Raw genomic sequence first — 72,089 nt, 5'->3', positions numbered from 1 at the left:
GAGAGACTTCTGATTGGCCGAGTTCTACTCCAATGATAGTGCGCGAAATATGTTGCATAAAACACACAATTTGCAGTTAGTTCTGCTCTTTTTGCCTTGTTTCCCTTCTTCTATCTTCCAGTACCAACAAATATCGTGTGATAACAGGTTCCTCTCACAGGGGTACGGCCCAGACTCCCCTCCCTGTACCGGCCCAACTCCCACATTGACTCTCATAACTCCCATGCACACTGGTGCCTGAAGCCTCTCCCTCAATACTGAATCCTGATTGGTTACTCATGGGCGTGCCTTTACTGTCATTTTAACACAACAGAACTAGGACGTACCTTTAACCTCCCCTTTAGATCTGGTACCAGAGACTTGGCAGCTGTTTTAATATTTCTGTGCATTAATGAAGGCACATTGGTGACTTGCCCCACTCCCTCACAGCTTCTTGCCCCCCACATTCACTAACACAGTATGTTTCTTCCCCCTTTTCAACTGGGCAGCAAATCGGAAAATGAGGTTTAATGTTGATAAATACAAGGTTTTGCAAAAGTACCATAAGTGCCAGTTATACACGTATGTTATTATATTATACACCAGTGATGTTGCCCACAGCAACCAATCAGCAATTAGATTTAAAATTGTCACCTGTAACCAGGCGCTGCTCCCACATAGAGCAGAGAAACTGCTTCAGAAATGGCGGGAACAAAGGTAAAATGACTGACAGGATTAAAGGTACAGAGTTCAGAGCAGTTTGTTACAATAAGGGAACATAAATGGGGAAACAGAACTTGAAAGTTGCTCCTGACACAAGTGTAACAATGTATTTGGGGTTCCCAAAATCCTGCAAACTACTTCATACAGACCCAGAGTGTTTGCCATGTGTGCCAACCGTGACTGGCATATATACACCTACATCATTTAGTGGCCCTGCCAGTCAGTCTCGCCAAGGCAGCCATACAGAAGGGAAACTGCCCAATGGGATGAGCCCATGTCTCCTGATTATCACAGGCCCAGATTTGGGATAGTTTCCCATCATGCCTCAGCATGTTATATACATACGGTTGGTAATATATGGATCTGCCTCAGGTGAGCCCCATGGTATTATTATTGTATACAAAGAGAGGCACAATGTTACACTACAGTAATAGAACCCGTACAGGGACCTGTGCCAAGTGATATAGGAGGGAAATCTGCTTGTTTGGTGAGTTAGCCACATGAGAGGAACCGATACGGTCGCCCCAGGGCCACTCCTGCCATAAAGCTGGCTGAGAACCTGGCCTCAGGCGGCAGTGAGTGGCAGGATACCAGGGGCGGCAAAAAGCGGCCATTGGTAACATTAAGAGACAAATTTCCACTAGCGATGCGGCTCCCTCTGGACTCGCTCCGATGCTAAAGTTGTAAGCATGGAGCCCCAGAATCGCCGCTGGATCCCCACATTCTTAGCCAAATGAGACTGATCCGATTGTTGGCCCTTGAGCCTACGGAGACCAGTCCCTGGGCTACAGCAGAAAGTGTTTAGTGGCCAATTCCCTGAGTCCTGCCCACAAACTCAGCATAAAAGCATCTCAGGTTCTGTATATATATGTTATAGTTTCCCTTTAATGGAGAAGGAAAGGTACAATCACTGGGGGGGGGGCAAAATATTAAGCACCCCCCAGTGATTGTAATCGCTTACCTTATACCCCGGGCTGGTGAGGTTTTGTCCTTACAGGAGCACCCACCCGGGGTATAAGGTAAGTGATTACAGGAGCCCCCTACAGGGACAGGCAGGTTACTGCTTTCAACAGAAATTACATGTGAATCATTTAAAAACCACTGGATCTGCGTTTATATATAAAGTAAGAGACTTCACAGGCTTGTACTGGGTAATGGTTTGATTTATTGTGATTATAGAGCAGATCTATTAGTCTGTAGCTTTCCAGCAGGGAATACTGTTCATTAGAGAATATTTTCATTCATCGGAGCAATAAATCTAATAATTAGCAGCACATAACAAACAAGTCCAACCTGTTGCCCCTATAATCCGATGTGCTGTAACAGCTCCGTACTGACAGCAATGTATGGTTTATAGTTATTGCTTGATGGCCGTTCCCACTTTCAGTTGGTCGCTATTTTCACATTCTCATCCTGTAATGAAGGAGAGGGAATGTTACACAGGCAGATAATACAGTAGGGCAGTACATCAGCGCATCAGCATTAGTGCAAGGAAGGGCAAATGAGCAAATCCCGGCTCCTATTATACCTTGTGGGGGGATCCTTAATAGAGAAGGATCTAGGGGTTTTTGTAGTTAACAAGTTGTCTAATTCGGGCAGTGTCATTCTGTGGCTACTAAAGCAAATAAAGTGCTGTCTTGTATAAAAAAGGGCATTGACTCAAGGGATGAAAACATAATTTTGCCTCTTTATAGGTCCCTGGTAAGGCCTCACCTTGAGTATGGGGGGCAGTTTTGGGCTCCAGTCCTTAAGAAGGATATTAATGAGCTGGAGAGAGTGCAGAGACTGCAACTAAACTGGTAAAGGGGATGGAAGGGTTAAACTATGAGGTGAGACTGTCAGGGTTGGGGTTGTTTTCTCTGGAAAAGAGGCGCTTGCGAGGGGACATGATTACTCTGTACAAGTACATTAGAGGGGATTATAGGCAGATACAGTAGGCTGGTTCTTTTTTCCCATAAAAACAATCAGTATTCCAGAGGCCCCCCCTTTAGATTAGAGCAACTGAGCTTCCATTTGAATCAGCGTCGGGGGTTCCTCACGGTGAGGGCAGTGAGGTTGGGGAATCCTCTTCCTAGTGATGGGGTAATGGCAGATTCTGTTAATGCCTATAAGAGGGGCCTGTTCTTAAACAAGCAGATTATCCAAGGCTATTGTGATACTTCAGTATTAATGTTTGTATATATAGTTTATGTATGTGTATAGGTTGTGTGTGCTGGGTTTACTTGGAAGGGTTGAACTATTGCCATGTGCTATAGGGGCTATAATTAAGAAAGACACCTCACTGAAATGGAGCAACTCCAGTGGGAATCTCTCAGAGGTGAAAGATAGCTTAAGGGTGAGTGCTTATTTGTGCCCTGGGTACCCCTGGAACTATAGCAGGGTGACTGTTACCCCAATGTTTCTATATATCTGTAACCTTGTTATGGGCTAAGGGGGCCCAGCCTGAAGGCCAGTTAGGGGGGGATTTGGGGTGAGTGCTTATTTGTGCCCTGGGTACCCCTGGAACTATAGCAGGGTGACTGTTACCCCAATGTTTCTATATATCTGTAACCTTGTTATGGGCTAAGGGGGCCCAGCCTGAAGGCCAGTTAGGGGGGGATTTGGGGTGAGTGCTTATTTGTGCCCTGGGTACCCCTGGAACTATAGCAGGGTGTATCTAGTATAAATAAATTTAAAGCAACTGGACTTGTTTAGTAATCATTGAAGACGTTTCACTACTCATCCGAGCAGCTTCTTCAGTTCAAGTGACTGGTATGGGAAGTCCTCAGCATATATACTCTTCCACTAATCCAATCACAATGGCACTATGTAACTCTTCAGGAAGGTGACATCTGAAACTTACAGAGGTGTGAATGCTGTGGAGTTACTTTGAAAGGATTACCCAAGTATCATGCAACTCTTCAAACAGGTGTTACTTGTTAGAGTTGCATGAATGGATGTGTGAAGAGTTCTGAAACTGCCGGGGTACAGATGTTAGAACAGCATTGTATGTAGCAGACAGATGGTGTCGAAGTCCCCCGCCTCTGTTAAGGGATGGTTTCTCCACTTTGACATGAATGGCCTCTTTTACACCTCTTTCAAACCAGCGGTCTTCTTTGTCCAAAATTTGGACATTGCTATTTTCAAAGGAGTGTCCCTTGTCTTTTAGGGCCCTCCCGTGATGTCATCATGCCCACCCCCAGCATCACTGACCCAACCCCCATGCCTTTATCCCCGCCCCCTTTGTTCGGGTTTAGCCAGTGGCAAATCGTATTCAAGAAGCCAAAAGAAGAAACCAAGGTGCAAGTTTCATTGCGCAGTGACTTATTCAGATACTTTACAGCCCCTTTTAAAATACACAAATTGCCCCCCAGGGGTGGGGAGGTACTGGGGGAGATTTGGAGGCTTCAGAATCCCAAAGTGTCCGTCTCAGTAAAGATTCCATAATTTATTGTATTGAAACAATTAAACTGCAAAATCACAAACTGTTCTTCTCTATATAATACTTACTCTTTATTTACATCCCGTAATTTCTGTATATTAGGGTCACTGTAAATATGAATTGGAAAAAAGAGAGAGGTTACACGGCTGTTACTGTACAACTCACTGCACTCACTGTTCCCATAAGGATAAATAAATGATTACTGTATATACTCGAGTATAAGCCTAGTTTTTCAGCACCCGAAATATGCTGAAAAAGTCACCCTCGGCTTTTACTCGAGTCGGGTGCCATGGGTCCCTCCAGGCTAGCACCCTTTGTCCTTTGTGTGCAAATTAGGCCCCCCGCAACCAGACCTTCCAGTGCCCTGGCCCGCTCCCATACTTATTTCCCCATACGTGTCCTCCAGAACTGGGTCTGCAGCAAGTTTGCCAAAGCACAATGAGCATGGGGTAGTACACATATTGTTTTTGATGACCCTCTTCTCCACTTACAGAGCTAGTTTATCTGTTTTGCTTTGAAATATATATTTAAAAACATATACCCCACTGATGCCTCAATTAATGTAATTACATTAATTGAGGCATCAGTGGGGTATATGTTTTTATTGTTTTTAAATATATATTTTTTTAAATATATATTTTGATTATTGAAACTTAGCAGTAGCTGCTGCATTTCCCACCCTAGGCTTATACTCGAGTTAATCATTTTTTCCAGTTTTCTTAGGTAAAACTAGGTACCTCAGCTTATATTCGGATTGGCTTATACTCGAGTATATACAGTATAATAAAAGTTTAAATGGCAGAGGGAATTATTTGCTATGTTAATAGTATACTTTACAAATAAAAAGTATCCCTTAAAAATCATGTCTGTATCCTTTCAAGATACTCAGCGTGATTTTTTTTCTACCAGCATGGCTTAGTTATCAGTAGAGTAAATGTCTTATTATTACAGAAAGAGAAAGCAAATTAATAAAAAAATATGGAATTGTTTTTCTAAATTAGTATAACTGGTCTCTCTATAATAGAACTTGTACATTTAATTAAGGGATTGGACTCAGTAGGCAGAATATAGATAGAGTCAGGGACAAGCAGAGATCCCAGTTTTACAACGGGCTGTCCCTTCCAAACTTTCTGTCCAGTTTGAACCATTGACAGAACTGGACAGAAATCCAGCCAGTTGCTGCGTTGCGGCCCGGCATCATAACCCCGCCCAATATCATTGTGCCCTCCCCTGATGTCATCATGCCCGCCCCCAGCATCACTGACCCAACCCCCATGCCTTTATCCCCGCCCCCTTTGTTTGGGTTTAGCCAGCGGCAAATGTGGCAACCGTATTCAAGAAGCCAAAAGAAGAGAAATTTGTCTGGAAGAAACCAAGGAGCACATTTCTCATTGCGCAGTGACTTATTCAGGTACTTTACAGCCCCTTTTAAAATACACAAATTGCCCCCCAGGGGTGGGGAGGTACTGGGGGAGATTTGGAGGCTTCAGGATCCATTGATTTTCGCAAAGTGTCCGTCTCAGTAAAGATTCCATAATTTATTGTATTGAAACATCAGAAACTGTTCTTCTATATATAATACTTACTGTCTCTTAACATCAACTAATTTACGTTTCTGAGCGTCACTGTAAATATGAAGTAGAGAAAAGAGAGAGGTTACACGGCTGTTACTGTACAACTCACTGTTCCCATAAGGATAAATAAATGATTATACAGACACCCGAGGGCTGCCCACCTAGGCACAGGCTCTGCATATATATAAATACGGCCCTGCATAGACTATAATTATATAACCATAATAGCTGCTGCAGGGCTAATACTGCCTTAGGGGACAGTGGGAGGGGAAGATACTGTGATTAGATTTCATGTCTAAATAATAAAATCCCAAGTCCTGCTCAGCCAAGTCATGACTCCTCCAGTTACATGGGAGTAGGAGAAACAATAGGTTAGCTGAAAGCAGTTCTAATGAGTAGCGCTGGCTGAAAGCTCAGACTCAGGCACACTTTACTGCTGCGCTGCAAGTTGGAGTGATATCCCCCCCGCCCCCCCCCCCCCCCCCCAGCAGCCGATCAGCAGAACAATGGGAAGGGAGCAAGATAGCAGCTCCCAGTAGGTATCAGAATAGCACTCAATAGTAAGAAATCCAAGTCCGGCTTGGGACTCCTCCAGTTACATGGGAGTAGGAGAAACAATAGGTTAGCTGAAAGCAGGTCTAATGTGTAGCGCTGGCTGAAAGCTCAGACTCAGGCACAAGGCACTGAGATGGCGCCTACACACCAATATTACAGCTACAAATACATTTGTTGGTTCGAAATTTAAATATTACATGGCAGAGGGAATTATTTGCTGTGTAAAAAGTGTAATTTAGAAATAAAAAAGTATCCTTTAAAAATCATGTCAGTATCCCTTTAAGATACTCTCCATGATTTTTTTTTTTTTCTACCAGCATGGCTTAGTTATCAGTACAGTAAATTTCTTATTATTACAGAAAGAAAAAGCCAATCAATAAAAAATATGGAATTGTTTTTCTAAATTAGCATAACTGGTCTCTCTATAATAGAACTTGTACCTTTAATTAAAGGATAGGACTCAGTAGGCAGAATATAGATAGAGTCAGGGACAAGCAGAGATCCCAGTTTTACAACGGGCTGTCCCTTCCAAACTTTCTGTCCAGTCTGAAACATTGACAGAACTGGACAGAAATCCAGCCAGTTGCTGCGTTGCAGCCCGGCATCATAACCCCGCCCAATATCATTGTGCCCTCCCCTGATGTCATCATGCCCACCCCCAGCATCACTGACCCAACCCCCATGCCTTTATCCCCGCCCCCTTTGTTTGGGTTTAGCCAGTGGCAAATGTGGCAACCGTATTCAAGAAGCCAAAAGAAGAGAAATTTGTCTGGAAGAAACCAAGGAGCAAATTTCTCATTGCGCAGTGACTTATTCAGATACTTTACAGCCCCTTTTAAAAAACACAAATTGCCCCCCAGGGGTGGGAGGTACTGGGGGAGATTTGGAGGCTTCAGGATCCATTGATTTTCCCAAAGTGTCCGTCTCAGTAAAGATTCCATAATTTATTGTATTGAAACAATTAAACTGCAAAATCAGAAACTGTTCTTCTATATATAATACTTACTCTTTCTTAACATCATCTAATTTATGTAACTGAGTGTCACTGTAAATATGAAGTAGAGAAAAGAGAGAGGTTACACGGCTGTTACTGTACAACTCACTGCACTCACTGTTCCCATAAGGATAAATAAATGATTATACAGACACCCGAGGGCTGCCCACCTAGGCACAGGCTCTGCATATATATAAATACGGCCCTGCATAGACTATAATTATATAACCATAATAGCTGCTGCAGGGCTAATACTGCCTTAGGGGACTGTGGGAGGGGAAGATACTGTGATTAGATTTCATGCCTTTGCCCAGTAGGGGGCTCTGCCCTTTCTACCCACATAAAAGAAAATGTCAATCTAAGCAACTTCCCAATATACATTTATTGCTCTCACTGGGTATAAAGTTGGGTGGAAATGTAATTCAAATCAGTGTCTGTTGGACCTTTAGGTACTACTAGTTCTGACTCAAGAAAGACAATGCAGTAAAAGTCGGCTTTGTTGTTTTTGGCAGGTCTGTTGAACAGCTGGGTTTTTGCTGCATTCTTTCAAGAGTCACAACCAGCAACACAGGGAATAAAAATGCAATTACATCTACATATACCTTTAAACAGTTTCATCAAAAACATTGGATAATTGCTTAGATTTACATTTTTTCATGATATTTGTGATGCCCAATGAGCAGAATAGCATTAAATAATAAAATCCCAAGTCCTGCTCAGCCAAATTGACAAAACTGGACAGAAATCCCGCCAGTTGCTGCGTTGCAGCCCGGCATCATAACCCCGCCCAATATCATTGTGCCCTCCCCTGATGTCATCATGCCCGCCCCCAGCATCACTGACTCAACCTCCATGCCTTTATCCCAGCCCCCTTTGTTTGGGTTTAGCCAGCGGCAAATGTGGCAACCGTATTCAAGAAGCCAAAAGAAGAGAAATTTGTCTGGAAGAAACCAAGGTGCAAATTTCTCATTGCGCAGTGACTTATTCAGATACTTTACAGCCCCTTTTAAAATACACAAATTGCCCCCCAGGGGTGGGGAGGGACTGGGGGAGATTTGGAGGCTTCAGAATCTATTGATTTTCCCAAAGTGTCCGTCTCAGTAAAGATTCCATAATTTATTGTATTGAAACAATTAAACTGCAAAATCAGAAACTGTTCTTCTATATATAATACTTACTGTCTCTTAACATCAACTAATTTACGTTTCTGAGCGTCCCTGTAAATATGAAGTAGAGAAAAGAGAGAGGTTACACGGCTGTTACTGTACAACTCACTGTTCCCATAAGGATAAATAAATGATTATACAGACACCCGAGGGCTGCCCACCTAGGCACAGGCTGCATATATATAAATACGGCCCTGCATAGACTATAATTATATAACCATAATAGCTGCTGCAGGGCTAATACTGCCTTAGGGGACTGTGGGAGGGGAAGATACTGTGATTAGATTTCATGCCTTTGCCCAGTAGGGGGCTCTGTCCTTTCTACCCACATAAAAGAAAATGTCAATCTAAGCAACTTCCCAATATACATTTATTGCTCTCACTGGGTATAAAGTTGGGTGGAAATGTAATTCAAATCAGAGTCTGTTGGACCTTTAGGTACTACTAGTTCTGACTCAAGAAAAACAATGCAGTAAAAGTCGGCTTTGTTGTTTTTGGCAGGTCTGTTGAACAGCTGGGTTTTTGCTGCGTTCTTTCAAGGGTCACAACTAGCAACACAGGGAATAAAAATGCAATTACACCTACACATACCTTTAAACAGTTTCATCAAAAACATTGGATAATTGCTTAGATTTAAACTTTTTCATGATAGTTGTAATGCCCAATGAGCAGAATAGCATTAAATAATAAAATCCCAAGTCCTGCTCAGCCAAATTGACAAAACTGGACAGAAATCCAGCCAGTTGCTGCGCTGCAGCCCGGCATCATAACCCCGCCCAATATCATTGTGCCCTCCCCTGATGTCATCATGCCCGCCCCCAGCATCACTGACTCATCCCCCATGCCTTTATCCCCGCCCCCTTTGTTTGGGTTTAGCCAGCGGCAAATGTGGCAACCGTATTCAAGAAGCCAAAAGAAGAGAAATTTGTCTGGAAGAAACCAAGGGGCAAATTTCTCATTGCGCAGTGACTTATTCAGATACTTTACACCCCCTTTTAAAATACACAAATTGCCCCCCAGGGGTGGGGAGGTACTGGGGGAGATTTGGAGGCTTCAGAATCCATTGATTTTCCCAAAGTGTCCGTCTCAGTAAAGATTCCATAATTTATTGTATTGAAACAATTAAACTGCAAAATCAGAAACTGTTCTTCTATATATAATACTTACTCTTTCTCTAAATCCTTTGAGTTATGTATGTTAGGGTCACTGTAAATATGAAGTAGAGAAAAGAGAGAGGTTACACGGCTGTTACTGTACAACTCACTGTTCCCATAAGGCTATGGGCTCCCCCATATTTAATCTTCTTATAGTTTAATAGAACATATAACTAAATGTAAATGCAGCATCATAGACTCAGCCATACTGTATGTAATAAAGAGACATAAAACAAATACCCACAGATGATTAAGTGAAACAAGGGGATGTACAGTCACTCCATTAAGTTAATAAAGTCTATTAGAATCCCTAAAAATTAAGTTTTTAAGAGAAATGCTTATGTGTGGCCACATACTGATGGTGAGGCTGCTAAAGGAGCGGATCGATGCCGATTTTCCACCTACACAATGGGCCGAATTGTGCTGATCTGATTGTCTGGCCCACGGGCCGGGGCGCTGCTGCCATAAAGCAAGTTGAGAAACTCGCCTCAGGCCGCAGGGTCCCGTGAGCTACCGGGGGAAGCAAAAAAAGAACTGATATTCAATTTTTTTCAGTTAGAATTTTGGCTCTTTTAGTGCAGACAGTGCAATTGCATTAAGTATTTAAAAAATCTGAATTAAATATTAAGAAAATTAAGGGTAATATGTTCCCATGTGAATGTTTTTGTTGCTGCCCAGACAGCACAGGTGATCAAATGCAGGTTTAACTGAGGAAAGGCAGAACAAAGGGGTGCAAAGGGGTAATTTAGGGGCAAGAGCGCCCCGAGTGCTGATGCAGAGACCCCCTCTGTCTGGGGATAACAAACCCAGTGTAAAGGTGCAGAGCAGCTTGGGCAGGCTCAGGGCAGGGGATGGAGTGAGAGGCACCTACGTGCCCCCCCACCTGTCCCTTATGAATATAGCGCTGCGGTACTTGTGCCCATTCAGCTGCCCGCGGGGCCTTTATACTCTGCACACAGTATATGGCTCCTATAGTGTTTCTGTGAGTCCTTTATAATAACTCACTGCTATTTACATGATCAGAAACTACCTGTCACTTGTGACAATCTGTTTATGGCCAAAAAATGCACATTTTACAAAAGATAAAGAGGAAAATCAAAAAATCAAAAAAAAAACCAGTAGAGAGTACTTACTCCTTTCCTCCACCTCCATATCCACTTTTAAAGCCAAGAACCTGGAAACATGAAATAGAAGTAAGAGAGGAGTCACATCCCCGTACCCGGGTACTCACTGTTAGTGAAGCATTAGAGACTATTTTAAGCAATTTAAGAGACTATTTTAGACAATTTTAAGCTACTTTACAATTTGAAAATAAAGTTTAACTCAAAGTCACTAAATAGACGAGCGAATGAATAAGTATAATTACAATACAAGCAAATAAGTGTCAGTTTCTCCAGTAACTAAAGGTAGAATTATTGTACATCTATCTTAACCGGAGGATGACATTCCATGTTACACTTGCAGTTATCCCCATGTGCAGGAGGCCGACAGCAACAATGGTCAGTCATTGTAACAATCAGATGAGACAGAGAGAAGAAGTGCAGCGGCTCCAACTCCCAGCAGGATTCCCAGCTGACTGACAGGGATCAGTATGGCAGCTCCTCACAGCCCCATACAGTTATATACAGCAGCGCTCTCCCCTCCCTCATGTATTACGTGTGGGATCCCTGCCTGTGTGTGTAGCTACTAATCCAGTTACACTGCTAATTATTACACTGGGCTGGAATCATTATGTGCTACTGACACTTACATACTGTGCAGATTTCATTAAAGGCTGTTGTGGTAGAACCGGGCGCTCCAGTCACTCCCCTGAGCTCAGCCTTGTGCAGAATTCAGCTTAATCCCTTCATATCTTATTGGCGCTTATTGTCCCACCCCCATTTAGTCCTTCCAATAAAAATAGCCCATATGAGGGTAATAGCCAAACTGCAAGTCCTATATAGTTCATACTGTGACACATATAAGTAATATATAAAGCCTCATTTATGAACTGAAATGTAGTGTGCCAAGTACATAAAAAGCCTGCAGCCATTATTTACAAGCACATACTGTGGGTATATACAGGGCCACCATCGGGGGGGGGGGGAGGGGGTCCCGGCTGCGTTGCAGAAGTTACACAAATTACATAACTTACAGCAAAACTTGTGCAATAACTGTGTAACTTGCCTAGAAATGTAGGTAACTTGCCTAGAAACGTAGGTAACTTGCCTAGAAACGTAGGTAACTTGCCTAGAAACGTAGGTAACTTGCCTAGAAACGTAGGTAACTTGCCTAGAAACGTAGGTAACTTGCTTACACGCTAAAGACAACGCAGAGAAGCGCGACGGGACAGGCAGGGGCAAACTCCACTGACCCCCAATGAACTGACTGTTAATTAGTGCATTAATTCATGGAACTGAACTGCTTATGAATAGTATTGAGTAACAATAACTGTTTTTATTGCACAGAAAAGGAGTGTAGACAAAATGTTGGTACTGTGCACTTGTGTTCATGGGGCCCAATATAAACAACTTGTATATATACACAGGGCGGCCCTGGATATATATCTATATCTCCTTACTGTACAAGCTAATTAAGGCTAAGGGCACATGGGACAGTTTTAGGACAGTGTATTTTATCTGGCAGAGAAATGCCTGAAGCCCCTGAAATTATTGGGAGGCAGTATAGGCAGCTTTGCCTGTTTACCCACTCACTAAAATTCAGACAGTAACAGCAGTCAGGGAGCTGCCATCTTGCTTCCTCCCCATTGCTCTATAATAAGTGCCATCTGGGTACAAAATGCTTTAGAGATGATGGTATAAATAATGATTTTTCTACTTCTTTCTATTGGACTGTCTGTGGATCCTTTCGGTGTCCAGAAACTACATTTTTTCTACTTGTATAATGACCCAAATACCACCGGTCACTGAGATTTAAAACCTAAAATAACCCCACCAGTAACTCACCCTCCTGCCATTTCCACAACTGGAGTTGGTGGCTAAATGGTGACTCTCTTTATCTGATCCAGCCCCTGTTACAGGGTCTTTCACTCTTGCCTGTCCCTCATAGGGGGCACCAACACTTTACTCACTTACCAACAGGACCCACTGGCCCAGTTATTATACAACCGGTAGTCATGCCTGGATCCCAGGAACTACCAGAATAGGAGATATATGTGGGGTCACTATGCTCAGACCTTATCCCTTGGGAATGTGCTGCCCGATACACGCGGTGCTGCCACAAGCCGGTATAAAGGGTTATTGGATTGGATAAAAGAGCACAAGCAACTCCTGGCAGAACCTGGCTCTAAGCATTCGGCACTTGTACCCAACAAAATACATTGATTATTGGGTTAATGTCTTTGGTTACTGAAATACATATGATGCCAAGTACCAACACATGTAAAAGTCACATGTAATGCTGCCTTAGCAACATTCATTAGATTCCCAATCCATCACAAACCCATAAAGCGCTGCACTTCCTGATGTTCCCGGACCTACTCAGTGCCATATTTGCATCTAAAATGTAGTTCTGTGCAATCAAACAGTAATTTACAATGGGCTGTGCATCCTGAAATTACCTGCGCATTATATACTCATTATATGCTATTTAACATCCTAAGATTAATGGATTTAATAACATTACACCTGTCACATATAACAGCCGCCATTGCTGAGCCCCTGTTTACTTTGGGGGGGCTGCTGCCTGAGGCGCATTTCAGGACAGACCAGGCATGCGTTACGCAGGAACTCCTCCCCCTAGTTAGCAGGATAGCCTACCTACTCAGAGGGATTTCTACTCTCCTCTAGAGATGGTTCCAAGTATAGGACAAAACCCCCCAACAGGGGAAGTATAGGACAAAACCCCCTCATTGGGCAGTAAGTGAGAAGGTGAAACAAGTATTGCAGCAAAAGGTGACCCAGTATTGGGGAACCAACCCAGGAAGCGCGCACCCCAACACGGCTTGGGAAGCCAGGGACATTGAAGCCAGGGAGGTCCTACATCTCAGGGATTAAACAAGCTAAAAGGCTATTCAAACCAATGTAGACGACAAGGCCAAAGTCCTGGTTCTTCTATTTATACACTGGGGGAAACCTAGAATTCTTCTGGGATAATAGAAATCACCTGCAGTTACCCCTAACCCCCTATAATATCTTATTTAATGGAAGGGTATTCCTACTGAAGAGGCTTTAGGAGGGCTGTTCCTGCTAAACTGTAGGAGGTGGCTACATATGATAAGTGCTATGGGAAATGCCCAATAAGCCCATTAATGCCTAATTTAAAAACAGGCATATTTATATTAAATCTATTCAGCTTGGGAAGTTAATACAAGTACAAGTAATACAAGCTTTGTGGGTTCTGCGCTCAACAAGAGTCAGAACTCTGAAGAAAGAAGTCACAGGGTTTTTATGGAGTTTTACATGGGGACATTATAAATGTGTATGGGGGTAAAAAGGAGAGCACAGAGATATCTCTTTACAGCACAGAAGAGCTGCTCCTACAGCCAAACAGGTGGCTAAGGCCAACCAAGGCTAACTTGGGAACAGTATCTATCCAAGTCAGGGGGGCTCTACAGGGGGATTCTGCATATACAGAATTGTATTTTTTCATACTGGGTATCATATATGTTTCAGGGAACAGAGCCCACAATAATGTATATGCTATGTTGGGTACAAGTGCAGAATGCTGAGCCAGACACTGTTGGGAATGGGGGGATCTTCTTGGCTTGACCTGGAGGGAGCACAGCTTGGGCAGCACATACCCAAGGGATAAGGTCTGAGCACTCACTATTCCATATATATTTCCTCTATGGGACTGTTTAGGAAAATTAAGTGGGTTCTACCACACTGGTGGAGGGGTGGACACCTGGCAGACTATTGGGAAGGTACCATCAAGTAACCATCAGTCTCTATGTGAGATCAGACTGATGGGAGTTTGGGATGTTAGTTGTCCCCGGGTGCTGATACCGGCTGCACCCCAGAGTAGTGGCCAATACACACAGGGTATACTGAGTCATTTCTTTGGCCTCCTCTGCAGGACTCCATGTTATTGTTGGGAGTATGAGGAGGAATTTGTTACATTCACAGCTCCAGGGAACTGGTTAATTTTTACCTGTGGAAAGTACCTGTGACTCCATGCTAATAATACAGTGGCACCTAATACTGATTTAATATACAGTGTGGGGTTTATCCCTGTGTGACTGCAGTTAGTAACCTGCACCGCCCAGAATATTTCAGCCACACAGGAAGTTGTTGGGTGATGCTGGGAGTTGGACGGGGTTAGTAAGGTACAAATTAAAGGAACAGTAGCACCAAAAAATGAAAGTTTTCAGAGAAATTAAAATATAATATACTGTTTCCCTGTGCTAGTACAACTAGTGTGTTTGTTTCGGATACTTCACTATAATTTATATAAATAAGCTGCTGTGTAGCCGCAGGGCGGCCATTTAAGGATAAAAAGGAGAAAAGGCACAGGTTACATATAGGGTTGCCATCTCCCCTGCTGGGAACTCCGGGGGGCGGGAGTGACATCACTGGGCGGGGCAGATAATGGATAAATTCAGTAATATACAATGGGATTCTGCACAGCTTATCTGTTATCAACTGTGTATCCTGTGCAGGAATGGCTGCTAAATCCCCTATCTTCTGATAAGGAGCAATACGTCCTCTATAGAGACTCAGCCTCATCGCACCAAGCTTAGTACCGAACTGTGTTATGGGTCCAACGAGAGATATCAGAACTAGAGTTTGTACAGTAACAGGCAGAATACAGACAGCTATTCCCTTCACTGAAGCCCCCCATTATGCCCCAGTGTACAGTGGGGGAGAGTTTGGCAGAGTGAGGGTCACCAGGGGCCCATGATAAGCAGGAGGGGCAGCCCAAAGAATTTATGCTTACCTTGTATGTAAAGTCCTGGAATCTATAAGGAGCCCAGGGGTAAGGAAATTTGGGGGGAAGGGGGGCAAGGTGTTTAGTGAATTCATAATTGTTGCCCAAAAGAGGGTATATTAAAAAAAAAGATTCTTTACCCAAGCACCTCACCCCAAACTGGAAGATACCCCCACTGAAATAGGATGTGGCAAGGTGGGTCAAGACCATGTAACTATGTGTGTGGGGGGGTCCAGACTGCGGGGTCTGCTGTACCGTAGTCCCCCCCTCCCCAGTAGTGATATGCAGGGCGAGTTTTACTCGACCCACACCCGGCCCTAACCTGCCCTCTCCCAGCCCCGATGACATCACAAAAGGGGGCGGGGACAGGCGCAAGTCTATAAATACGAGAGCCGGAATCAGAAAACCGTCAGTGTAAGCTCCCTCTTCTACCAGTACTCAGGTACAGAGCTTTTATGATCTCATGTGTAAAGAAATTAACAAAATGAGTCTTGCAGTTGAAGCTCCTAATATGTCCATAGGAGAATGGAGGGCAGTGAGAGAGGTTGCCAGTTGGTCTGATGTGGTGATTAAGGAGGCGGACAAGGGGGGCAATGTAGTGATTTGGCCAATGGAGATGTACAGTGCGGAAGCTAAAAGGCAAATATAAAATCAACTGTATTATTGTGTGCTGCCCAGTGACCCCACTCCTCTATTTAAGAAAAAAGTGGGAGACCCTTCACCGAAGTTTTGGCCGAGGGACTGATCTCACCAAGGGAGAGTGCATTCTTACTGGTGGATCATCCAGTTGTCCCTACGTTCTATTTGCTCACCAAGGTCCATACAAATCTGGTTTGCCCTCCTGGCAGGCCCATTGTATCAGGGATAGGCAGTATCACTGGGAAACTTTGTTCTTTCCTTGACTTTCTCCTTCAGCCGTGGGTCCTCACCTTGGGTTCCTATGTACGGGATTCTTCTGACTTTCTGTCCAAACTGAATAACATTACCCTTGAACGGGATACATTTCTTGTGATGTAGATTATTGGGACTCCAATCGACCAAATATTTTCTATATATGGGCCACTTGGAGATGCGACAATTTTATGATTATATACTTATTCTTTTGGAATTCGCATCCTATCATAATCATTTTACTTTTGGCAAGTACTCTCTACAATTGTTAGGCACAGTAATGGGGGCACGTTGCGCCCCGTCTTATGCACATTTGTTCCTGGGGTGGTGGGAGCAGGAGGTTGTGTTGGAGACTCTCTCCCTGTGCTCCTCACACGTACTCCTGTGGCTCTGCTACATAGATGACATCTTTATTCTGTGACGGGGCCCGAGGGAGAGGTGCGAGGAGCTCATTTCTGTCCCTAAATATCAATCAGTGTTATATTCACCTGACTTCTTATACTTCTCGTGATGTTGTCCCATTTTTTGGATATACAAGTTAAGGTGGATTTATCCATTTTTCTAGCTTCCACACTACCTACTTGAAAAGGGAGTTCCCAGTGGGACAATCTCTTCAGGTCCGTCGGAATTGTTCAGACAACCAGACGTTCTGGATGAGAGCGAAGGAGTTACGGGGTAAGTTCAAGGAACGGGGTCACCCCAAGTCGAGCATTGACAAGGGGTTATCCCTTCACAGTAATAGGGGGAACTTGCTTATTCCCAATAAGCGTAAGAATTCAGGGTTTGATGAGAAATGTAAAATCAGGTGTAGAGTGGGAAAAACTACGTGCAGCTCTGTCCAAACATTGGGATATACTGTATTGCTTACAGATCAAGAGCTTAAACGTGTGCCGTCCCCCTGCCCCTCCCTGATAGCGAAAAGAGCTGGAAATCTGGCATTTGGGATCTTGAACATCATAAATATTACAAACTCAAGGACTACATCAATTGTACATCTTCTAATGTTGTGTACGTCCTTGTAAGAAGTATTACGCTGGACAGAGCACACAAGAGACACAAGTTGCACAAGAGAAATACTGCTTCATAATACGATGCGCTAGGGAAGATGTTGAGGAAAATGTACCCCTAAGTACGGGGGCTGCACACTTTATGGAAATACATGGGGGGAGCCTGGTTTGCAGGAGGTTAGGCTTGGAATACGTGGGGGCAATGTGGAACGTGCATTGTTGCAAAAAGCAAGTGGGTGGATTTTCCCCCCTAGAGGTATCAACGAGGATCTGGGTTTGTCAGCATAACTGGGCTAATACTGTGGTGTAGTATTAAATAATGCTGTAAATGTATATATATATAAAAAACAATAAAGTTTCATTTATTTATTTTTTTATTATTGTGATAGGTACTATAATGTTTTGATTTTGATTATTATTTTTTCTGACTTATTTTAGTCGTTATCTCCTTATGATTTCACCATCATGGACCAAGAACTTACAGATTTCCCATCTGGAGGATCCCCTTCCCCGGCTGCAGGGAGACCGTATGAGTGATACGACTGACTGCTGCTGAAGGTTTGTGCTCTTGGAACAATAAGAGGTGTCTGATTTGTGAGGATTACTTTGTTAGGATCCAATCACCTGCCTTGACGTTGGCGTCTCCCTCAGCCCGCACTCCTGGATTATAGGGCTATTATTGGATGAGTATTGACTCTGTTCTGGGCGACTTGTATGGGTGAATAATACTGGCGATGTATAAGTATATATTTATGTCTTTATTTATAAAGCGCTACTTATGTACGCCGCACTGTACTGTAGAACAGATTAATACAAGAGAGGGTTATTAAGATAATACAAAGTATAACAATAAATACAAGGTACAGTTAAGCAATAAGTTAAGAAGCAAAGAGACAAGGTCCCTGCCCCGTAGAGCTTACAATCTAAATGGGAGGGTAATTTACAGACACAAATAGGCAAATATAAGTTTCAAGTTTTATTGTCATATACAAATAACAATGAAACATCATTACCGCAATGAAATTTTTTTGACCGTGTTCTTCCCAACTTTACATAGACAAAAAAAAATATAAATATTAAAGGTGAAGACACATGGGGCTACTAGTAGCAGCTACTTCTAATGGCTACTAAAATAGACAATGCTATCATTTACTGATAATTATCAGTGTGTGGGCCCCACAGACGTATCTATGTTTGGGGAAAGGCCTGTAGCTGTGGGACAGGGGGTACAGTGAGGGGAAAGTGTTACTGAGCCCACCTTGCTGTGCCCCTAAATGTAACATAACAGTAACACAGCAGATAGGGTTAATAAGAAACATTCATAAAAGGCAAACCAAATCCTACCCAACATCTAGTTGATCCAGAGTTAAGTGAATAAGCCCCATCTCTGCCTCTGAATGGAAAAAATCCTCCCTAAATCCAAATATATAGTTATTTCCCTTAATCTGTGCCCCTAATGTGCCTGTGATAGTGATGCGCAAATTCTTTTTGCCATTTCCTGAATTTTTCAGTGAAACGGGACAGATTCACTCACCACTAGTCTCCCATGCCGGCGCTGCCAATGGCAGTCATGTGACTGGCATTTGTTTACCCACCTTGTTACCCACCCATATACCAAGGATATCTCTGTGACATCAGCGCTGGTTAATTAGATTAATTGAGAGACTTCTGATTGGCCGAGCTCTACTCCAATGATAGTGCGCGAAATATGTGGCATAAATAAAACACACAATTTGCAGTTAGTTCTGCTCTTTTTGCCTTGTTTCCCTTCTTCTTCTATCTTCCTGCTTGTGTAACCCACCCTGTTACCATGGATACATCTCTGGCCTTCTGATTGGCTGAGATCTCTCCCAAATGTTAATCTAATTTTCAGAGACGTTTTATAGTAAATAAACTTAATAGAAAAAGAAACCAGTACCAACAAATATCGTGTGATAACAGGTTCCTCTCACAGGGGTACGGCCCAGACTCACCTCCCTGTACCGGCCCAACTCCCACATTGACTCTCATAACTCCCATGCACACTGGTGCCTGAAGCCTCTCCCTCAATACTGAATCCTGATTGGTTACTCATGGGCGTGCCTTTACTGTCATTTTAACACAACAGAACTAGGACGTACCTTTAACCTCCCCTTTAGATCTGGTACCAGGGACTTGGCAGCTGTTTTAATATTTCTGTGCATTAATGAAGGCACATTGGTGACTTGCCCCACTCCCTCACAGCTTCTTGCCCCCCCCACATTCACTACCACAGTATGTTTCTCCCCCCTTTTCAACTGGGCAGCAGATCAGAAAATGAGGTTTAATGTTGATAAATACAAGGTTTTACAAAAGTACCATAAGTGCCAGTTATACACGTATGTTATTATATTATACACCAGTGATGTTGCCCACAGCAACCAATCAGCAATTAGATTTAAAATTGTCACCTGTAACCAGGTGCTGCTCCCACATAGAGCAGAGAAACTGCTTCAGAAATGGCGGGAACAAAGGTAAAACGACTGACAGGATTAAAGGTACAGAGTTCAGAGCAGTTTGTTACAATAAGGGAACATAAATGGGGAAACAGCCCTTGAAAGTTGCTCCTGACACAAGTGTAACAATGTATTTGGGGTTCCCAAAATCCTGCAAACGACTTCATACAGACCCAGAGTGTTTGCCATGTGTGCCAACCGTGACTGGCATATATACACCTACGTCATTTAGTGGCCCTGCCAGTCAGTCACGCCAAGGCAGCCATACAGAAGGGAAACTGCCCAATGGGATGAGCCCATGTCTCCTGATTATCACAGGCCCAGTTTTGGGATAGTTTCCCATCATGCCTCAGCATGTTATATACATACGGTTGGTAATATATGGATCTGCCTCAGGTGAGCCCCATGGTATTATTATTGTATACAAAGAGAGGCACAATGTTACAGTACAGTAATAGAACCCGTACAGGGACCTGTGCCAAGTGATATAGGAGGGAAATCTGCTTGTTTGGTGAGTTAGCCACATGAGAGGAACCCATACGGTCGCCCCAGGGCCACTCCTGCCATAAAGCTGGCTGAGAACCTGGCCTCAGGCGGCAGTGAGTGGCAGGATACCAGGGGCGGCAAAAAGCGGCCATTGGTAACATTAAGAGACAAATTTCCGCTTGAGATGCGGCTCCCTCTGGACTCGCTCCGATGCTAAAGTTGTAAGCATGGAGCCCCAGAATCGCCACTGGATCCCCCACATTCTTAGCCAAATGAGACTGATCCGATTGTTGGCCCTTGAGCCTACGGAGACCAGTCCCTGGGCTACAGCAGAAAGTGTTTAGTGGCCAATTCCCTGAGTCCTGCCCACAAACTCAGCATAAAAGCATCTCAGGTTCTGTACACAACTTTCTCTTTGTTATAGTTCCCCTTTAAAGGAGAAGGAAAGGTACAATCACTGGGGGGGGGGGGCAAAATATTAAGCACCCCTCAGTGATTGTATTCGCTTACCTTATACCCTGGGCTGGTGAGGTTTTCTCCTTACAGGAGCACCAACCCGGGGTATAAGGTAAGTGATTACAGGAGCCCCCTATAGGGACAGACAGGTTACTGCTTTCAACAGAAATTACATGTAAATCATATAAAAACCACTGGATCTGTGTTTATATATAAAGTAAGAGACTTCACAGGCTTGTACTGGGTAATGGTTTGATTTATTGTGATTATAGAGCAGTTCTATTAGACTGTAGCTTTCCAGCAGGGAATAGTGTTCATTAGAGAATATTTTCATTCATTGGAGCAATAAATCTAATAATTAGCAGCACATAACAAACAAGTCCAACCTGTTGCCCCTATAATCCGATGTGCTGTAACAGCTCCGTACTGACAGCAATGTATGGTTTATAGTTATTGCTTGATGGCCGTTCCCGCTTTCAGTTGGTCGCTAAGCGAGCGGATCTGCCCGTGTATGGCCAGCTTTACACAGAAACCAGCCTGGAGGGTGGGGGGTGTGTTTTGGGGTTAGTAGTGTTGTTCCAAATGGAGTATTTACCTTATTCCTCTATGTATTTTATAGTAATTTGATCCTGACGGACTGTAAAAATGAAATAGGAGAGAGAAGTCACATCACTGTCACTGTTACAGTACAAGTTCCTGCACTCATTGTTAGCATAAACCTATAGCATCACAGCTATTTAAAGGGCAAGTTCACCTTTAGGATAACCTAATATGTAATGGAACCTGTAACCTCTTCTCATGGCTTCTATTGTTTTAAATGGGAAATGCACAGAAATGCATGTTTGAGTGTTTTCAGGCCAAAAAGGTTTGCACTGTCACATGTTTCCCATTTATGTCAATTAGAGCCTTTGCAGGGAGTCAGGGAGCTCTTCAACTTTATATTAAATTAAAGGGATCACCCCAAAACAGTGCTATCCAACTGGCGGCCTGTGGGCCTGAAGGCCAGTTAGGGGGAGATTTTTTTTGTTGCACTAAAGAACACACTATTCATCTGTTTACTTTAAAGTGGATAATCACAAAATGTTTTGAATGGAATACTTACAGATTTCCCTGTTGTCTATTTAGGAGAGTAGAATACAACCCTCCCAAGCTATTAAAAGAAACCAGCCTAGTGGTGGGGGGGGGGGGTTGTTCAAAAAGGAGTATTTACCTTATTCCTCTATGTATTACACGGGAATTTGATCTTGGCGGACTGTAAAAATGAAATAGGAGAGAGAAGTCACATCACTGTTACTGTTACAGTACAAGTTCCTGCACTCATTGTTAGCATAAAACTATAGCATCACAGCTATTTAAAGGGCAAGTTCACCTTTAGGATAACCTAATATGTAATGGAATGTCCTATTCCTACTCTTTATGTTTTATAATTCAAAAACTACAAAAAAATTAAACAAAAAGTAAAACTACTGTAAAGTATTTCAGAATATCACTGTTGGCATCATGCTGAAGTTAATTTAAAGGTGACTTAACCCTTTAAAGATTCTTATTTATTTTAAAATAAAATTGAAGTACCTATAATAGTAAATACAATAAGGTCTCTCTAGTAAAGGAAACTAACATTTCTCTACAATTTACTTTAATCCAGTGTCCCCTAAACAGTGAGGTTGGACTGGGGCAGTGACCGAGAAGGCTCAGCCTGAAGGCCAGTTAGGGGGGGATTTGGGGTGAGTGCTTATTTGTGCCCTGGGTACCCCTGGAACTATAGCAGGGTGACTGTTACCCCAATGTTTCTATATATCTGTAACCTTGTTATGGGCTAAGGGGGCCCAGCCTGAAGGCCAGTTAGGGGGGGATTTGGGGTGAGTGCTTGTGCCCTGGGTACCCCTGGAACTATAGGGGGGTGACTGTTACCCCAATGTTTCTATATATCTGTAACCTTGTTATGGGCTAAGGGGGCCCAGCCTGAAGGCCAGTTAGGGGGGGATTTGGGGTGAGTGCTTATTTGTGCCCTGGGTACCCCTGGAACTATAGCAGGGTGACTGTTACCCCAATGTTTCTATATATCTGTAACCTTGTTATGGGCTAAGGGGGCCCAGCCTGAAGGCCAGTTAGGGGGGGATTTGGGGTGAGTGCTTATTTGTGCCCTGGGTACCCCTGGAACTATAGCAGGGTGACTGTTACCCCAATGTTTCTATATATCTGTAACCTTGTTATGGGCTAAGGGGGCCCAGCCTGAAGGCCAGTTAGGGGGGGATTTGGGGTGAGTGCTTATTTGTGCCCTGGGTACCCCTGGAACTATAGCAGGGTGACTGTTACCCCAATGTTTCTATATATCTGGTGAGATAGAGCGAGACTAAGGAAAAAACTGTTATATATTTATCTATTTAAAAGTGGACAATCAGAAGTTGTTGTTCCATATGGAATACTTACCCCATTCCCCCTCCAAAACTGTAAACATTAAATTAGGAAAGTGAGAAGTCACATTTTAGATTGGATAACATCAGTTTTCTGCAACTTTCTTTATCACTTTAAATGACTTTTTTTTTTTTTTTTCTGATGTTTTACAAGAATACGCCACCTTAAGAGAAACCCTGGAACTATAGCAGGGTGACTGTTACCCCAATGTTTCTATATATCTGTAACCTTGTTATGGGCTAAGGGGGCCCAGCCTGAAGGCCAGTTAGGGGGGGATTTGGGGTGAGTGCTTATTTGTGCCCTGGGTACCCCTGGAACTATAGCAGGGTGACTGTACCCCAATGTTTCTATATATCTGTAACCTTGTTATGGGCTAAGGGGGCCCAGCCTGAAGGCCAGTTAGGGGGGGATTTGGGGTGAGTGCTTATTTGTGCCCTGGGTACCCCTGGAACTATAGCGGGGTGACTGTTACCCCAATGTTTCTATATATCTGTAACCTTGTTATGGGCTAAGGGGGCCCAGCCTGAAGGCCAGTTAGGGGGGGATTTGGGGTGAGTGCTTATTTGTGCCCTGGGTACCCCTGGAACTATAGCAGGGTGACTGTACCCCAATGTTTATATATATCTGTAACCTTGTTATGGGCTAAGGGGGCCCAGCCTGAAGGCCAGTTAGGGGGGGATTTGGGGTGAGTGCTTATTTGTGCCCTGGGTACCCCTGGAACTATAGCAGGGTGACTGTTACCCCAATGTTTCTATATATTTGTAACCTTGTTATGGGCTAAGGGGGCCCAGCCTGAAGGCCAGTTAGGGGGGGATTTGGGGTGAGTGCTTATTTGTGCCCTGGGTACCCCTGGAACTATAGCGGGGTGACTGTTACCCCAATGTTTCTATATATCTGTAACCTTGTTATGGGCTAAGGGGGCCCAGCCTGAAGGCCAGTTAGGGGGAGATTTGGGGTGAGTGCTTATTTGTGCCCTGGGTACCCCTGGAACTATAGCGGGGTGACTGTTACCCCAATGTTTCTATATATCTGGTGAGATAGGGCGAGACTAAGCAAAGAGCTGTTATATATTTATTTATTTAAAAGTGGACAATCAGAAGTTGTTGTTCCATACAGAATACTTACCTCATTCCCTCTGCAACCCTGTAAACATTAAATTAGGAAAGTGAGAAATCACATTTTAGACTAGAACTTTCTTTATAACTTGCCAAGCAACGGCGCTTATTCTCCATATTTAACGCGCTACTTCATCCTTCACCTAATGAATCAGTCGTATCTGAACACACCCCCCAGGACTTTGCTGACTTCTTTAAAAGCAAAGTCGATTCCATCCGCAAACAACTTTCCCAACCTTCAGATACAAATAATCCCAACCTTCCCAAATCTCCTCTTTCTCTATTCAACTCCTTTGATCTTGTAACAGAGTCTAAAGTTTCTCCCCGCCTACTCCCTGCTCACTGGGCTCCTATGCCCCCATCCCTACTAACAGTGTGCCCCTGCCCTTACTCCAGCTCTTACCCACATATTCAATTCCTCTCCGCCTACTCCCTGCTCACTGGCTCCTATGCCCCCATCCCTACTAACAGTGTGCCCCTGCCCTTACTCCAGCTCTTACCCACATATTCAGTTCCTCTCCGCCTACTCCCTGCTCACTGGGCCCCATGCCCCCATCCCTACTAACAGTGTGCCCCTGCCCTTACTCCAGCTCTTACCTACATATTCAGTTCCTCCCCACCTACTCCCTGCTCACTGGATCCTATGCCCTCATCCCTAACAGTGTGCCCCTGCCCTTACTCCAGCTCTTACCCACATATTCAGTTCCTCTCCGCCTACTCCCTGCTCACTGGGCCCCATGCCCCCATCCCTACTAACAGTGTGCCCCTGCCCTTACTCCAGCTCTTACCTACATATTCAGTTCCTCTCCGCCTACTCCCTGCTCACTGGCTCCTATGCCCCCATCCCTACTAACAGTGTGCCCCTGCCCTTACTCCAGCTCTTACCCACATATTCAGTTCCTCTCCGCCTACTCCCTGCTCACTGGCTCCTATGCCCCCATCCCTACTAACAGTGTGCCCCTGCCCTTACTCCAGCTCTTACCCACATATTCAGTTCCTCTCCGCCTACTCCCTGCTCACTGGATCCTATGCCCTCATCCCTACTAACAGTGTGCCCCTGCCCTTACTCCAGCTCTTACCTACATATTCAGTTCCTCTCCGCCTACTCCCTGCTCACTGGATCCTATGCCCCATCCCTACTAACAGTGTGCCCCTGCCCTTACTCCAGCTCTTACCTACATATTCAGTTCCTCTCCCCCTACTCCCTGCTCACTGGATCCTATGCCCCCATCCCTACTAACAGTGTGCCCCTGCCCTTACTCCAGCTCTTACCCACATATTCAGTTCCTCTCCGCCTACTCCCTGCTCACTGGATCCTATGCCCCCATCCCTACTAACAGTGTGCCCCTGCCCTTACTCCAGCTCTTACCCACATATTCAGTTCCTCTCCGCCTACTCCCTGCTCACTGGATCCTATGCCCCCATCCCTACTAACAGTGTGCCCCTGCCCTTACTCCAGCTCTTACCCACATATTCAATTCCTCTCCGCCTACTCCCTGCTCACTGGGCCCCATGCCCCCATCCCTACTAACAGTGTGCCCCTGCCCTTACTCCAGCTCTTACCCACATATTCAGTTCCTCTCCGCCTACTCCCTGCTCACTGGATCCTATGCCCCCATCCCTACTAACAGTGTGCCCCTGCCCTTACTCCAGCTCTTACCCACATATTCAATTCCTCTCCGCCTACTCCCTGCTCACTGGGCCCCATGCCCCCATCCCTACTAACAGTGTGCCCCTGCCCTTACTCCAGCTCTTACCCACATATTCAGTTCCTCTCCGCCTACTCCCTGCTCACTGGATCCTATGCCCCCATCCCTACTAACAGTGTGCCCCTGCCCTTACTCCAGCTCTTACCCACATATTCAGTTCCTCTCCGCCTACTCCCTGCTCACTGGCTCCTATGCCCCCATCCCTAACAGTGTGCCCCTGCCCTTACTCCAGCTCTTACCTACATATTCAGTTCCTCTCCGCCTACTCCCTGCTCACTGGATCCTATGCCCCCATCCCTAACAGTGTGCCCCTGCCCTTACTCCAGCTCTTACTCACATATTCAATTCCTCTCTGGCTTCTGGTACTTTTCCCTCTCTATTCAAACAACCATGTGTCAAACCCATTCTTAAAAAGGCTACATGGGACGGCCTTATGTAGAGTGGCAAATGATCCCCAGACTGCCAAGGCCAAAGGACGCTACTCGGCCCTCATTCTTATAGACCTTTCCTCTGCTTTTGATACTGTCGACCATTCTGTCCTTATGCAAATTCTCTATTCTCTGGGTATCGGGGATCAGGCTGCATCCTGGGTCTCCCCTATCTCTCTAACCGCTCCTTCTCTGTTGCTCTTGCTAACGAATCCTCTACCCCGGTTCCACTTAGTGTGGGGGTTCCGCTGAGTGTGGGGGTTCCGCTGAGTGTGGGGGTTCCGCTGAGTGTGGGGGTTCCGCTGAGTGTGGGGGTTCCGCTGAGTGTGGGGGTTCCGCTGAGTGTGGGGGTTCCGCTGAGTGTGGGGGTTCCACTCAGTGTGGGGGTTCCGCTGAGTGTGGGGGGTTCCGCTGAGTGTGGGGGTTCCGCTGAGTGTGGGGGTTCGGCTCAGTGTGGGGGTTCGGCTCAGTGTGGGGGTTCGGCTCAGTGTGGGGGTTCCGCTCAGTGTGGGGGTGCCTCAGGGCTCTGTGCTTTGCCCTTTGCTGTTCTCCCTGTACACTCTCTTTAGGAGACCTTATTTCTTCTTTTGGTCTTAAATATCACTTATATGCAGATGACACCCAGATATATTTAGACACCCCTGCACTAACTGCTGATGTTCAAACCCACTGCGCTCTCTTGTCTTAAACCTTTCTATCTCTCTACTGTACAGCGCTGCGTACATAAGTAGCGCTTTATAAATAAAGATATACATACATACATACATACTATCTTGCTGCTCCTTCCCTCTGGAACTCTATCCCTGAATCCCTCCGTAGGGAAAACTCACTCACTCTCTTTAAGAAAAAGCTCAGACTGTACCTTCTGGGGCACTAAAACATTATTTTGCCCAGTCCCGCGCTTAAGGGCAAATGCCCATACCTGGTGCACTCTTACCTTCCAGTTTGTGCCTGTATGTTACCCAACCACTTAGATTGTAAGCTCTACGGGGCAGGGACCTCCTTCCTACTGTGTCTCATACCCCATGGCACTTACTCCCTGTGTATTTATACTGATTTATTGTATTTATTATAACACTTGTCCTCCCTGTGTGTAACTGTGTATATTGTAAGATTGTACAGCGCTGCGTACCCTTGTGGTGCTTTATAAATAAAGTTATACATACATAACTTTAAATAAAAGGGTTTTTTTGGTGTTTTAAAAGAATACGCCACCTTAAGGGAACCCCTGGAACTATAGCAGGGTGACTGTTACCCCAATGTTTCTATATATCTGTAACCTTGTTATGGGCTAAGGGGGCCCAGCCTGAAGGCCAGTTAGGGGGGGATTTGGGGTGAGTGCTTATTTGTGCCCTGGGTACCCCTGGAACTATAGCAGGGTGACTGTTACCCCAATGTTTCTATATATCTGTAACCTTGTTATGGGCTAAGGGGGCCCAGCCTGAAGGCCAGTTAGGGGGAGATTTGGGGTGAGTGCTTATTTGTGCCCTGGGTACCCCTGGAACTATAGCAGGGTGACTGTTACCCCAATGTTTCTATATATCTGTAACCTTGTTATGGGGTAAGGGGGCCCAGCCTGAAGGCCAGTTAGGGGGGGATTTGGGGTGAGTGCTTATTTGTGCCCTGGGTACCCCTGGAACTGTTTTTCTGTGCATTGAACTTTGTTGTTGAACTAAAAGAACACACTATTCATCTGTTTACTTTAAAGTGGATAATTACAAAATGTTCTGTATGGAATACTTACACATTTCCCCATTGTCTGGTTAGGAGTGTGGAATACAACCCTCCCAAGCTATAAAAAGAAACCAGCCTAGTGGGGTGGTGGGTGGTTGTTCCACATGGAGTATTTACCTTATTTCTTCATGTGTTCCAGGGGATACTGAATGTGATCCTGGCGGACTGTAAAAATGAAATAGGAGAGAGAAGTCACATCACTGTCACTGTTACAGTACAAGTTCCTGCACTCATTGTTAGCATAAACCTATAGCATCACAGCTATTTAAAGGGCAAGTTCACCTTTAGGATAACCTAATATGTAATGGGATGTCCTATTCCTACTCTTTATAATTCCAAAACGACAAAAAATTAAACAAAAAGGAAAACTACTGTAAAGTATTTCAGAATATCACTGTTGGCATCATGCTAAAGTTAATTTAAAGGTGACTTAACCCTTTAAAGATTCTTATTTGTTTTAAAAATAAAATTGAAGTACCTATAATAGTAAATACAATAAGGTCTCTCTAGTAAAGGAAACTAACATTTCTCTACAATTTACTTTAATCCAGTGTCCCCTAAACAGTGAGGTTGGACTGGGGCAGTGACCGAGAAGGCTCAGCCTGAAGGCTTATTGGGGGAAATGAGGTAGGAAAGCCTATCAGCACTATTACCAGCTCATTCCATAGGCCCTTTATTGCTTTTATACAGGAGTCAAGAGACTGAAGGCCCGTTAGGGGGGGATTTGGGATAAGTGCTTATTTGTGCCCTGGGTACCCCTGGAACTATAGCAGGGTGACTGTTACCCCAATGTTTCTATATATCTGTAACCTTGTTATGGGCTAAGGGGGCCCAGCCTGAAGGCCAGTTAGGGGGGGATTTGGGGTGAGTGCTTATTTGTACCCTGGGTACCCCTGGAACTATAGCAGGGTGACTGTTACCCCAATGTTTCTATATATCTGTAACCTTGTTATGGGCTAAGGGGGCCCAGCCTGAAGGCCAGTTAGGGGGGGATTTGGGGTGAGTGCTTATTTGTGCCCTGGGTACCCCTGGAACTATAGCGGGGTGACTGTTACCCCAATGTTTCTATATATCTGTAACCTTGTTATGGGCTAAGGGGGCCCAGCCTGAAGGCCAGTTAGGGGGGGATTTGGGGTGAGTGCTTATTTGTGCCCTGGGTACCCCTGGAACTATAGCGGGGTGACTGTTACCCCAATGTTTCTATATATATGTAACCTTGTTATGGGCTAAGGGGGCCCAGCCTGAAGGCCAGTTAGGGGGGGATTTGGGGTGAGTGCTTATTTGTGCCCTGGGTACCCCTGGAACTATAGCGGGGTGACTGTTACCCCAATGTTTCTATATATCTGTAACCTTGTTATGGGCTAAGGGGGCCCAGCCTGAAGGCCAGTTAGGGGGGATTTGGGGTGAGTGCTTATTTGTGCCCTGGGTACCCCTGGAACTATAGCAGGGTGACTGTTACCCCAATGTTTCTATATATCTGTAACCTTGTTATGGGCTAAGGGGGCCCAGCCTGAAGGCCAGTTAGGGGGGGATTTGGGGTGAGTGCTTATTTGTGCCCTGGGTACCCCTGGAACTATAGCAGGGTGACTGTTACCCCAATGTTTCTATATATCTGTAACCTTGTTATGGGCTAAGGGGGCCCAGCCTGAAGGCCAGTTAGGGGGGGATTTGGGGTGAGTGCTTATTTGTGCCCTGGGTACCCCTGGAACTATAGCAGGGTGACTGTTACCCCAATGTTTCTATATATCTGGTGAGACAGAGTGAAACTAAGGAAAGAGCCATTATATATTTATTTATTTAAAAGTGGACAATCGGAAGTTGTTGTTCCATACGGAATACTTACCCCATTCCCGCTCTTAAACTGTAAACATTAAATTAGGAAAGTGAGAAGTCAGATTTTAGATTTTAACTTTGTTATGAGCTAATGAAACAATTAAACTGCAAAATTAGAAACTGTTGTTCTATATATAATACTTACACTTTAAAGTCACTGTAAATATAAAGTGGAAAAAAGAGAGAGGTTACACGGCTGTTACTGTACAACTCACTGCACTCACTGTTCCCATAAGGATAAATAAATTATTATACAGACACCCGACATGTCGGTCTCAGGAAAGTTCCTGCCGTCTATTCACTTTACATTATTATAGTGCAATATCAGAACATGTCGTGCCACATAGATACTCACTTTAGTGGTTGTGTGGGTTTGTTTATATCAGGTTGTATTTGTTCCCGGCTTTTTGCAGCAATATTTTCCAGCCTGAAATAGGAAAGAGAGAGGTTACACGGCTGTTACTGTACAACTCACCAACCCTTTTATTATAATATAGGGGTCTTGTAATAAAAGGCACTAAGTTTGCCCAGTGTTGATAAATGAGCTCCATTGTGCCCAATAGTGTAATGCTGTTAGACCAGGGATCCCCAACCTGTTTTACCTGTGAGCAACATACAAATGCAAAAAGAGTTGGAGAGCAACGCAAGCATGAAAAATGCCCCCGGGGTTACAAATAGGGGCTCTGATTGGTGATTTGGTAGCCCCTGTGTGGACTGGCAGCCTACATGAGCCTCTGTTTGGCAGTACTCTTGGATTTTATTTTTTTTATAGTTTATCCTTTTATTGTTTTATATAACATACATGAAACAAAACATCCAGAAATGAAAAAAAAAAACAAAAAAAACCAAAAAAAACAACCAAATAAAGTAAGAAAAGAAATTATATACCGTTGGTTACAGTATTGCGGTAACATATTAAACATGTTTCAGTTTTGTTATGACAGGAGTGATATAGTGAATTAGGTTTGGTTGGTATGACAAATTACAGTTGTACAGTGTTAATCCATTCAATTATATTATTATACTAGGTTTTGCAGGTAGTGCAGGCGTTTTTTAAAGTGATTGTTGCGTGGGGATTTTGTTAGGGAATTAAGGTCGACTGCATGCGTAAATTAGGGTATTGCCTTTTTATACCAAAGTACCTTGTCCCCCTATGCCCGCCTCCCACCATGGGCTCCAAATTCTCTCAAATTTCTTTTGGGAGCTTCTGGCTAGCAGAGTAAGTTTAATGAGGGGCAAAACTTGATTTACTAGAGTAATCCAGTTCTGAACTGTAGGAGGCTCAGGTCCCATCCAAGCCATTGCAATGATTTTCCTGGCGTAGTATAGGAGTGTCCTATATCTGGTTCTAGCATGATTGGTGGTTATTAATTCATCTAGGATTCCCAGTATACATATCTGGGGTGTCAAAATTTTGGGGAATTCTAGTTTGTCTGCTAGGACACTCATAACCTCAGACCAGAATTTGGTGACCTGTGGGCACGACCAGGCCATGTGTAGGAAATTTGCCTCCTCACTTCCACATCTATGACATCGTGCATCGGGGTTGCGTCCCATGGACCTTAGCCGTGTAGGCGTGAGATAAAATTGGTGCAGCCATTTAAATTGGACAAGTTTGTCTCTTACTGAGAATAAGTAATAATACCCTCTGTCTGTTGCCTCTTCCCAGTCCTCCTCTGTAAGGTCTGGGACATTGGATAACCATTTGCGGTATGCTGTTTTGAATGGGGATGGAGTTGTTTGTAGTAAAGTTTTATACAATGTTGATGTAGGTTTGGTTAAAGTGGGGGACCAGAGTGCAATTTCAAACTGTGGTTGGGTGGTTTGTATATCCTCTTGGATTTTATTTAACCAAAACTTGGCCAGAAGCTTAAAACTCCTGAATAGAATTATGGTTTCCAAAACTCGTACATTTATTAAGTGCAACAAAGTTGAATGTAGAACTTCAGCATCTTTTTATTTGGGTTTTTTTACCCATTGATGCTTGGGACTCCTCCAGTTGCATGGGAGTAGGAGGAACAATAGGTTACCTCAGTGATCTCCAACCAGTGGTTCTGGGGTAACATGTTGCTCCCTAACCCCTTGGATGTTTCTCCCAGTGGCCTCAAAGCAGGGAGTTATTTTTAAATTTCTGGCTTGGAGGCAAGTGTTGATTGCATAAAGCCCAGTGTAATTGCCAAACAGAGCCTTCTGTAGCTGCCAGTCAACATAAGGGCTACCAGCTAGGCAATTATAGCTCTTATTTGCACCCCAAGAACTTTTTCTATGCTTGTGTTGCTTCCCAACACTTTTTACATTTGAATGTTACAGAACTGAACAGAAATCCAGCCAGTTGCTGCGTTGCAGCCCCCCGGCATCATAACCCCGCCCAATATCATTGTGCCCTCCCCTGATGTCATCATGCTCGCCCCCAGCATCACTGACCCAACCCCCATGCCTTTATCCCCGCCCCCTTTGTTTGGGTTTAGCCAGCGGCAAATGTGGCAACCGTATTCAAGAAGAGAAATTTGTCTGGAAGAAACCAAGGTGCAAGTTTCATTGCGCATTGACTTATTCAGATACTTTACAGCCCCTTTTAAAATACACAAATGGCACAAATGGGGAGGTACTGGGGGAGATTTGGAGGCTTCAGAATCCCAAAGTGTCTGTCTCAGTAAGGATTCCATCATTTATTGTATTGAAACAAACTGCAAAATCAGAAACTGTTCTTCTCTATATAATACTTACTGTTTATTTAAATCCCATAATTTCTGTATATTAGAGTCACTGTAAATATGAAGTAGAGAAAAGAGAGAGGTTACACGGCTGTTACTGTACAACTCACTGTTCCCATAAGGATAAATAAATGATTATACAGACACCCGAGGGCTGCCCACCTAGGCACAGGCTCTGCATATATATAAATACGGCCCTGCATAGACTATAATTATATAACCATAATAGCTGCTGCAGGGCTAATACTGCCTTAGGGGACTGTGGGAGGGGAAGTTACTGTGATTAAATTTCATGTCTTTGCCCAGTAGGGGGCTCTGCCCTTTCTACCCACATAAAAGAAAATGTCATTATAAGCAAGTCCCCTATATAAGACCCCTACAACGCAGCTAGTTGCTGCGTTGCAGCCTGGCATCATAACCCCGCCCAATATCATTTTGCCCTCCCCTGATGTCATCATGCCCACCCCCAGTATCACTGACCCAACCCCGATGCCTTTATCCCCGCCCCCTTTGTTTGGGTTTAGCCAGTGGCAAATATGGCAACCATAGACTTTACCAACATGTCAGTCTCAGGAAAGTTCCTGCCATCTATTCACTTTACATTATTATAGTGCAATATCAGAATATGTCTTGCCACATAGATACTCACTTTATTGGTTGTGCTTGTTTGTTTATATCAGATTGTATTTGTTCCTGGCTTTTTGCAATTATATTTTCCAGACTGTGAATATGAAGTAGAAAAAAGAGAGAGGTTACACGGCTGTTACTGTACAACTCACTGCACTTAATGTTCCCATAAAGCTAAAGGCTCACCCCCTTTTATTATAATATAGGGGTCTTGTAATAAAAGTTTGCCCAGGAGCAGTAACTTCTGAAAGCTCAGACTCCGGCACACTTTACTGCTGCGCTGCAAGTTGGAGTGATATCCCCCCCCCCCCCAGCAGCCGATCAGCAGAACAATGGGAAGGGAGCAAGATAGCAGCTCCCAGTAGGCATCAGAATAGCACTCAATAGTAAGAAATCCAAGTCTGGCTTGGGACTCCTCCAGTTACATGGGAGTAGGAGAAACAATAGGTTAGCTGAAAGCAGGTCTAATGTGTAGCGCTGGCTGAAAGCTCAGACTCAGGCACAAGGCACTGAGATGGCGCCTACACACCAATATTACAGCTACAAATACATTTGTTGGTTTAACAATAAAAGGTTAAATGGCAGAGGGAATTATTTGCTGTGTAACAGTGTCATTTAGAAATAAAAAGTACCCCATAAAAATTCCCATAAAACCCCCCCCAGGGGTGGGAGGTACTGGGGAGATTGGAGGCTTCAGAATCCATTGATTTTCCCAAAGTGTCCGGCTCAGTAAAGATTCCATAATTTATTGTATTGAAACAATTAAACTGCAACAATTAAATTCTATATAATACTTACTCTTTATTTAAATCCCGTAATATTTCTGAAAAAGGGTCACTGTAAATATGAAGTGGAAAGTGGAAAAAAGAGAGAAATTACACGGCTGTTACTGTACAACTCACTGTTCCCATAAGGCTATGGGCTCCCCCATATATAATCCTGCTTATAGTTTGATAAAACATATAACTAAATGTAAGAGTAAATGCAGCATCATAGACTCAGCCACACTGTATGTAATAAAGAGACATAAAATGAATACAGATGATTAAGTGAAACAAGGGGATGTATAGTCGCCCCATCAAGTTAATAAAGTCTATTAGAATCCCTAAAAGTAAAGTTATTTAGAGAAATGCTTTTCTTAATGTGGCTATATACTGATGGTGAGGCCACTAAAGGAGCAGATCGATGGCGATTTTCCACCTACACAATGGGCCGAATTGTGCTGATCTGATTGTCTGGCCCATGGGCCGGGGCGCTGCTGCCATAAAGCAAGTTGAGAAACTCGCCTCAGGCCGCAGGGTCCCGTGAGCTACCGGGGCTGCAAAAAAGCCCCTCCTGATAACTTTAACCGAAATTCTGTTTTTTTCATTCAGAATTTTGGCTCTTTCAGTGCAGAATTGCATGAAGTATTAAATAAACATCTTAATTAAGAAAATTAAGGGTAATGTGTTCCCATGTGAATCTTTTTGTTGCTGCCCAGTCGGCACAGGTGATTAAGTGCAGGTTTAACTGAGGAAAGGCAGAACAAAGGGGTGCAAAGGGGTAATTTAGGGGCAAGAGCCCCCCGAGTGCTGATGCAGAGACCCCTCTGTCTGGGGATAACAAACCCAGTGTAAAGGTGCAGAGCAGCTTGGGCAGGCTCAGGGCAGGGGATGGAGTGAGAGGCACCTACGTGCCCCCCCCACCTCTCCCTTATGAATATAGCGCTGCTGTACTTGTGCCCAAGCTGTTTTTGCCCAAAAATGCATGTTAAAAAGATAAAAAAAAACCAAAAAACCCTTATTTATTTAAAAAGCTAAAGAGGAAAATCAAAAACAGTAGAGAGTACTTACTTGGGCTTTCCTCCTCCACCTCCATATCCAACTCCATGTCCAACTCCACCTCCATGTCCAACTCCACCTCCACCGCCAGAAGCCTGGAAACATGAAATAGAAGTAAGAGAGGAGTCACATCCCTGTACCCAGCTCACTGTTAGGGGCCAATTCACAAAAGGTCGTTAACGGTTAATACATAGTTTTATGCGCTAAAAAGTGTAACCATTCATCAAAGTAATTTCACATGCTCAAAAAAAATAGCTCAATTATCGCAAAGCGTTATGGCCATCGCGTTGTGGTAATTATCTAATAGAAATAATACTAACGCATAATTCACAGACATATTTGAAGCATTAAAAGCATGAAATACGGTGATATTCAGTGCTAATATTAACACCTAATTGGAGTAGGCGGTACTAGAAAAACATTGCGGTTCGTGAGTGTTTGTGAAGACAACATGGAGTTTGCAGTGGGATTTTTGTTGGATTGGGAAGAAGAGAATCAAGTGATCGCCCTAGAGTGATGCACCCTGGAGTTTTCAGGGAAAGATCAACTCTAGAGGGATTATGAGAGGAGGAAATAGTGAGGCGCTACAGCAGGGGTCCCCAAACTACGTCCCGTGGGCAGGATCCAGCCCCCCAGAGGAATTTACCCGGCCCCCTCCTGCGTCCTCCAACCTGGCAGTGGAGAGAGAGGACTCAGCGGGGAGCGGCACAGGGCAGCTGAAGCTCTTGCCATACCTATGCCTCTCTCTGGTCACAAGGAGCTCTCCAGTAAGATATTGGGATTGAGAGGAGGAACGCTAGCAGTAAGCTCTCGCGATATTTGCTGTTCCGGATGCGGAAGTTTGTAACGGAAGAGGAGGGTGGGCCCTAGCAGGGAGGGGATATCTCTGGGACTCGGTGAGACTGGCTGGTGCATGGACCTGGTAGGGGGTTTCAGTAACTTTGTGAGGTGGGTAAGTGAAGTTGACACAATCAATACCCTGCTGAGGATGCCCAGAGGTGCTAGCTGCTAATTCACCAGCAGCACCCCCCCATCCCCCCCCTGGCAGCAGCGCGGGGGGGGGGTTTGCTGGTGATGGCGGTTTGGCCCCCCAACAGTCTGAGGGGCCCTTGATCCGGCCCCTTGGGTCAGAAGTTTGGGGACCCCTGTGCTACAGGCTAGATAGAGCAGCAATCTATGGCCTGTACGAGGTACTGGAGCCTTACCTGCAGCCACTAACCCGCAGAAGCCACGCTGTTCCTGGCATTGGCAAACCTCTGTGCTCCCTGCATTTTTTCGGCACAGGAAGTTTTCAGAAAGTGGGAGGGATCTATGGAGGAGTGTCACAGCCCACATTCCTACGGTGCCTTGGTTACGTTCCTAATAGCATGCGCTAATATCGCGTGCTACAAAATAACGCTTGAAGGACAAGGAAAGGTTAATATAAATTAAAAGTAAGTCTAAAGGCATTCTTTTTAAGTACTTACTGCATATCTAAATTCCCAGATCCCTGCTTGCTTCTCTGAGATATGGTGCTGGCAGCCTACAGCAGTGTGAAGCCTACAGTGACATCACTGAAATCTCTCTCCCCTTCCTGTAGGTGCCAGCTACTGCATAACACCCCCCATATACACACACTGCATAACACCCCCCCATATACACACACTGCATAGCAACCCCCCCATATACACACAATGCATAGCAACCCCCCATATACACACAATGCATAGCAACCCCCCATATATACACACACTGCATAACACCCCCCATATACACACACTGCATAACACCCCCCCATATATACACACACTGCATAACACCCCCCATATACACACACTGCATAACACCCCCCATATACACACACTGCATAACACCCCCCATATACACACACTGCATAACACCCCCCCATATACACACACTGCATAACCCCCCCATATACACACACTGCATAACACCCCCCATATACACACACTGCATAACCCCCCCCCATATACACACACTGCATAACACCCCCCATATACACACACTGCATAACACCCCCCCATATACACACACTGCAAAACCCCCCCATATACACACACTGCATAACACCCCCCCATATACACACACTGCATAACACCCCCCATATACACACACTGCATAACACCCCCATATACACACACTGCATAGCAACCCCCCCATATACACACACTGCATAACACCCCCCCATATATACACACTGCATAACACCCCCCCATATATACACACACTGCATAACACCCCCCATATACACACACTGCATAACAAGCCCCCATTTACACACACTGCATAGCAACCCCCATATACACACACTGCATAGCAACCCCCCCATACACACACACACTGCATAGCAACCCCCCCATACACACACACTGCATAGCAACCCCCCATATACACACACACACACTGCATAGCAACCCCCCATATACACACACTGCATAGCAACCCCCCCATACACACACTGCATAGGAACCCCCCATACACACACATTGCATAGGAACCCCCCATATACACACACTGCATAACGCCCCCTCATATACACACACTGCATAACACCCCCCCATATACACACACTACATAACACCCCCCATATACACACACTGCATAACACCCCCATATACACACACTGTATAACACCCCCCCCCCACCCATATACACACACTGCTCCAATAGCCTTCAGTAGCAATGCATGTGTGTAACTTGATCCTGTCTCCTGTTTTAAACTACACATGCCCACCAGCCAATCAGAAGCGGATCTGCCAGAGGGGGGGGGGGGAGGGAATGAAACACATGTGCAGTATGAAGCCAGGAGGGAAAGGAAGGGAAAATACCTTTTTAAAGATGGCTGCCTGTTCTAGAAAACAGATAGAAAATGTGAAGTAAGTGTGACTGAGTAAATATATGATTAGGTGAGCCAAAAGTGTGGCGTTTTTACTAAACAATAGGAGTAGTATGCTTTTTACATTTTGACTTATTGCATGCTTTAATAACGCTTAAAAATATGTCATCGCCAGAAAAATAACGTTAAGCTACTTTAAAATTTGAACATAAACTTTAACTCAAAGTCACTAAATAGAAGCGTAAATAAATACATATAAGTGTCAGTTAGTTTCTCCAGTAACTCAAGGTAGAATTATTGTACAGGTACCATACTCACAGTTAGACACTTCATGTTACACTTGCAGTTATCCCCATGTGCAGGAGGCCCACAGCAACAATGGTCAGTCATTGTAACAATCAGATGAGACAGAGAGAAGAAGTGCAGCGGCTCCAACTCCCAGCAGGATTCCCAGCTGACTGACAGGGATCAGTATGGCAGCTCCTCACAGCCCCATACAGTTATATACAGCAGCGCTCTCCCCTCCCTCATGTATTACGTGTGGGATCCCTGCCTGTGTGTGTAGCTACTAATCCAGTTACACTGCTAATTATTACACTGGGCTGGAATCATTATGTGCTACTGACACTTACATACTGTGCAGATTTCATTAAAGGCTGTTGTGGTAGAACCGGGCGCTCCAGTCACTCCCCTGAGCTCAGCCTTGTGCAGAATTCAGCTTAATCCCTTCATATCTTATTGGAGCTTATTGTCCCACCCCCATTAAGTCCTTCCAATAATAATAGCCCATATGAGGGTAATAGCCAAACTGCAAGTCCTATATAGTTCATATTGTGACACATATAAGTAATATATAAAGCCTCATTTATGAACTGAAATGTAGTGTGCAAAGTACATAAAAAGACTGCAGCCATTATTTACAAGCACATACTGTGGGTATATACAGGGCCGCCATCGGGGGGAGAGGGGGTACAAATGTACCGGCCCGGCTGCGTTGCAGAAGTTACACAAATTACATAACTTACGTATAAAGTTACAGCAAAAAGCGCGACGGGACAGGCAGGGGCAAACTCCACTGACCCCCAATGAATTGAAGAACATAAGGTAAATCCCACTGCCCCTAATGACCTGACTGACTTATTAATTATTTACGTTGGGTTGAAAAACCCCCACAGACTGTTCTTCGACTTCAGCTTATTCTTCCGCTTTTTCAGCTTCTTCTTCTTATGCTTAGCGCCCCCCATCTTCTAAACGCTACTCCTCCTACAGTTTTAGGGGTACAACACCCAAACTCTCCACACTTCTTCGCCCTATAGCAGAGCTGGTTGCTTGTGCGATGCCGCCCCCATGTCTTTTTGTGGTGCCGCTCCGAACACCCCAATTTTCCCACTGACTTTGACAGGGAAGTTTTTCAAACTGCTGCCACTCTGAAATACTCTGAAATACATATGATGCCAAGTATCAACACATCTAAAAGTCACATGTAATGCTGCCTTAGCAACATTCATTAGATTCCCAACCCATCACAAACCCATAAAGCGCTGCACTTCCTGATGTTCCCGGACCTACTCAGTGCCATATTTGCATCTAAAGTGTAGTTCTGTGCAATCAAACAGTCATTTACAATGGACTGCATCCTGAAATTACCTGCGCATTATATACTCATTATATGCTATTTAACATGCTTAGATTAATGGATTTAATAACATTATACCTGTCACATATAACAGCCACCATTGCTGAGCCCCTGTTAACTTTGGGGGAGCTGCTGCCTGAGGCGCATTTCAGGACAGACCAGGCATGCGTTACGCAGGAACTCCTCCCCCTAGTTAGCAGGATAGCCTACCTACCCAGAGGGATTTCTACTCTCCTCTAGAGATGGTTCCAAGTATAGGACAAAACCCCCCAACAGGGGAAGTATAGGACAAAACCCCCTCATTGGGCAGTAAGTGAGATGACAAGGCCAAAGCCTTGTTGGGAGTATGAGGAGGAATTTGTTACATTCACAACTCCAGGGAACTGGTTAATTTTTACCTGTGGAAAGTACCTGTGACTCCATGCTAATAATACAGTGGCACCTAATACTGATTTAATATACAGTGTGGGGTTTATCCCTGTGTGACTGCAGTTAGTAACCTGCACCGCCCAGAATATTTCAGCCACACAGGAAGTTGTTGGGTGATGCTGGGAGTTGGACGGGGTTAGTAAGAAACAAATTAAAGGAACAGTAACACCAAAAAATGAAAGTTTTCAATGAAATTAAAATCTAATATACTGTTCTCCTGTGCTAGTACAACTAGTGTGTTTGCTTCAGAAACTTCACTATAATGTATATAAATAAGCTTCTGTGTAGCCACGGGGGCAGACAATTAAGGAGAAAAAGGAGAAAAGGCACAGGTTACATATAGGGTTGCCACCTCTCCTGCTGGGAACTCCGGGGGGCGGGAGTGACATCACTGGGCGGGGCAGATAATGGATAAATTCAGTTGTATCCAATGGGATTCTGCACAGCTTATCTGTTATCAACTGTGTATCCTGTGCAGGAATGGCTGCTAAATCTCCTATCTTCTGATAAGGAGCAATATGTCCTCTATAGAGACTCAGCCTCATCGCACCAAGCTTAGTACCGAACTGTGTTATGGTTCCAACGAGAGATATCAGAACTACAGTTTGTACAGTAACAGGCAGAATACAGACAGCTATTCCCTTCACTGAAGCCCCCCATTATGCCCCAGTGTACAGTGGGGGAGAGTTTGGCAGAGTGAGGGTCACCAGGGGCCGGTGTTAAGCAGGAGGGGCAGCCCAAAGAATTTATGCTTACCTTGTATGTAAAGTCCTGGAATCTATAAGGAGCCCAAGGGTAAGGAAATTTGGGGGGAAGGGGGGCAAGGTGTTTAGTAAATTCATAATTGTTGCCCAAAAGAGGGTATATTAAAAAAAAAAAGATTCTTTACCCAAGCACCTCACCCCAAACTGGAACATACCCCCACTGAAATTGAATGTGGCAAGGTGGGTCAATACCGTGTAACTATGTGTGTGTGGGGGGGTCCAGACTGCGGGGTCTGCTGTACTGCAGTCCCCCCCTCCCCAGTAGTGATATGCAGGGTGAGTTTTACTCGACCCACACCCGGCCCTAACCTGCCCTCTCCCAGCCCCGATGACATCACAAAAGGGGTGGGGGCAGGTGCACGCCTATAAATTAAAGAGCCGGAACCGGAAAACCGTCAGTGTAAGCTCCCTCTTCTACCAGTACTCAGGTACAGAGCTTTTATGATCTCATGTGTAAAGAAATTAACAAAATGAGTCTTGCAGTTGAAGCTACTAATATGTCCATAGGAGAATGGAGGGCAGTGAGAGAGGTTGCCAGTTGGTCTGATGTGGTGATTAAGGAGGTCGGACAAGGGGGACAATGTAGTGATTTGGCCAACTGAGATGTACAGTGCGGAAGCTAAAAGGCAATTATTAAATCAACTGTGTTATTGTGTGCTGCCCAGTGACCCCCACTCCTATATTTAAGAAAAAAGTGGGAGACCTCATAAATATTGGTTTGGCCGAGGGACTGATCTCACGAAGGGAGGGTGCATTCTTACTGGTGGATCATCCAGTTGTCCCTACGTTCTACTTGCTCCCCAAGGTCCATACAAATCTGGTTTGCCCTCCTGGCAGGCCCATTGTACCAGGGATAGGCAGTATCACTGGGAAACTTTGTTCTTTCATTGACTTTCTCCTTCAGCCGTGGGTCCTCACCTTGGGTTCCTATGTACGGGATCCTTCTGACTTTCTGTCCAAACGGGATACATTTCTTGTGATGTAGATTATTGGGACTCCAATTGACCAAATATTTTCTATATATGGGCGACTTGGAGATGCGACAATTTTATGGTTATATACTTATTATTTGGAATTCGCATCCTATCATAATCATTTTACTTTTGGCAAGTACTCTCTACAATTGTCAGGCACAGCAATGGGGGCACGTTGCGCCCCGTCTTATGGGCGGTGGGAGCGGGAGGTTGTGTTGGAGACTCTCTCCCTGTGCTCCCCACACGTACTCCTGTGGCTCTGCTACATAGATGACATCTTTATTCTGTGGCGGGGCCCGAGGGAGAGGTGCGAGGAGTTCATTTCTGCCCTAAATATTAATCAGTGTTATATTCACCTGACCTCTTATATTTCTTGTGATGTTGTCCCATTTTTGGATATACAAGTTAAAGTGGATTTATTCATTTTTCTAGCTTCCACCCTACCTACTTGAAAAGGGATTTCCCAGTGGGACAATTTCTTCAGGTCCGTCGGAATTGTTCAGACAACCAGACGTTCTGGATGAGAGCGAAGGAGTTACGGGGTAAGTTCAAGGAACGGGGTTACCCCAAGTCGAGCATTGACAAGGGCTTATCCCTTCACAGTAATAGGGGGAACTTGCTTATTCCCTATAAGAGAAAGAATTCAGGGTTTGATGAGAAATCTAAAATCAGGTGCAGAGTGGGAAAACCTACATGCAGCTCTGTCCAAACATTGGGATATATTGCTTACAGATCAAGAGGATCTGGGTTTGTCAGCATTCCTGGGCTAAAACTGTGGTGTAGTATTAAATAATGCTGTAAGTTTAAATATATATAAAAAACAATAAAGTTTCATTTTTTTTATTTTTTTATTATTGTGATAGGTACTATAATGTTTTGATTTTGATTATTTTTTCTGATCTATTTTAGTCGTTATCTCCTTATGATTTCACCATCATGGACCAAGAACTTACAGATTTCCCATCTGGAGGATCCCCTTCCCCGGCTGCAGGGAGACCGTATGAGTGATACGACTGACTGCTGCTGAAGGTTTGTGCTCTTGGAACAATAAGAGGTGTCTGATTTGTGAGGATTACTTTGTTAGGGGGGATCCAATCACCTGCCTTGACGTTGGCGTCTCCCTCAGCCCGCACTCCTGGATTATAGGGCTATTATTGGATGAGTATTGACTCTGTTCTGGGCGACTTGTATGGGTGAATAATACTGGCGATGTATAAGTATATATTTATGTCTTTATTTGTAAAGTGCTACTTATGTACTGTAGAATAGATTAATACAAGAGAGAGTTATTAAGATAATACAAAGTATAACAATAAATACAAATAAATACAAGATACAATTGCAATAAGTTAAGAAGCAAAGAGACAAGGTCCCTGCCCCGTAGAGCTTACAATCTAAATGGGAGGGTAACTTATAGACACAAATAGACAAATATAAGTGCTGTAGGTCACAGTGGGTGACACTACAATATAAGTGCCAGTTCCCAGATCAGGGGCTGTGTAAGGGGCCCCAAGAGGGAGTCTTAGTTTATCCTCTAGACATCGAACTATCTTGTAACTAAGTGATGTCCAGCTTATTACATATAATGGACTAATTATTTCTCTCATAGAATTTTCAGGGGGAAGATTATATTTGGAGGGCCACATTCAGCCTGAAGGGCACTATCAAGGTATTGAGAATCAACACCGACACTTTCTGGCCAGGAAAAGGCAGAATTTTTCTCTTTATCTCATCTCACCCATGTCTTAGGCCTGAGGAATTTAAGGGGTTTTGACTACATAATAATTCTAGCATAGCTGCTGAGGGTTTAGATCTAAACAGAGGGAACATTTTCTATACTAGACAGTAGTCACATATATTTAGTAGAAAGAAAACAGTAAAACAGACAGGGAACACATAATATCCTTTATATGTGTGAAGGGCACAGTGTGGGGCAGGTGATTTCACTTGGGACAGGGCAGTCAGTGTGGGGGTTCTAAACTGTGTAAGGAAGTTCTGTTAAGGTCACAGATGTCAATTCCAAATGGGTAACATCTGTGAGTTTAGGCAGACTCATGGGTAGGAAAGGCAGCCATACACCGCGCACCACAAAAGCATCTCAGGTTCTGTACACAACTTTCTCTTTGTTATAGTTTCCCTTTAATGGAGAAAGAAAGGTACAATCACTGGGGGGGCAAAATATTAAGCACCCCCAGTAATTGTATTCGCTTACCTTATACCCCGGGCTGGTGAGGTTTTCTCCTTACAGGAGCACCAACCCGGGGTATAAGGTAAGTGATTACAGGAGCCCCCTATAGGGACAGGCAGGTTACTGCTTTCAACAGAAATTACATGTAAATCATTTAAAAACCACTGGATCTGCGTTTATATATAAAGTAAGAGACTTCACAGGCTTGTACTGGGTAATGGTTTGATTTATTGTGATTATAGAGCAGTTCTATTAGTCTGTAGCTTTCCAGCAGGGAATACTGTTCATTAGAGAATATCTTCATTAATTGGAGCAATAAATCTAATACATGTATCGGACCCCTTATCTGGAAACCCATTATCCAGAAAGCTCCGAATTACAGAAAGCCCGTCTCCCATAGACTCGATTATAAGCAAATAATTCAGAATTTTAAAACTGATTTCCTTTTTTTCTATGTAGAAATAAAACAATTGATATTTTATTGAAAATATATAATTACCCCTTATTGGGGGCAGAACAGTCCTATTGGGTTTATTTAATGGTTAAATGATTCCCTTTTCTCTGTAATAATAAAACAGTACCTGTACTTGATCCCAACTAAGATAAAATTACCCCTTATTGGGGGCAGAACAGCCCTATTGGGTTTATTTAATGGTTAAATGATTCCCTTTTCTCTGTAATAATAAAACAGTACCTGTACTTGATCCCAACTAAGATATAATTACCCCTTATTGGGGGCAGAACAGCCCTATTGGGTTTATTTAATGGTTAAATGATTCCCTTTTCTCTGTAATAATAAAACAGTACCTGTACTTGATCCCAACTAAGATATAATTACCCCTTATTGGGGGCAGAACAGCCCTATTGGGTTTATTTAATGGTTAAATGATTCCCTTTTCTCTGTAATAATAAAACAGTACCTGTACTTGATCCCAACTAAGATATAAAAAAATCCTTATTGGATGCAAAGCAATCCTATTGGGTTTAATTAATGTTTTATTGATTTTGTAGTAGACTTAAGGTATTGAGATCCAGATTACGGAAAGACCCCTTATCCGGAATACCCTTGGTCCCGAGCATTCTGGATAATGGGTCCAACCTGTTGCCCCTATAATCCGATGTGCTGTAACAGCTCCGTACTGACAGCAATGTATGGTTTATAGTTATTGCTTGATGGCCGTTCCCGCTTTCAGTTGGTCGCTATTTTCCCATAGTATTACTGTAATGAAGGAGAGGGAATGTTACACAGGCAGATAATACAGTAGGGCAGTACATCAGCGCATCAGCATTAGTGGATACGAACGTCCCTTAATATCACTTTATATGAGCTACGGTGGCTTTTATGATGTAACCAGTTTCATTAAATGTCATATTTTTGGTATTTCTCCTCTTACTAACTTTTAATTATTTTTTGTGGTTTTGAATTAAATATTTAGCTTTTTGATTAGCAGTATTTAAGTTTAAAGTTCCAGTAAGAGGAATAAATAGGAGACTGGGAGGTAAATTGGAGAGGCAAGAATTGAAAGATATATTTTCTTGGTAACAATAAAATCAAAATTGTTGCTTAAAAAGATGCAGAAGAACAACACAAAAAATAAATAAAATGAAGACCAATTAAAGAGTTTGAAAAAATGGGGCATTTATTCATACTAAAATGAATACTGTCATGGGAAACATGGTTTTCTCAAAACCCATCAGTTAATAGAGCTTCTCCAGCAGAATCCTGTATTGTAATCTGTTTTTCCCATGGGGCTAGCCATATTCTTCATTTCCCAGGGTGCCACAGCCATGTGCTATAGGGGCTATCAGTTAGAAAGACACCTCACTGAAATGGAGCCAGTGGGAATCTCTCAGAGGTGAAAGATAGCCTAAGGGTGAGTGCTTATTTGTGCCCTGGGTACCCCTGGAACTATAGCAGGGTGACTGTTACCCCAATGTTTCTATATATCTGTAACCTTGTTATGGGCTAAGGGGGCCCAGCCTGAAGGCCAGTTAGGGGGGGATTTGGGGTGAGTGCTTATTTGTGCCCTGGGTACCCCTGGAACTATAGCAGGGTGACTGTTACCCCAATGTTTCTCTATATCTGTAACCTTGTTATGGGCTAAGGGGGCCCAGCCTGAAGGCCAGTTAGGGGGGGATTTGGGGTGAGTGCTTATTTGTGCCCTGGGTACCCCTGGAACTATAGCGGGGTGACTGTTACCCCAATGTTTCTATATATCTGTAACCTTGTTATGGGCTAAGGGGGCCCAGCCTGAAAGAGATGTTATATATTTATTTTTTATAAAGTGGACAATTAGAAGTTGTTGTTCCATATGGAATACTTACCCCATTCCTCCTCCCAAACTGTAAACATTAAAATAGGAAAGTGAGAAATCACATTTTAAGTTGGGTAACATCAAATTTTGCAACTTTCTTTATAACTTTAAATGAAAAAAGATTTTTTTTTGGTCTTTTACAAGAATACGCCACCTTAAGGGAACCCCTGGAACTATAGCAGGGTGACTGTTACCCCAATGTTTCTATATATCTGTAACCTTGTTATTGGCTAAGGGGGCCCAGCCTGAAGGCCAGTTAGGGGGGGATTTGGGGTGAGTGCTTATTTGTGCCCTGGGTACCCCTGGAACTATAGCAGGGTGACTGTTACCCCAATGTTTCTATATATCTGTAACCTTGTTATGGGCTAAGGGGGCCCAGCCTGAAGGCCAGTTAGGGCCTATTGTTAACAAATATGCTTATATGTGTGTAATCTGATTATGTGCATGAAACTTTGTTGTTCAACTAACAGAACACACTATTCATCTGTTTACTTTAAAGTGGATAATCACAAAATGTTCTGTATGGAATACTTACACATTTCCCCATTGTTTGTTTAGGAGTGTGGAATACAACCTTCCCAAGCTAAAAAAAAATAAGAAACCAGCCTGGTGTTGGAGTGGGGGGGGGGGGGGGGGGAAGTGGGTGGTAGTTGTTATAAATGGAGTATTTACCTTATTCTTCCATGTATTTCACTGTAATGTGTTTCTGACACACTGTAAAAATGAAATAGGAGAGAGAAGTCACATCACTGTAACTGTTACAGTACAAGTTCCTGCACTCATTGTTAGCATAAAACTATAGCATCACAGCTATTTAAAGGGCAAGTTCACCTTTAGGATAACCTAATATGTAATGGGATGTCCTATTCCTACTCTTTATGTTTCAAAATTCAAAAATTAAATAAAAAGGAAAATGATTGTAAAGTACCTATAATAGCAAATACAATTATTGCAGTAACACATGTTTTGCTATACACATGTATATTCCTTTTGTGTGTATTGGAACAGAACAAAAAAAAGGGAGGAAAAAAAAGGAAAATTGGACATAATGTCACACAAAACTCCAAAAATGGGCTGGACAAAATTATTGGCACCCTTTCAAAATTGTGGATAAAAAAAGATTGTTTCAAACATGTGATGCTCCTTGAAACTGACCTGGGCAAGTAACAGGTATGGGCAATATAAAAATCACACTTGAAAGCAGATACAAAGGAGAAAAGTTCACTTAATCTTTGCATTGTGTGTCTGTGTGTGCCACACTAAGCATGGGCAACAGAAAGAGGAGCAGAGAACTTTCTGAGGACTTGAGAACCAAAATTGTGGAAAAATATCAACAATCTCAAGGTTACAAGTCCATCTCCAGAGATCTAGATTTGCCTTTGTCCACAGTGAGCAACATTATCAAGAAGTTTGCAACCCATGGCACTGTAGCTAATATTCCTGGGCGTGGGCGGAAGAGAAAAACTGATGAAAGGTTGAAACGCAGGATAGTCCGGATGGTGGATAAGTAGCCCCAAACAAGTTCCAAAGAAATTCAAGCTGTTCTGCAGGCTCAGGGAGCATCAGTGTCAGCGCAAACTATCCGTCGCCATTTAAATGAAATGAAACGCTATGGCAGGAGACCCAGGAGGACCCCACTGCTGACACAGAGACATAAAAAAGCAAGACTACAGTTTGCCAAAATGTATTTGAGTAAGCCACAATCCTTCTGGGAAAACATCTTGTGGACGGATGAGACCAAGATAGAGCTTTTTGGTAAAGCACATCATTCTACTGTTTACCGAAAACGGAATGAGGCCTACAAAGAACACAGTACATACAGTGAAATATGGTGGAGGTTCAATGATGTTTTGGGGTTGTTTTGCTGCCTCTGGCACTGGGTGCCTTGAATGTGTGCAAGGCATCATGAAATCTGAGGATTACCAAAGGATTTTGGGTCACACTGTAGAGCCCAGTGTCAGAAAGCTGGGTGTGCATCCGAGATCTTGGGTCTTCCAGCAGGACAATGACCCCAAACATACGTCAAAAAGCACCCAGAAATGGATGGCAACAAAGCGCTGGAGAGTTCTGAAGTGGCCAGCAATGAGTCCAGATCTAACTCCCATTGAACATCTGTGGAGAGATCTTAAAATTGCTGTTGGGAAAAGGCGCCCTTCCAATAAGAGAGACCTGGAGTAGTTTGCAATGGAAGAGGGGTCCAAAATTCCCGGTGAGAGGTGTAACAAGCTTATTGATGGTTATAGGAAGCGACTGATTTCAGTTATTTTTTCCTAAGGGAGTGCAACCAAATATTAAGTTAAGGGTGCCAATCATTTTGTCCAGCCCATTTTTGGAGTTTTGTGTGACATTATGTCCAATTTGCTTTTTTTCCTCCCTTTTTTGTTGTGTTCCAATACACACAAAGGGAATAAACATGTGTATAGCAAAACATATGTTACTGCAATACTTCTCTGTGAGAAATACTTGATTTTCTGGAAAAATTTCTGGGGTGCCAACGATTTGGGCCATGACTGTATGTGTGTAATCTGACTATGTGCATGGAACTTTGTTGTTGAACTAAAAGAACACACTATTCATCTGTTCACTTTAAGGTGGATAATCAGAAAATGTTCCAAATGGAATACTTACACTTTTCCCCATTTTCTGGTTAGGAGTGTGGAATACAACCCTCCCAAGCTTTAAAAGGAAACCAGCCTAGTTGGGGGGTAATGTTGTTCCAAATGGAGTATTTACCTTATTCCTCTATGTATTTTATGGTAATTTGATCCTGACGGACTGTAAAAATGAAATAGGAGAGAGAAGTCACATCACTGTCACTGTTACAGTACAAGTTCCTGCACTCATTGTTAGCATAAACCTATAGCATCACAGCTATTTAAAGGGCAAGTTCACCTTTAGGATTAGTAAATACAATAAGGTCTCTCTAGTAAAGGAAAGTAACATTTCTCTACAATTTACTTTAATCCAGTGTCCCCTAAACAGTGAGGTTGGACTGGGGCAGTGACCGAGAAGGCTCAGCCTGAAGGCTTATTGGGGGAAATGAGGTAGGAAAGCCTATCAGCACTATTACCAGCTCATTCCATAGGCCCTTTATTGCTTTTATACAGGAGCCAAGAGATTGCTCTTTCAGTGTAAAATCAGACTCATTACCATTATAGCAATATGTAGGCTCGCCCTAGGGTTGGCACCTTTGCCGGGGGCAGAAACCCAGTAAAGGGGTGAGGCAGTGAGATAACGGGGTTGGGCTCTGACAGGGGCAGAATAATAACATTTAGTAACATAACATATTGGGCAGCAGGGGGCGACCAAGGGCAGGGGGTGCCTTCAGCAACACATACACTGGCAGTTGTATGATGCTTATGGAAACTGGTTTTATTTAATTCTGTATTTTCCTTTTTCTTTCTTCTTCTATCCCACATTGTGCTGGGGGAGTTTTTTGCTGGATGGAAAGTGCCTGCAGCCTCTTCCCATGGCTCCTATTGGCTTAAATGGGAAATGCACAGAAATGCATGTTTGAGTACTCAAAGTACGATTTGCGTACCTTTAAAAAGCATGATACAAAAAAATTGTATTAAATACGATTTTTTTGTATTGTGCTTCTAATTGAATATGCTAGTATGAAAAATTTGTACTTTGCTCTGCAAAGTACAAATTTTTCATATCTGATGATCGTAAATGGCAGGAAAAGATTTCTGACTTTGATCCTTCCATGCAGGATTTGGAAGCCTCCCATAGGGCTCAATGGCACTCTGCAGCTCCAACCTGGCCCAAGGAAAGCCTCCCATAGGGCTCAATGGCACTCTGCAGCTCCAACCTGGCCCAAGGAACGTCTCCCATAGGGCTCAATGGCACTCTGCAGCTCCAACCTGGCCCAAGGAACGTCTCCCATAGGGCTCAATGGCACTCTGCAGCTCCAACCCGGCCCAAGGAAAGTCTCCCATAGGGCTCAATGGCACTCTGCAGCTCCAACCTGGCCCAAGGAAAGTCTCCCATAGGGCTCAATGGCACTCTGCAGCTCCAACCTGGCCCAAGGAACGTCTCCCATAGGGCTCAATGGCACTCTGCAGCTCCAACCCGGCCCAAGGAAAGTCTCCCATAGGGCTCAATGGCACTCTGCAGCTCCAACCCGGCCCAAGGAAAGTCTCCCATAGGGCACAATGGCACTCTGCAGCTCCAACCCGGCCCAAGGAAAGTCTCCCATAGGGCTCAATGGCACTCTGCAGCTCCAACCCGGCCCAAGGAAAGTCTCCCATAGGGCTCAATGGCACTCTGCAGCTCCAACCTGGCCCAAGGAAAGTCTCCCATAGGGCTCAATGGCACTCTGCAGCTCCAACCCGGCCCAAGGAAAGCCACCATACCGAAACTTGAATGAATCCTAAACATTACGATTTTGTCGCACAAATTGTTGCGCTTTTTGTTGCAAACTACGAAAAAGTTGGGCAAATATACAAAAATATTGTAGAAAATACACAAAAGTTGTAAACTTTAGAAAAAAATAAAATTTTTATTGTATTCGGACCTGTCTTTTTCTTTAATGAATGCACCCCTATATATAGCCAGTTAGGGGGAGATTTGGGGTGAGTGCTTATTTGTGCCCTGGGTACCCCTGGAACTATAGCAGGGTGACTGTTACCCCAATGTTTCTATATATCTGTAACCTTGTTATGGGCTAAGGGGGCCCAGCCTGAAGGCCAGTTAGAGGGGGATTTGGGGTGAGTGCTTATTTGTGCCCTGGGTACCCCTGCAACTATAGCAGGGTGACTGTTACCCCAATGTTTCTATATATCTATAACCTTGTTATGGGCTAAGGGGGCCCAGCCTGAAGGCCAGTTAGGGGGGGATTTGGAGTGAGTGCTTATTTGTGCCCTGGGTACCCCTGGAACTATAGCAGGGTGACTGTTACCCCAATGTTTCTATATATCTGTAACCTTGTCATGGGCTAAGGGGGCCCAGTCTGAAGGCCAGTTAGGGGGGGATTTGGGGTGAGTGCTTATTTGTGCCCTGGGTACCCCTGGAACTATAGCAGGGTGACTGTTACCCCAATGTTTCTATATATCTGTAACCTTGTTATGGGCTAAGGGGGCCCAGCCTGAAGGCCAGTTAGGGGGGGATTTGGGGTAAGTGCTTATTTGTGCCCTGGGTACCCCTGGAACTATAGCAGAGTGAGTTTTACCCCAATGTTTCTATATATCTGGTGAGATAGGGCAAGACTAACTAAAGAACCATTATATATTTATTTATTTAAAAGTGGAGAATTAGAAGTTGTTGTTCCATATGGAATACTTACCCCATTCCTCCTCCCAAACTGTAAACATTAAATTAGGAAAGTGAGAAGACACATTTTTGGTTGGATAACATCAGTTTTCTGCAACTTTCTTTATAACTTTAAATGGAAAAAAAAAAAAAAAATTTGGTGTTGTACAAGAATATGCCACCTTAAGGGAACCCCTGGAACTATAGCAGGGTGACTGTTACCCCAATGTTTCTATATATCTGTAACCTTGTTATGGGCTAAGGGGGCCCAGCCTGAAGGCCAGTTAGGGGGGGATTTGGGGTGAGTGCTTATTTGTGCCCTGGGTACCCCTGGAACTATAGCGGGGTGACTGTTACCCCAATGTTTCTATATATCTGTAACCTTGTTATGGGCTAAGGGGGCCCAGCCTGAAGGCCAGTTAGGGGGGGATTTGGGGTGAGTGCTTATTTGTGCCCTGGGTACCCCTGGAACTTTTTTTGTGCATGGAACTTTGTTGTTGAACTAAAAGAACACACTATTCATCTGTTTACATTAAAGTGGAAAAATCAGAAAATGTTCTGTATGGAATACTTACACTTTTCCCCATTGTCTGTTTAGAAGTGTGGAATACAACCCTCCCAAGCTATAAAAAGGGAACCAGCCTAGTGGGGGGGGGGGGGGGTTGTTGTTCCATATGGAGTATTTACCTTATTACTCCTTGTGGTCCAGAGGATAGGGAATTTGATCCTGACGGACTGTAAAAATGAAATAGGAGAGAGAAGTCACATCACTGTCACTGTTACAGTACAAGTTCCTGCACTCATTGTTAGCATAAAACTATAGCATCACAGCTATTTAAAGGGCAAGTTCACCTTTAGGATAACCTAATATGTAATGGAATGTCCTATTCCTACTCTTTATGTTTATAATTTAAAAACTACACAAAATTAAATAAAAAGGAAAACTATTGTACAGTATTTCAGAATATCACTGTTGGCATCAGGCTAAAGTTAATTTAAAGGTGACTTAACCCTTTAAAGATTCTCATTTCTTTTAAAATAAAATTGAAGTACCTATAACAGTAAATACAATAAGGTCTCTCTAGTAAAGGAAACTAACATTTCTCTACAATTTACTTTAATCCAGTGTCCCCTAAACAGTGAGGTTGGACTGGGGCAGTGACCGAGAAGGCTCAGCCTGAAGGCTTATTGGGGGAAATGAGGTAGGAAAGCCTATCAGCACTATTACCAGCTCATTCCATAGGCCCTTTATTGCTTTTATACAGGAGCCAAGAGATTGCTCTTTCAGTGTAAAATCAGACTCATTACCATTATAGCAATATGTAGGCTCGCCCTAGGGTTGGCACCTTTGCCGGGGGCAGAAACCCAGTAAAGGGGTGAGGCAGTGAGATAACGGGGTTGGGCTCTGACAGGGGCAGAATAATAACATTTAGTAACATAACATATTGGGCAGCAGGGGGCGACCAAGGGCAGGGGGTGCCTTCAGCAACATATTCACTGGCAGTTGTATGATGCTTATGGAATCTGGGTTTTTTTAATTCTGTATTTTACTTTTTCTTTCTTCTTCTATCCCACATTGTGCTGGGGGAGTTTTTTGCTGGATGGAAAGTGCCTGCAACCTCTCCCCATGGCTCCTATTGGCTTAAATGGGAAATGCACAGAAATGCATGTTTGAGTCCTTTCAAGCCAAAAAAGTTTGCACTGTCACATGTTTCCCATTTATGTCAATAAGAGCCTTTGCAGGGAGTCAGGGAGCTCTTCAGCTTTAAATTAAATTATTTGTGCCCTGGGTACCCCTGGAACTATAGCAGGGTGACTGTTACCCCAATGTTTCTATATATCTGTAACCTTGTTATGGGCTAAGGGGGCCCAGCCTGAAGGCCAGTTAGGGGGGGATTTGGGGTGAGTGCTTATTGGTGCCCTGGGTACCCCTGGAACTATAGCAGGGTGACTGTTACCCCAATGTTTCTATATATCTGTAACCTTGTTATGGGCTAAGGGGGCCCAGCCTGAAGGCCAGTTAGGGGGGGATTTGGGGTGAGTGCTTATTGGTGCCCTGGGCACCCCTGGAACTATAGCAGGGTGACTGTTACCCCAATGTTTCTATATATCTGTAACCTTGTTATGGGCTAAGGGGGCCCAGCCTGAAGGCCAGTTAGGGGGGGATTTGGGGTGAGTGCTTATTTGTGCCCTGGGTACCCCTGGAACTATAGCAGGGTGACTGTTACCCCAATGTTGCTATATTCCTGTTAAGATATGGCGAGACTAAGGAAAGAGCCATTAAATATTTATTTTTTTAAAAAGTGGACAATTTGTTGTTCCATATGGAATACTTACTCCATTCCCGCTCCATACCTGTAAACATTAAATTAGGAAAGTAAGAAGTCATATTTTAGATTGCATAACATTAATTTTCTGCAAATTTCTTTATAACTTTAAATGAAAAAAAAAATTTTTTTTGGTGCTTTACAAGAATACAACACCTTAAGGCAGGGGTCCCCAACCGCCGGGCCGCGGACCAGTACCGGGCCATGGGCAGCTTTCATGTGGGCCGCCTCTGTTCTTGCCCGCAGTAAAAATGCAGGCGACACAAAGCGGCGCACATGTAAAGCCACGGAATAAAGCGCCGTGCCTTGAAAGTTACGCATCACGCATAGAGACACAGATAGAAGGCGCGCATGAACGTGTGAATGAACACTGTGTGCGCTCAACAACCCCCTGGTCCGTGGAAACATTTTTTGGCTTGCAACGGTTCTGTGGTGAAAAAAAGGTTGGGGACCCCTGCCTTAAGGGAAACCCTGGAATTATAGCAGGGTGACTGTTACCCCAATGTTTCTATATATCTGTAACCTTGTTATGGGCTAAGGGGGCCCAGCCTGAAGGCCAGTTAGGGGGGGATTTGGGGTGAGTGCTTATTTGTGCCCTGGGTACCCCTGGAACTATAGCAGGGTGACTGTTACCCCAATGTTTCTATATATCTGTAACCTTGTTATGGGCTAAGGGGGCCCAGCCTGAAGGCCAGTTAGGGGGGGATTTGGGGTGAGTGCTTATTTCCTGGTCACTCCATATCAGCATTACAACCGGGAAGCCCCTCCCACCCCTGCCTACAGACCAGACTGTCCCTCCCTCTCAAAACTATAAGTACACCCATAGGTACCCACCTACCTTGTCTTTTTTCTTTCTGTCCTTGTCTACAGTCCTCTGGGGGTCACTACCGGTTTGGTTATTCCTTAAGGGGCACAGATGTTCCTTCAGCGAGTCAGGCAGAGAGCTTCCGTTTTTCCCCCCATTCTTGTGAAGTTTGGGAGGCAGCGGGGTCCGTTCCTGTGCTAGCCCATTGTAAGACTCTGAGGCGGCAAGGTACGGCAGGAGACAGAGGTGGTGACATGTGGGTGATTGCAGAGGTCGCTCGTGTTGCCGGGGAATCCTTCTTCGTGTTTGCTTCAGGCTGACACGCTTCGGTTCTGCAGCGCGGTTTGTGTTCCATTGGGCGGAAGTGAGCTCAGTCTTGCGTTCCATTGGGCGGAAGTGAGGTCGCGATTCATTCTTCCGGCCTGGGGGCTTTAAATCTTTGGCGCATTCAGCGTTCATGCTGCTCCTGAGGATCTTGCTTCAGTTTTCCTGACGGGGAAGACTTCTTTTTCACTTTAAGAGGTCCCTTAGTCCCTTATTCTGCTCCTGGTAGGTTTTTTGTCTGCCCCAGGGGTTTTTTGATTCTGTACTTCAGGCGCTTATTTCACTTTGTTTTTATTGTTCAGGGGGGTGCTTCTGTACTGCATTATGGATTCCTCAGCCTCAAATGCCTCTGCCTTCCAAGCTAGGTAGGTCCCTACTTCCTTTTTTCCTTTTTTCTTTTCTTTCTGTTTTCTATCTTTCTTTTGTATACTCTCTCTCTTTAGCTTGCCAGAAGTGGGTCTCTCCAAGAAATGCAAAGTCAAGGCCAAGACTCCTTTTTCACCTGAATGTGTGGGTTGTTATAACACTCCACTTCTGGGAAAGAAATTTTGTAGTTCTTGTTGGAGACACTTTTGCAAAGCTTCTACTTGTCCTCCTATTGAGTATGAGTCATCCTTGGATGCTGGGAGTCATGCTCAGGGGCTTTCCTGGGATTCTGATGATTCTGATGAAGAGTGTTTTCCTGTCTCTATGCCTTCCGAAGATCCTTTGGATTCAGAGGAAGAATCAGATGGAGCTCAGGATTCCTTTGATATCTCACTGGTTTCTCCCTTAATCAAAGCAGTCAAGTTGACATTAGGAGTGGAAAAGGAGTCAGATAGTTCCAAACCTCTCAAGATCCTGCCTACTCCTACTAAAACTCGTCAAACATTTCTTCTCTTCCAGGAGGTTTCTGATCTTATCAACGTGGAGTGGCAAAGAGCTGCGAAGAAGGTGTCATTTGTCTCTCAAGGGACAAGATTTCCTAAACTCTATCCTTTCAAGGAGTCTGAAATACAAGCTTGGCTTACAGTTCCCTCTGTTGATCCAGCGGTCATACATCTAGCCAAAAAGACTACTCTTCCCATTGATGACTGTTCTGCCCTCAAAGACCCTATGGACAGACGAGTGGAGTCTGATCTGAGGAAGAGTTTTTTGGTGGCAGGGGCAGCATGCAAACCTGCAGTAGCCTTAATTTCAGTGGCCAAAGCCATGTCTCTCTGGATTGACGGTATTGATAAAGCCTTGACAGAGGGTGCTGAGGTGAAGGACATCTCTTCTAGCCTGGCAGAACTTAAGTTGGCTGCTGGTTTTGTATCAGAAGGAGCAGTGGATCTAACTAGGCTCGCAGCACGATCCATGGCCATTTCTGTTTCTGCACGTCGAGCTCTTTGGTTGAGATCCTGGTCGGCTGACGTTTCTTCTAAGATGAGCCTTTGCATGCTTCCTTTTGAAGGCCTTTGCTTGTTTGGCCCCAAGCTGGATGATGTCATCTCTAAAGCTTCAGGAGGTAAAAGTCTTTTCTTACCGCAGGAGAGGAAAAAACAAAAAACCTTTCCTTTCAGGGGCTCCAACTTTCGTGGTTCAGGAAGAGGTAGGCCATCGCATCAATCTTCCAGTTCGACAAGTGAGAGTTTCAAGAGCTTCCCAGTCATTCAAGAAGTCTTCCTGACTATCCGTCTGCAAGCAGCAAGGTAGGGGCAAGGCTGGGAGGCTTCCTTCGGGTTTGGCATTCCTCCATCTCAGATCGCTGGGTGCTAGATGTGTTAAGAAGAGGCTACCGGTTGGAGTTTATTTCCTTTCCATCAGTCGACCATTTTGTAGTCTCCTCCTTTCCCAGTTCAAGAGAAAAGAGGGCAGTGCTGACCCACTACATTCATTGGTTGATCGAGGAAAAGGCGGTGGTTCCAGTCCCAGCACAAGAGCTAAGGAAGGGAATTTATTCAGTCCTGTTTTTGGTAAAAAAGATATCAGGAGGATGGAGACCCATATTGGATCTAAAATTCATCAACAAACATCTGAATATCCAAAAGTTCAAGATGGAGTCCATTTTTTCCATCATCGCAGCCATTCTTCCAGGGGATTGGCTACTCTCCATCGATTTGAGGGATGCCTATCTCCATATCCCAGTTTCATCGGCTCATCAGCACTTCCTTCGCTTCGCTATTACCGGAAAGCACTACCAGTTTCGCTGCCTTCCCTTTGGTCTGTCCACCTAACCAAGGGTTTTTTCCAAGGTGTTAGTCACCTTGGTTGCGGCTCTAAGACTCGAAGGAATTTCCATCTGGCATTACCTGGACGACATCCTTCTGTCAGCAAGAAGCAAGGAGGCCTTACTATCACATCGCGACAAAGTCATCTGCTTCCTGGAGGCCCACGGTTGGCTTTTGAACTGGGAGAAAAGTCAGCTGGTCCCAACTCAATCGCTGGTCTATTTGGGAGCCTGGTTCAACACCAGGGAGGGGTCGGTCTCTCTACCTCCGCAGAAGGTCTCAGCCATCATCAGTCTAGCAAGTTCTTTCCTGCAGAAGGAGCAGGTCCCAGCCAGGGAGATGATGTCTCTTTTGGGCTCCATGGCCTCTACCATCCCAGTCACCAGGTGGGCCCGGTGGCACATGAGGCCAGCTCAATGCCTTTTTCTGGAACAGTGGGACAGATTCAGGAGGGATTGGGATCAATCGATTCGTTTGAATCAGGCCTTCAAGGGCTCGATCCAGTGGTGGCTCTCCAAGGAGAACCTGGAGAGGGGGCTACCTCTCTTTCAGCCCCAGTGGAGAGTGCTAGTCACGGATGCCTCACCTCTGGGCTGGGGTGCTCACTTGGGTCCGGAGTGGGTTCAGGGAAAGTGGTCCATCAGACAGTCAGGGGTCCCATCCAATGTGCTGGAAATCAGAGCAGCGAAGCTAGCTCTTCAATCTTTTGCCCAAGACCTTCGGGGTTCTTCGGTCAGGATACTGATAGACAACACTTCTGCAGTCTCATATATCAGGAGACAGGGGGGGACAAGGAGCAGTTCACTGCTTCAGGAAGTCCGTCCTATATTGTCCTGGGCGGAAAAGAATCTCTTCCTTCTGACAGCAGAATACTTGCCTGGAGTGAACAATCAGGAAGCAGATTTTCTGAGTCGAAATTCAGTATCGAGTCACGAGTGGCACCTGAATCGGCAGGTCTTTCAGGATCTGGCCAGGAGGTGGGGTCCTCTGGAAGTCGACCTTATGGCGACTCATCTCAACTCTCAGCTTCCGAAGTTTTTCTCCAGGAATTTTTGCCCAGGAACATTGGGTACAGATGCCCTTCTCCAAGAGTGGTCATTCAGCCTGGCTTATGCCTTTCCTCCTTTTCCCCTGATCTCCAGAATCCTTTTGAAGGTCATTCAAGAGAGAGCGGAACTAGTCCTGGTGGCCCCAAATTGGCCTTGCAGGCCGTGGTATCCTCTGCTTCTAAAACTGGTGATAGCTTCTCCTTGGCCTCTTCCCGTGAGGAGAGATCTGCTGAGTCAAGGCCCCTTGTTACATCCGAACCCGTCTGCTCTTTCCCTTCAGGCATGGAGGTTTCTCTCAGTCGGTGGTTGACACCTTATTGAAAGCTAGAAAGCCTACCACCTCTGCGGCTTACTACAGAATTTGGGAGAGATTTCTGGCATGGAAAATTCAGAATGTTTTGCCAATGGAGGAGGTGTCCCTTTCCCAAATTTTGGGGATTTTGCAAGAAGGTTTGGATAAGGGATTGCAGTACAGAACCCTCAAGGTTCATGTCTCAGCGCTTTCAGCCTTATCTGAAAGATCCTGGGCCGAAGATCCTATGGTCAAAAGGTTCTTCTTGGCAGCTCTCAAGGTTCGTCCTCCAGAGGTCAAGTCTCCTCCTCTCTGGAGTCTCCAACTGGTTTTAAGGGCTCTGTCTAAACCGCCCTTTGAGCCTCTGGAATCCATTTCCTGTTGGCTCCTCACTCTAAAGACTTTGTTCTTAGTGGCCATAGCCTCGGCATGTAGAGTGGGAGAGTTGCAAGCTCTTTCATGCAGTCCGGGACATATCGTTTTTCTTCATGACAGAGTAATTCTCAAACCAGTCAAATCATTTCTGCCTAAGGTAGTCTCCACCTTCCACCTTAAAAGAGAGATTTCTCTGCCTATTTTTTCCTCGGATATGCAGAACCGGATTTACTGAAGATTGATCCAGTTCGTTCTCTAAGGCGCTATCTGGAAGTCTCAAGTCCTTTCAGGAAGTCTAACAGGTTGTTTGTCATCCCAGCAGGATGTCGCAAGGGTATGGAGGCTGCTAATTCCACCATCAGTAGATGGATTTCGATATGCATTGAGAAGGCTTACCAAGCCCAAGGCAAGCTAGCTCCGGAGGGTTTGAAGGCACACTCAACCAGGGCTATGTCGACTTCTTGGGCGGCATGGGCAGAAGTCCCTCCTGCGCAGATTTGTGAGGTTGCTTCATGGTCGTCAGCCAGGACCTTCATCAGGCATTACCAGCTAGACTTGTCTGACTCCAGTAGCCATGTTTTTGCTTCGGGATCTCATCTTGCCTTTGATTCATTAAATTAATTCTTTTGTATTTATTTTGTCTGGTTATTTTCCCACCCGTTTGGGTCCAGCATGGCTTGGTAGTTCCAGTTGTAATGCTGATATGGAGTGACCAGGAAAAGGGAGAATTCTTACCATACTTACCGTAATTCTCCTTTCCTGGTCACTCTCCATATCAGCATTTCCCACCCTTCTGTAGTCTGGTACTTGGTATTAGACAAGGTAGGTGGGTACCTATGGGTGTACTTATAGTTTTGAGAGGGAGGGACAGTCTGGTTTGTAGGCGGGGGTGGGAGGGGCTTCCCGGTTGTAATGCTGATATGGAGAGTGACCAGGAAAGGAGAATTACGGTAAGTATGGTAAGAATTCTCCCTTTTGTGCCCTGGGTACCCCTGGAACTATAGCAGGGTGACTGTTACCCGAAGGTTTCTATATAACTGGTGAGATAGGGCGAGACTAAGGAAAGAGCCATTATATATTTATTTATTTAAAAGTGGACAATCCGAAGTTGTTGTTCCATACGGAATACTTACCCCATTCCCGCTCCATAACTGTAACTAAATTAGGAAAGGGAGAAGTCACATTTTTGGTTGGATAACATCAGTTTTCTGCAACTTTCTTTATAACTTTAAATGAAAAAAATGTTTTTGGTGTTGTAAAAGAATACGCCACCTTAAGGGAACCCCTGGAACTGTAGCAGGGTCACTGTTACCCCAATTTTTCTATATATCTGTAACCTTGTTATGGGCTAAGGGGGCCCAGCCTGAAGGCCAGTTAGGGGGGGATTTGGGGGGAGTGCTTATTTGTGCCCTGGGTACCCCTGGAACTATAGCGGGGTGACTGTTACCCCAATGTTTCTATATATCTGTAACCTTGTTATGGGCTAAGGGGGCCCAGTCTTAAGGCCAGTTAGGGGGAGATTTGGGGTGCGTGCTTATTTGTGCCCTGGGTACCCCTGGAACTATAGCAGGGTGACTGTTACCCCAATGTTTCTATATATCTGTAACCTTGTTATGGGCTAAGGGGGCCCAGTCTGAAGGCCAGTTAGGGGGGGATTTGGGGTGAGTGCTTATTTGTTCCCTGGGTACCCCTGGAACTATAGCAGGGTGACTGTTACCCCAATGTTTCTATATATCTGTAACCTTGTTATGGGCTAAGGGGGCCCAGCCTGAAGGCCAGTTAGGGGGGATTTGGGGTGAGTGCTTATTTGTGCCCTGGGTACCCCTGGAACATTTTTTGTGTATGGAACGTTGTTGCTGAACTAAAAGAACACACTATTCATCTCTTTACGTTAAAGTTGATAATCACAAAATGTTCTGTATGGAATATTTACACATTTCCTCATTGTCTGGTTAGGAGTGTGGAATACAACCCTCCCAAGCTATAAAAAGGAAACAAACCTAGTGGTAGTGTGGGGGGGGGGGGGGGGGGGGTTGTTGTTGTTACTTATGGAGTATTTACCTCGATCCTCCTTGTGGTCCAGAGGATAGGGAATTTGATCCTGACGGACTGTAAAAATGAAATAGGAGAGAGAAGTCACATCACTGTCACTGTTACAGTACAAGTTCCTGCACTCATTGTTAGCATAAAACTATAGCATCACAGCTATTTAAAGGGCAAGTTCACCTTTAGGATAACCTAATATGTAATGGAATGTCCTATTCCTACTCTTTATGTTTTATAATTTAAAAACTACAAAAAATGAAACAAAAAGAAAAACTACTGTAAAGTATTTCAGAATATCACTGTTGGCATCAGGCTAAAGTTTATTTAAAGGTGACTTAACCCTTTAAAGATTCTCATTTCTTTTAAAATAAAATTGAAGTACCTATAATAGTAAATACAATAAGGTTTGTAGAGTGTAAGCTCTTTTGGGCAGGGCCCTCTTCCCCTCCTGTATCGGTTACTGATTGCTTTATATGTTACTCTGTATGTCCAATGTATGTAACCCACTTATTGTACAGCGCTGCGGAATATGTTGGTGCTTTATAAATAAATGTTAATGTAATGTCTCTCTAGTAAAGGAAAGTAACATTTCTCTACAATTTACTTTAATCCAGTGTCCCCTAAACAGTGAGGTTGGACTGGGGCAGTGACCGAGAAGGCTCAGCCTGAAGGCTTATTGGGGGAAATGAGGTAGGAAAGCCTATCAGCACTATTACCAGCTCATTCCATAGGCCCTTTATTGCTTTTATACAGGAGCCAAGAGATTGCTCTTTCAGTGTAAAATCAGACTCATTACCATTATAGCAATATGTAGGCTCGCCCTAGGGTTGGCACCTTTGCCGGGGGCAGAAACCCAGTAAAGGGGTGAGGCAGTGAGATAACGGGGTTGGGCTCTGACAGGGGCAGAATAATAACATTTAGTAACGTAACATATTGGGCAGCAGGGGGCGACCAAGGGCAGGGGGTGCCTTCAGTAATACATACACTGGCAGTTGTATGATGCTTATGGAATCTGGGTTTTTTTAATTCTGTATTTTACTTTTTCTTTCTTCTTCTATCCCACATTGTGCTGGGGGAGTTTTTTGCTGGATGGAAAGTGCCTGCAACCTCTTCCCATGGCTCCTATTGGCTTAAATGGGAAATGCACAGAAATGCATGTTTGGGTGTTTTCAGGCCAAAAAAGTTTGCACTGTTGCGTGTTTCTCATTTATGTCAATAAGAACCTTTGCAGGGAGTCAGGGAGCTCTTCAGCTTGCTGAAATATAATAGACTTAAAGTAGCATTATTCATAAAGTGGTTGCTCACTTTTAAATTGAAGTAATGGATCACCCTAAGAGATTTCCAGATTCTTCTATTGTGTTTGTCAAGGAAAATAAACTTTACTTGCACTATATATATATATATAGCCAGTTAGGGGGCGGTTTGGGGTGAGTGCTTATTTGTGCCCTGGGTACCCCTGGAACTATAGCGGGGTGACTGTTACCCCAATGTTTCTATATATCTGTAACCTTGTTATGGGCTAAGGGGGCCCAGCCTGAAGGCCAGTTAGGGGGGGATTTGGGGTGAGTGCTTATTTGTGCCCTGGGTACCCCTGGAACTATAGCAGGGTGACTGTTACCCCAATGTTTCTATATATCTGTAACCTTGTTATGAGCTAAGGGGGCCCAGCCTGAAGGCCAGTTAGTGGGAGACTAAAGAAAGAGAAGATGTAGCTCCATATGGAGTATTTACCCCATTTCCCTTGGCTTCTCTGATGAACTATAAACAATGAATTGGGAAAGTGAGAAGTCACATTTCATGTTTGGATAACAGCAATTTACTGCAACTTAATGTACATCTTTAAATGGATCAGCACAAAGAAGAGGAATGTAATAAAAGACCAATTATGATCCCCCATCTGCCAGTAAAAAAAGTCTGAGAATATATTTTTGGTGTTTCACAAAAATACACCAACTTAAGGGCAATTAAATGTGATGTTTCCTTCTTTTTTAAAGGACAAAGCCAAAATAACTGAAGGTGACAGTTAGGGGCTCTCCGGTGATTCCAAAGGCCAACCAACTAGGAATGGGGTATCGGGCCCCCCTGATATTTACACCACCCAAATGCAAGATTCATTAGACAGTGATACCATATCCCCTGTTTCCATAGTAGAACAGTGTAGCCATAGCCGTCTCCTCTTCAGACTCTAGGGCCTCGTGTAACAAGGTCCCTGCCACAAGTGCACAAGGAGAAATTGTCTCCACTTCTTTTCAGTTCACAGATACAAATGCACCAAGCGCAATAGTGGCCCTGCAACCCTTTAATGTACAACATCTAAACACAGATTGCTGCCTGCGAGTCTCCATTTATATAACTCATAATGACTCTGTATCACTTCTATATACCTATATATGTACCATACAGCCTCTTAGCTTGGTTTTATACCTATATATTGTACAGCGCTGCGGAATATATTGGAGCTTTATAAATAAATGTTAATAAATAAATAATAAATATATAGTTCCAGTAATATGATCACACTACCTTGTAGAATATCACATTATTGGAATATTTAGAAGGATACACATCTTGTGAAAACAACTGTATTGGTTTATCAATATCTGCTGCCAAGCTAATGTGCCCTCTATTCTTGCATTTACACTTGTGTGGCCCTGTCTCCTCCAAGTGGTAGGAAATGCCCTGATCGGGGCCACCCCATTTATAATGAACGTGTTGCTGGTCTGTCTTATTTTCTGGCTGATCCACCTACTGTAACTTCTAAACATTTCCACTTCTCTGCCCATTTTTATTTCTCAGCGCTGTATTTGGGTCCAGTGCCATCCTAAATGCGCCCTTAAGCTAAAAACAATGACTCCAGAGAAACAATGCAGTAAAAGTCAGCTTTTTTGTTTTTGTTAGGTCTGTTGAACAGCTGGGTTTTTGCTGCATCAAGAGTCACAACTAGCAACACAGGGAATAAAAATGCAATTACATCTGCACATACCGTTAAAAAGTTATTGCTTAGATTTACATTTTTTATGATATTTGTGATGCCCAATGAGCAGAATAGCATTAAATAATAAAATTCCAAGTCCTGCTCAGCCAAGTAATGACTCCTCCAGTTACATGGGAGTAGGAGAAACAATAGGTTAGCTGAAAGCAGTTCTAATGTGTAGCGCTGGCTGAAAGCTCAGATTCAGGCACACTTTACTGCTGCGCTGCAAGTTGGAGTGATATCCCCCCCCCTCACCCCCAGCAGCCGATCAGCAGAACAATGGGAAGGGAGCAAGATAGCAGCTCCCAGTAGGTATCAGAATAGCACTCAATAGTAAGAAATCCAAGTCCGGCTTGGGACTCCTCCAGTTACATGGGAGTAGGAGAAACAATAGGTTAGCTGAAAGCAGTTCTAATGTGTAGCGCCGGCTCCTTCTGAAAGCTCAGACTCAGGCACACTTTACTGCTGCGCTGCAAGTTGGAATGATATCCCCCCCCCCTCACCCCCAGCAGCCGATCAGCAGACCAATGGGAATGGAGCAAGATAGCAGCTCCCAGTAGGTATCAGAATAGCACTCAATAGTAAGAAGTCCAAGTCCGGCTTGGGACTCCTCTAGTTACATGGGAGTAGGAGAAACAATAGGATAGCTGAAAGCAGTTCTAATGTGTAGCGCTGGCTGAAAGCTCAGACTCAGGCACAAGGCACTGAGATGGCGCCTACACACCAATATTACAGCTACAAATACATTTGTTGGATCAAGAATAAAATGTTAAATGTCAGAGAGAATTATTTTCTATGTAAACAGTGTCATTGAACAGTGAAATAAGAGCTACCCCATAAAAATTATGTCACCATCCCTTTAAGATACTCACTGTGATTTTTATTTCTACCAGCATGGCTGTTATCAGTACAGTAAAATTCTTATCATTAGAGAAAGAAAAAGTAAATGAATAAAAAATACTGAATTGTTTTTCTAAATTAGCATAACTGGTCTCTTTATAATAGAATTAATTAAAGGATTGGACTCAGTAGGCAGAATATAGATAGAGTCAGGGACAAGCAGAGATCCCAGTTTTACAATGGGCTGTCCCTTCCAAACTTTCTGTCCGGTCTGAACCATTGACAGAACTGGACAGAAATCCAGCCAGTTGCTGCGTTGCAGCCCGGCATCATAACTCCGCCCAATATCATTGTGCCCTCATCTGATGTCATCATGCCCGCCCCCAGCATCACTGACCCAACCCCGATGCCTTTATCCCCGCCCCCTTTGTTTGGGTTTAGCCAGCGGCAAATGTGGCTACTGTAGACTTTACAAACATGTCGGTCTCAGGAAAGTTCCTGCCATCTATTCACTTTACATTATTATAGTGCAATATCAGAACATGTCGTGCCACATAGATACTCACTTTGTTGGTTGTGCTGGTTTGTTTATATCAGATTGTATTTGTTCCCAGCTTTTTGCAGCGATATTTTCCAGCCTGTGATTATGAAATACATGTAGGAAAGAGAGAGGTTACACGGCTGTTACTGTACAACTCACTGCACTTAAAGGGGAACTATCATGAAATTAATAATCTCTAAAATTAATAATCACAACAAATGTTTAAATTCTCCAAATATAATGTATTACAAATTCTAAATAGTTTTCAAGATATATGAGTTGTTATACAGTCCCCCCCTTGCAGCTGCACTTCTCCTACCCGGCTTCTGGCCAGCTCTGAAGTCGGAGTCGGGTACATTTGCATGACAAGTCTGCCCTCAACCTCATTGGTTGTTGGGCTGTCAATCAAACCCTCCCTATTCACAGCCTTTCTTCTTAGTTTTCTGAGCGCACAAAAATCTCCTGCTCTCTCCCCTTTGATGCCCCCCTTCTCTCAAGAATGAGATGTGTAAAGTCAGTCAGTAGTAAAGTTACTTTTAAAGCTTCTTTCTCCCTCTGCCGATGCACTGATAACTCCTGCTCTTAAACTCCGCCCCCCCACTTCCTTTTACTCAGCTTGCTGCTTTATCAAACCCTTCCCCCTGCACAAGCACCACCTGAGAGTCTCAGCATAAGTACTAGGGAATGTGCTGCAGAGAACAGTGAAGGAAGGCAGTGAGCTACTGATTTTCTATGTCTTTCTTGGGGTAGGGGGAGAGTAGGAGTTTGGTTTTCTTTAGGATGCTTTTAAACTTCCTTCATTACAGATACTGCTGGCTTTCCACTTTAGGGGGCAAAGAAGGAAATGTGTGTGTAGGAACAAGGATAAGATAGTAAAGTAAACTATAGTTTAGTACTTAGCTTAATTGTAGAAAAATAAAATAGATAAACTATATTACTATTAAAATGAAAGTATACTCCATAAAAGTGCCAAAACTATTTTTGATGCAGAGAATTATAGTTCTACAATAGTTTAAACACTAGGTACCTCTCCAGCAGAGCATGTTAACAGCAATAAATGATGATATGATGTCAGAAAACTCATTCTGTTATAGAAGCATTTGGACTGTAGTGTTTAAACTACCACAGAACTATAAGTCTCTGAATCTAAAATTAGCTTCTTGGCAAACTATTTGGTAAACTATGCCTTATTCATTATAGAGTTTTCATATATAGTTTATAGTGTTTTCTTTCCTATCTCCTCCTTGCTCATATTGACCACTAGTTTTTTTTGCAAGTCCATCTTGTTGAACTTTAACCCTTTAAGTGCTGCAGAACTTTCTGTGGATCAAATTCTCTAGGTACCACATAGCCCCTAGGCAATGGGCTTAATCAGGGAACAAGTGGGTCTTTGGGCATAATCATGCAGTTGCCCTAGACAGCAGCAGACATGTGGAAGCTGTACTTCCTGTGGCCCCTACGATCGCTTCCTTCAGATCTTGAGTATCAATGCCAACTTCCACGTGCTGCTGCAGCCCTCCAGCCTTGCCTGCCTGTCAAGTTTTACATACACACTGACAAACAGACACTTTTTATACACATATACACACTCACATACATTTTTTCAGGTTCAGGTTTCATACATTTACAGCACTTACAAATAGTTGCACACAACAAGCAGTTTGTAAAGCAGTTGTACGTACAATTTTTTTTTTTTTTTTACTGTATTGTGTATTGATTTTTTAATGCAAATAGTGGATTTGCTAATCACACTGTGCAATACTTTTTGCATGTTATTGTGATGAGTATATTTCATTTTTGGTGATTTTGTTGTATTTTATGCATTTTTTGTTGTCTGATCAGCCATTTTATTAAATTTTCAGTTCTGTATAAGTAGTGTTTGCTTGTCTGCACCGTAAAGCTGCATTTCTGACCGCTAATTAGATGAGGCATGAAAAATGCATTGATCTGAGTGGTTTTATTGGATTTTAACCCTTTCACTGCCAGCCGTTTTGGCCATAGCAGAACTTCTACTTCCAGACAGATTTTGAACATTTTGCACTTCAGGGGCCTTTCCTTATGGGGACTTTTCAGGAAAACTTGAGCTTTTAAAATATGCTAGAATTTTTGTGTAATTCCAATTCTGTAACAAGATATAGGCTTCTAAATGAAAAAAAAATATATTTTCCATACTATAAACACATATACCAGAAACAAGAATTATTTCATGCTCAAAAATACAACTTATTTTGAAAGTCCCATGCCTCCTGAACGTGCCAATACCAAATATATATAGTTTTATGAAAATTTCTCACTTGTATAGGTCACAAACTCCCAGCAGTACACTACCAAATTCCCAAAGCACTGCTCCAAAAAGCTGCATACTTTAGATTTCAAGGCCAAAAATTCCACTAACAGAAGGTTTATCCCATAAAATTATAAATTTTTTGGAAAGAACAGATTCCAAACAGATATACCAAAGTTTGTGTTGTGTACTGACCCCAAAAAAGAGCGCATATGGATTTCTCGCCTGCCAACTCAGCTTTTGCACACAGAGCCCCCTGACAGCATATTATGTGCCGTAACCCCCCTAACTATACAGAGACCCCCAGAAAACCATATAATTTTGGAAAGTACACATTCTGATGAATTCAAAATAGGTAAAGTTATTTTCTACACCAAAGTACCACATGGCAAAGCTATGCTGAAAATCAGATCAGGAACACTAATACAGGGATAAAAATGCAATAAAACCACAAAAATTGTGCAAATCAATAAAATAACAAAATAAGTCACACAACAGCGTAATTAGTGGTCAGAATATCTGATCCAATAGTCACGCTGTAAAATAAACAGTTTTTAGAGAAAAAAAACAAAAGACAAAGGGGTAAAATGAATAAGTTAAAAAAAGTGTTTGTGAGTGTTTGTGTATACGTTTGTGTACACATCTAAAAGCTATGTGATGGTGTGTAAGTGTGTATATGAGTGTCTATTAGTGTGCTAAAGTGTGCAAAACAATGTATGGCATACGTGTGGGTGATGTGTTGGGGTAACAAGCAAGCTTTGAGACAATTTTTAGAAGTTACCGTTAAGTTAAGTGTAGCTTTGCCATTTGGCACACTGCTGTTCATGACATTTTTACGCCTTTTGAATTTGGTAGAATGTGTGGTTTCTTAAAGCAGCAGAAATATATGTCATGAACTATAAATGCACAGTGTACATTTTGTGGTTTCTATATTCCAATTGCTTTGGTGATCCTATACACATTGTGCATCAAACTGGACCTCTGGCATTCACAATAAGGATTTTATCTGCTAATTTTAGGAAAGTATTGCAGGTTGGTATTTTGGGGCAGAAAGATGTGGTTAGCTATTTTGGATTTGGCCAAATGTGTACTTTTGGGGTTCTCGTGCCATAAAATGCAGAAAACACACACCACCATTAGAATGAGGTTCCAGTGCCTGCAGCTGTTGGGAGGATGCATTTCATTCAGCATAGTGGGAGGGCGGGACATTGCTACTGGTTTTATGACATCACAGCAAGGTGTTGCCACTCCCATTCAGCGATCACTTGAACTGGCTCTCAGGGAAAGGCTCTTGACAGTCTGTAATATTATTCCTTTTATTTAAAAAAGTAAGAATTTTTGCTAAACAAATACATTTGAGAATATTATTATTTTCACCATATCTGTCCATTTAGACAATTTATTTTTCATGATAGTTCCCCTTTAATGTTCCCATAGGGCTATAGGCTCACCCCCTTTTATTATAATATAGGGGTCTTGTAAGAAAAGGCATTAAGTTTGCCCAGTGTTGATAAATGATCTCCATTGTGCCTAATAGTGTAATGCTGTTAGACCAGGGATCCCCAACCTCTTTTACCTGTGAGCAACATACAAATGCAAAAAGAGTTGGAGAGCAACGCAAGTGATCCCCATCCAGTGGTTCTGGGGTAACATGTTGCTCCCCAACCCCTTGGATATTGCTCCAGGTGGCCTCAAAGTAGGTGCTTATTTTTAAATTTCTGGCTTGGAGGCAAGTGTTGATTGCATAAAGCCCAGTGTAATTGCCAAACAGAGCCTTTTGTAGCTGCCAGTCCACATAAGGGCTACCAGCTAGGCAATTATAGCTCTTATTTGCACCCCAAGAACTTTTTCCATGCTTGTGTTGCTCCCCAACACTTTTTCCATTTGAATGTTACAGAACTGAACAGGATTCCAGCCAGTTGCTGCGTTGCAGCCCGGCATCCTAACCCCACCCAATATCATTGTGCCCTCCCCTGATGTTGTCAAGCCCGCCCCCAGCATCACTGACCCAACCCCCATGCCTTTATCCCCGCACCCTTTGTTTGGGTTTAGCCAGCGGCAAATGTGGCAACCGTATTCAAGAAGCCAAAAGAAGAGAAATTTGTCTGGAAGAAACCAAGGGGCAAATTTCTCATTGCGCAGTGACTTATTCAGATACTTTACATACCAGGGGTGGGAGGTACTGGGAGAGATTTGGAGGCTTCAGAATCCCTTGATTTTCCCAAAGTGTCCGTCTCAGTAAAGATTCCCTATTTTATTGTATTGAAACAATTAAACTGCAAAATCAGAAACTGTTCTTCTATATATAATACTTACTGTTTATTTAAATCCCGTAATTTCTGTATATTAGGGTCACTGTAAATATGAAGTAGAGAAAAGAGAGAGGTTACACGGCTGTTACTGTACAACTCACTGCACTTACTGTTCCCATAAGGATAAATAAATGATTATACAGACACCCGAGGGCTGCCCACCTAGGCACAGGCTCTGCATATATATAAATACGGCCCTGCATAGACTATAATTATATAACCATAATAGCTGCTGCAGAGCTAATACTGCCTTAGGGGACTGTGGGAGGGGAAGATACTGTGATTAGATTTCATGCCTTTGCCCAGTAGGGGGCTCTGTCCTTTCTACCCACATAAAAGAAAATGTCAATCTAAGCAAGACCCCTACTGTATATTAGACCCCTACAATGCACCCCAACACTTTTTCTATTTGAATGTTACAGAACTGAACAGAAATCCAGCCAGTTGCTGCGTTGCAGCCCGGCATCATAACCCTGCCCAATATCATTGTGCCCTCCCCTGATGTCATCATGCCCGCCGCCAGCATCACTGACCCAACCCCAATGCCTTTATCCCCGCCCCCTTTGTTTGGGTTTAGCCAGCGGCAAATATGGCAACCATAGACTTTACCAACATGTTGGTCTCAGGAAAGTTCCTGCCATCTATTCACTTCACATTATTATAGTGCAAAATCAGAACATGTCGTGCCCCATAGATACTCACTTTATTGGTTGTGCTTGTTCCTGGCTTTTTGCAATGATATTTTCCACACTGTGAATATGAAATAGGAAAGAGAGAGGTTACACGGCTGTTACTGTACAACTCACTGCACTCACTGTTCCCATAAGGCTATGGGCTCACCCCCTTTTATTATAATATAGGGGTCTTGTAATAAAAGGCACTAAGTTTGCCCAGTGTTGATAAATGAGCTCTGTTGTTCCTAATAGCACTAAGTTTGCCCAGGAGCAGTAACCCAACTGTTTAAAAGCAACCATTTTATTGGTTAGCACATTTTATGACATGACCCTTTTTAATATTGAATCAAAAATAAAATACAGTAAGTTAGATTTTTTTTTTTTACAGGAAATCAAGCTAAATATTTCTCTGCAAAAGTTTGGTCAGTACATTTGGGACATGACTGGGCGGCAGATTAATGCACCAACTTTGATACATTTCTCATGAGTGCAACTAATCATTTGTAACCCTTGCCCTGTTACACACTTTAGTCGTGTCGGACTGGCCCCCCAGGGTACCAGGAAAACTCCCGGTGGGCCCAGTGTCAGTGGGCCCTCCTGCTCCTGACCATTAGGCCTGTTTCATGGTTATTCCCTATTTCTGCATGGGAACAAGGAAGCTTGATGGATGGAAGTATAGTGTATAGTATGTAGGGGAAAAAGACTAGGATAAAAAGAGTTTGAGGGAGGAGAGGAGGAATTAAAGCTTTGAGGGTGGGGGGTCCATTGTCCAGGGTTTCCTGTTGGGCCCCTCCCATCTCAGTCCGACACTGCACTTTAGGATAGCTGGGGGGGGGCTCAGTGGAAGATGTAACTGCTGAAAAATTTATCAACAGATTTATGAACTTCTATTTCTCTGTAAGTTATAAAACATATATTTTAGAAGAACTGTAAAAAATAAATTAGAAAGGAATAGAAAAGGGTCATTATTTGTGGTGTGTCCCATGATAAGTGCCTCGTTAAAGGAACAGTTCACTGTAAAAAAAAAAACTGGGTAAAATAGACAGACTGCGCAAAATAAAAAAGATTTCTGATATAGTGAGTTAGGCAAAAATATCATCTATAAAGGCTGGAGTGGGCAGATGTCTAACATAATAGCCAGAACACTACTTCCTGCTTTCAGCTCTCTAAACTGTTAGCAGTCAGTAACCAATCAGTGACTTGAGGAGGGGGGGGGCACATGGGACATAACTATTAGTTTGTGAGCACGCAGGTCAGATTCAAATGCAAACTAACTGAATAGATATGGACCCTTCAAGTCACTGATTGGTTACTGACTGCTAACAGCTTAGAGAGCTGTAAAGGAGGGTTTTTTTTCAATTTTTTTGAGAGTTTGTAGACCCACTGAAAATTATGAGTAGAATACTAACTTGATGCTTGGGACTCCTCCAGTTGCATGGGAGTAGGGGAAACAATAGGTTACCTCAGTGATCCCCATCCAGTGGTTCTGGGGCAACATGTTGCTCCTTAACCCCTT

General features: G+C 43.8%; 3 long non-coding RNA genes across 3 annotated transcripts in view; all 3 read right to left on the bottom strand.

Moving 5' to 3' along the window:
• Positions 1–20,986: 20,986 nt before the first annotated feature.
• On the bottom strand, positions 20,987–51,636 carry LOC105947600. Its single transcript, XR_004223329.1, has 6 exons — positions 51,573–51,636; positions 49,019–49,060; positions 46,958–46,999; positions 46,296–46,313; positions 45,070–45,189; positions 20,987–21,134 (listed from the first exon to the last, which is right to left on the bottom strand). It is a non-coding gene; the product is annotated as an uncharacterized LOC105947600 (long non-coding RNA).
• On the bottom strand, positions 30,142–34,163 carry LOC116411767. Its single transcript, XR_004223330.1, has 4 exons — positions 34,122–34,163; positions 33,346–33,417; positions 32,710–32,748; positions 30,142–30,409 (listed from the first exon to the last, which is right to left on the bottom strand). It is a non-coding gene; the product is annotated as an uncharacterized LOC116411767 (long non-coding RNA).
• An 8,396-nt stretch (positions 51,637–60,032) lies between the features above and the next one.
• The window catches only part of LOC105947704, a 13,873-nt gene continuing 1,816 nt past the window's right edge, over positions 60,033–72,089 (bottom strand). The window contains exons 3-7 of the long non-coding RNA XR_004223341.1: positions 70,602–70,649; positions 69,904–69,942; positions 65,329–65,400; positions 60,964–61,011; positions 60,033–60,059 (exon numbers count right to left, since the gene is read on the bottom strand). This is a non-coding gene — a long non-coding RNA (uncharacterized LOC105947704). The remainder of the gene's footprint in view (positions 60,060–60,963; positions 61,012–65,328; positions 65,401–69,903; positions 69,943–70,601; positions 70,650–72,089) is intronic.

This window comes from Xenopus tropicalis, chromosome 6 (genome assembly GCF_000004195.4).
Source record: "Xenopus tropicalis strain Nigerian chromosome 6, UCB_Xtro_10.0, whole genome shotgun sequence".
Taxonomy (NCBI): Eukaryota; Metazoa; Chordata; class Amphibia; order Anura; family Pipidae; genus Xenopus; species Xenopus tropicalis.
This window is presented reverse-complemented; position numbering and strand designations above follow the sequence as displayed.